The 72,089-nt window shown below is 43.0% G+C and overlaps 1 long non-coding RNA gene across 1 annotated transcript; it reads left to right on the plus strand.

Annotated features, from left to right (window-relative positions):
- Nucleotides 1-9,214: 9,214 nt before the first annotated feature.
- Nucleotides 9,215-44,811, plus strand: LOC138583139 (uncharacterized). The gene is made up of 2 exons (XR_011305165.1): nt 9,215-9,364; nt 40,230-44,811. It is a non-coding gene; the product is annotated as an uncharacterized lncRNA (long non-coding RNA).
- Nucleotides 44,812-72,089: the final 27,278 nt, after the last annotated feature.

The raw sequence follows: 72,089 nt of genomic DNA on the forward strand, positions 1-72,089 counted from the left end.
TCTGGAAGGTTTGGTGGAGGTTCTTCTGTGGAATCGCTCTGACAGATAGCTGGGGGCAGCGTTATTCAATGATTTATAAATGAGTGATGCTGTTTTCAGCTTGATTTTGTCATTTGTGGAGAGTCAGTTGTTATGTCGCCTGATTTCCGAGATATGGGGCCTCATTACGACCCAGGCACTCCCGTAATGACGGGTCCCGGTAGAGGACAGGCACCGTTTATTACGAGACGCCCTATTACGAGGTTCCCTTGCGGGACCCGGTAAGGACGCCTGGTAAACCCAGGCATCCTCTGCGTGTCCTGCAAGGGGACCAAGGAGCTAATGATCTCTGTTTTATCATCATTCAGGCATAGACCATGAGTAGCCATCCATGCCAGGATGATGAGATAAATCCTTAACATAATCCCCTGAAAGTGGGAGGCGAATCTGTGTATCATCTGCATAATTAGTGTAGGTGATACCGAGATTGTCTAGATCATCGAAAAGGGGCTTATTGAATATGTTATATAATGTGGGAGAGACGCAGGATCCTTGGGGTACTCTGCCGGTGATGAGGATGGGGTCTGCAGCTGCTGAGGGAGAGAATACCCTCATAGTCCACTCACTTTGAAATGACTCAATCCAGAGTATGACCTCCCTAGAAAAGTGGCCAGCTGAATTTAGGTGACTGCATAAAACCTTATGGTTCACAAGGTCGAATGCAGCCGAGAGGTCAAGGAGGAGAAGGAGGGCTAGTTTTCCTTTGTCCCTTAGTTCGTCGACTTGGGTTTTCTGGTCAATGAGGACAATCTCAGTTATGTGTTTTGGTCGGAAACCAGATTGGCATTCTCCTAGGAGGTGATATAGTTCCAAGTACTTCTGGATTTGTATGTAGGCAACCTTATCTAGAATTGTTAAGTGAAATGGAATGCTGCTTCCCGCATCTGCAAAGGGCAGGAGCCCTTTCACTTCAAATACCTACACCTCCCATCTGGAAGAGGAGGTCTACGGAGAATTTGTGTTGCCCAAGCCCTTCTCCTACTCTTTACTCTGAAGAGGTGAGCACTACTAGCTCTGTGATTGTGGCGCCTATTTCTCATGAAGTCCTTTGTGTTTGCCGTGCCTGGTCGTCCAATGGCTGCTGCACCGTACAGCCTGAAATGGAGGCTGTTTACACGTTGCTAAGCAACGTGCAACACTCGCTCCCTTTATTTCCCACAATCCACCGCCGGACAGGCGGAAGCCGGCTCTCTCTCACGAAGGTCTGCGATTGATAAGGCCCTGTTCTGCACCTGTTCACGCACTGGTTGCGCTGTTGCCTGTCCCAAGCCAGGTCTCCTACATTGAGGTAAGACAACTCTGTCCCTCACAGCCAACCGCCCGTACCCACAAGCTTTTAACGTTTGACTCACTCAGAACTGTAAACATCTCCTCTTTTGAACTAGCAAGGTTGCCTGCACACGTGTTTTCACCCCTGTCTCTGCTACGATCACACGAGGTGTATCACAAAGCATATTCTTTTACTCAGCATCTTGAAACTATTATAATGTGTCCAGTGCACACTACCCCTGCACATGCTGTAAGCTGCCCTAATATCTGTACGTCACTCCGACAGCCATGCATTTGTAAAACCTAATCGCTGAATTTGCGAATAAGCACAACATACTTCTGTACCTTTTCTCACTGCATGTTACTGTACTACTATATCTGTTACAACCTACAATGATTACCATGTGCATATAACTATAAGAGATAACCGTGCAATGTATGTATGTACCGCCAGGCTTACTTGATTTGTATATGTGCAGCCCAGACTAGACCAGCTGGCCTATTTACATTTTAACGGCCATTTTTGTGAACGTCACTCATATGATTTGAACTGGCCTATTTGGATGTTATACTTATCCCTCTGATAAATTGAACTAGCTCATGTTGTTGATATCTCCAGCCCTTTCATAAATTGAATCAGCCTATCCTGTTGCTATACCCGGTCTTTTGAAAATCGAATTAGCCTATTTTGCTGTTACACCTAGCCTTCTGATAAACTGAATTAGACTATTTTTATGACACACCTAGCCTTGTGTTAAATTGCATTAGCATATCTTGCTGGTATACCTATCCCTTTGTTAAATTGTACTAGACTACTCTGCTGTTAACGTCTAACGTCTACATGCCTTGTATATCTATAAGATATGGAATAAGCCTATCCTGCTGTTTTTATTAGGTCTGCCTAGACCACAGTGAGTACCGGCCCCAGCCATTGCCAGACGAGCCTACTCCACCGCCTCCACCAAGCCCTTGCCACGGTTTGCATCTTTTATTACCAAGAGCACTATCCTAGCATGCCTAACACACTCCACCTTATCGTACTAGCCACACTATTTATGAGCCATACCTTACTGTGCCTTGCCAGTCTCCCCATTTGTGACCCTCTAAGCCTGACTGACCTTACAATGACCACAGTTGCAACTCAACATAGCTTCTCAACGCTACTTTTTACCCTGGCAAAACTAACTGCAGGAGCATTAGACTCAGATCTAGACCAACCCAATTATTTGAACCCCCTGCCAGACTTACACCTATCCCTAACGCAAATATTAACTACTCCTCCAGCCAACATACTACCCATTCCAAACACTGTAATAAGCGCCTTCCCCTCAATGCCATTACTAAGTACTGCGCTGATCCCCAGCCTAAAACCTCTGACCCCACTCACCATATAGCTGAAAACGATTCCCCTCTACCCTCTCTCAAGGGGGCCCTATTAAACTCTAGGTCCTTGGTTGCACATGCCACAAAAATTGCAGATCTGATCCTGGCAGATAACCTTGCCTTTCTTGCCATAACCGAGACATGGTTACATGCTTCAGCAGGCCTTATACTAATGTTAGCAGTGCCTGATGGCTATACCATCCTCAGACAAGATAGACCTGAGGCCCGAGGTGGAGGCATCGTTATCATGTCCAAATCTAGTCTTTCCATGAGACTTGTCCCTGCCCAAAAATACCAATCCTGTGAAACATTCACAGTCAAACTACCATTGGTCAACTCTCAAACCCTAACCATACATCTGATCTATAGACCACCACCTGGTCCTAAGGGATCATTTGAGGGGGATATCTCTCCTATACTCTCAAACAACCTCAAAAATACATTGCAAGTTCTACTCCTTGAAGACTTCAATCTGGGATTTAATGATCCTCTCGATAAATTTGCAATGAACACTGCCACTATCCTGACCGAACTTGGCCTACTCCAAAAAGTCTCTGCACCGACCCACAATAAAGGAAGAATATCAGACTGGGTGGCTGACTATAACTGCCATGCTAATATCACCTCCATTCTCCACAAACCTAGACAGACCACTCCCTTGTGTCCTTCGTGCTCTCCACCACTAGACCTCTCCCCACCACTATCCCCACCGCCCCTCCCACCCTAACGAGAAACAAAAAGAATATCACTGCTGATAAACTCATCCCGGCCATCCTCCCACGCTTAATGCCCTTCCAGATAGTACCGATCCAGGAACACTGGTTGACGAGTATAACGAAGTCATGGCAACTTCGCTAGATAAAATTGCCCCGCTTAAACTGAGACCTAGCAAACCCAAAACCCATCTGAACAAATGGTTCACCCCATACTTAAAAGACCAAAGCCAAACAAAAAGAATCTGAAAGGCTGTCTGGCGACTACTCCCATCAGAAGTCAACAAAACCAACATCACCAAGATCTCCACCCTCTATAAAAATTGATGTATTGATGTATGTATTTTACATGTATTTATTTAAATGAAGGGACATTTCTCTTTTGATCACAAAATTGCAGAATTATTCGAACACAGTGGGCACGTTCAAGTGACATTCTGACCAGGCTGTAGAGGGCAGTAAATGGAACACTCACTGGGGACAAAACATGGGTCAACATACATAGATTAAGGACAACCAAAATTAGACATTTTTAAGTGCAGGTGGGCAGTACGGCCTGCTGCGTTAGGGATGTGAACATGATGGATGAGGTGCTAGGGTGGAGAAGGAGAACTTGAGGGACAGATGCTGGTCAGAGGTGAATGACAGTTTTGAGATGTTTTATTTTTTTTATGTGTTGGACATTTGTATGGCACCTATACACAGGTGTTACCAAGCACAATACGACAGGGTGATGTGGGGGGTGGGAGGAACATGGAATCAAAAAAGTAGAACAACAAAAATGGTTATATTGGCCTTGTGACAATCCTACAGTGCAAGTGCATGATAAGGTGGTAAGTGCAGGGCGAGGGGATAGAGGGAGAAGTGCAGGAGTGTGGTACCCCTAAAGGTGGGGGCAGGCATGTGCTTGGTGGGCCAAGGCGGCAAGTGCTAGGGGAAGGGTGGTAACGGGGGAATGGGGGATGAGTGTGAATGACAGGGAAGACCAAGTTAGGCTAGTCCGGGAAAGGAAGCCCGAGGGCAAGTGCTGGCAAAGGATGCTGGGGAGACCGGTAGGGGGTGGATTGGTCCCTGTATGACTCTGAAGGGACCAGGCCCCGGTCACAGAAGCAGATGGATAGTTAGCAATGGCGGGGGAGAGAGAAGGAAGGGGAGAAAAGGAATGTCTTGAGAGGTTTCCAGAACTTAAGATCCTGCTTAAATCTGGAGAGAGGAAGTCCCTGGGCTTGAGGCCATGGATAAGTCTTGCAGTCCTATTCTGGTTTAGTTTAAGGGGCGAACAAATGAAAGAGAAAGGTTGAGGACGAGGCTATTGCAGTAGTATAACCTAGAGAGAACCCAGGCTCTGTAGATGTTGAGCTTCTGGGGGAAGGTGGGGAAAGGTAGAAGGCTCCTGAAGAGGTGCACCTGAACATGTTAGTTCTTGGCAAGGTCCATAATGTGTGGAGAGAAAGGGAGAGAGGAGTCAAAGATTACCCCTAGATTTTGTGTCTCACAAGTTGGTCAGGGGAGATGACCCAGGAAGTCTGGCCAGAGAGTGGGGGGAAGCAAAGAGCAGGCGTCCCATTCAGAAGGATCTCTGTCTAGATAGAAGGCAGATGAAAGGTATGTTTTTAGCTCAATTGGAATTAGGCCAAGTGTAGGCAGTGAACAGAGGACGTGCTCGCCTGGGGTGGAACTTAATCATTAGCATGGTTTAGGAACATCAAACAGATGGCCACCATTCTTGGTGTTCTATTCATCTAGGAATTTTCACTTCAATATTAGAGCTCAGGACAAGAAGATTACCTGCACTTTATATTGTGAATCGCACTGATAAGTGTATGGAGCAATGTCCAGCTTCTCAATGTACACATAACATAGAATGTATATACTTACATGAATTTACTTGACGTATACGTGCATTGATACTAAAATGATCTTGAAATATTCTTAAATGTATTCAAACTCTCTGCAACTGAAAATGTGCCTGGCTGCCTTTAAGTCAAGATTGAATTGTAGAGCCTCAGAATTGTGTTTAAGGTGCAGAAATAATGAGGAAGACCTTGATCACTTTCTATTCAGTTGCCTTCTCAGTTGGAGATCAAGGCCTTTGAGGCTGAAACCTGCATTGAAATCCTTTGACATTAGAACACGACACAATCCAGTTTATTCATGCTGGTCCACAGACAATGATGCAGTCGCTTTTTGGAGAAATACATGATCAATACGGTGTAAATACTCACATATTTGCAAAAGAAGTTATTCAATTTGAAAGGCGGACACACACTATTATTCAGAAAATAAACCTACTTCAACTGTACCCTCACACAGAGAGATTATGTGATTAGATTCCCCACTACTAGATCAATGGTGACTTACCTTGAACTGTTTATTACATACAACACTTAAATAACTTGTGTTAAATAATGTTATATGTGTTATATCAATTGCTGATATATTTTTCTTATTGGTTGTTTAAACATTGCTTGAAAAGGTGTAGTGAATACATTCATTTTGTATAGCACATGATAGGTTATGTTTTTATGGAGTGAATATAGGACAATAGGCTATTTCTTTTTTATTCAATACAATTCTCCTCCTGGCCAGAGGTTCTAAATAAAGCCAACATGAGAAAATTCTGAGACTGCTCTGGATGCGTCGTATGTCAAGAGTAAAAGGTAATGCGCTAGAAGCTGAGGTAATGCACTAGAGTCTAAGGTAATGCAGGTTGATGTATTGCACTGCATCTACTCATTTCACGGTTGCTGTGCTCCCTGTAGAGAGGCAGATTTACATGTCATTTATAGAGCCCACCCCCTCACCTCAATCATATTGGAAGAACAGCAAGAGAGCACTGTGCATGACACCTGGCATCATCCCAGTACCAAATCGAAGGTATCAGGGACATTATGCGCTCAGACAACCGTACTTAATGTATTCTCGAAATGGTACGCTAGACATGAGCCTGCAGACACCACTGGACATAGAAGAACTATAAATAAAGTCTGACAGGTGTGAAGTGATGTCAGGAAGAAGAGAAGATACTTGGGTGCACTAAACCTGATGTATGGTTATCTAGAGAATGAAGATGTGACTAAAGTGACGAAGTAAACATATACGCAAATTTGAAGAAACCATATACACTAGGAAGATAAGTAACAAGAGATGTGATAGATGTATATACAGAAAAACGCAAGGCAGATAAGGCAATATAGAAGCTTGTTAAAGTAGGAAATACAACACATGTAAAGCAACCATGTTGAGAAAATGGACGTCGGCATTGGATAATAGTAAGCAGGAAGCCTCTATAAGGGAATCCAAGGATGCAGAGCTGACAGGCACTGGAATGCATATTTGTGCAAGAAAAATGATATTTTCTTGGCTCAGAATCAAGGATACCACAGCAAGATGCAACTGGAAGACACGAAAGGCATTGAAGAGGATAAGCCATGTACATAAGACATATTTCTCAATGACTAAGTAAAGGAGTGAATAATTGTGAGTGCCAAGTTTTGAACAATAAAAGATATAGAATGCACATGCAAAATGGAGCAACTAAGTCTCCAGGGGCCAAGGAGAGTAAAAGCACCCAACATAATGGAATTAAATAGCACTAAATTAAAGGACAGAATGGAACAATTTACGGTCTCCTCACACGTGGTAAACAATCAGAAGACAGGGCCTATTCATAAAGCTCAAGATGAAGATGGCAATGTACCTTCACTTCCTTTAAAGTTCTGAGGAACACAACAGAGAAGAAGCCTTGGCCTAGTACCTAACGGATGAGAGATGGTAGGCGAAATAGTACCAGAGTACGGAGATGGAATAGCACAGGCGAAGAGAAGCAAGAGCAAGAGGTATTAGTTTCAGTTAAAGTTGTAGCAGCATGAACATAGACAGTAGCCATTAAAAACAACAATAAGGTGGAAACAAATTATTAGATAAACAAAGAGGAAATTGCATGTGAGAAATGGTGGTTGCAGAGTATTAGTATCTTTAAAATTAATTAAGTTTGCAGAGTTGGGAAAAAAAGGATCGCTAGATTGAATGGGAGATCTTGATTTGTCTCTCAGATGAGTTCAAGTGGATGGAGCACCAAGTGGAATGGAGGAAGTTGATCTACTGCATTTGGGTGTATATTTCATGTGTTGATTCCTGGGTATTTTGAAGATCGACCATTGAAGTGGAGGAACATGTTTAAAAGTATTGACCGAATAGTTTGGGCAAGTTACATCCATCGGTGACAATTGAAGAGCTTGAAGTAGATTTTGAAGGTTGTTTGGATCAGTAAATTCTTGGGGAGCCATCTGGAATGGTAATAATCATCCTTGCAGGATCTAACAAGCCATATCTAATGTTAAGAGATTTTAACAGAGGTCTCATATCTAGGAATCTCTTCCTTTTGGCTTGGGTAATCCTGGAAAAGTCTAGGCAAATAAAGATTCTGTTGTTCTTGAAGTGGATGGGGGAATTCCTTCTTAGCAGCTAGTGGGATTTAACGTGCTTGCTGACGTTGTAGGAAGCATGCAATGACGGGTCTTGGTGAGGTGCTGTTTTTGGAGACACGTGGTCGAGTTCTGGGAGCGAGTGAGAAGGTGATCCCTAGAACTGAGGGGATCCAGTTGATAAAAAATGAATAGGATCATTTCCTTACATTTTTTCAAGAATCCTGTAAAAGCAGCTAGTGTCTCTTTGATTTCTATCTTCCAACCTCTTTGACTTCATTCTCTAATTGCGTGATCTTACTTGCATGCTCTCAAGACCTTCCACTTTATCTTCCACAATACCTATACTTTCCTCCAATTCATCAAGTCTTCTTGTATGAAGGCTGAGCGGTTATCTAGCGTGGAGATCGAGGATCGCATATTGCAAAGTTCCTCTAAAACCTTTTCCATACAGGCATTAAAAGGAGCATTGTTAGGTTATGTTGTATGTTTCAAAGCATTAGCCATTTTTAATGGAATACAATATCAGTTATTAGACTGAAAAAGAGTGAACAGCCTTAGGAATTTCAAATAGAATACAATTAGTAATGTGTGAATCTGTTACCGGAGATCAGTAACAAATAAGATATGTGGAATTGAGTTGGATTGGGATGATGAGGTCTGGAGAGGATGCGATTTAGAGCTGGATAAAGCAATGGAAGCTACACATCAAAGGGAATTAAGCTGGTGGACTCTTCTAAAGCTTATTGGTAAAATATAAGCTTTGTCAGTATTTGTAAAGGAACAAAGGAGGTGACCCAAGAACGTAGTAATAGTTGTTGTGCAGGTAGACAAATAATAGTATCTCAACATGGCTGTTTATGATACTTCTGTATTCCGTTGTAAAGTGGAAACACTTATGAGTGTAATGATTAAAACTAGCCCTCAATCGCAAGCTGTGATTCTTTGTCAGGCAAAGTTTCAGAGGCCAATATATCAGGCTGCAGCATAAAGTAAGATCCAAAAATGTAAGACGAGGAATGAAGGTAAATGAAGCAGAAAAATACTAAAAGGTGCTCACACCTGAAATTTAGAGGATATTTATATAGTAACTAGAGTCATTAAGCATCCAAACGCCACTGTATGGTTAAACATTACAAAAGGATCCTTGTGAAAGCTCTCAAAGTGTTATATATGTAGTTAACACAATTATTTAGCAGTCCACGTGTATAAAAGATGCAGAATTCTTCTGTAAATGTTAAGATACAATTACGACCTTTGTAGTAGAAGAAGCGAGTTTCCTAAAGCGAGCTGCGTCAGCTGACAGGACACGTCAGCACAGCTGATTACACGAAGCCGCTGGTGCAGGCCTCGCCCAACATTCCAGCCAAGCAGACTGTGTATGTTTCACGGGCAGAATCACACAAGCAGAACGCAGGTTGAGTTGAAGCGCAAAGAAGAAGCACTTTCCTGGGAGAAGACGTCCCTCAAGAACCGTTCACAGAAAAGCAGTGTGACCTGGAGATCGATGATGAGGTGAAAAGACTTCGTGAGGTAAGCGGACGCCATAGAACACCACAGCAAATACGAGGGAAAGTTGTTTGAAGCCTCGGTTGTGCATGGACTTTTGGAAATTGTGCTCTGCTGATAACATTACTTTTGGAAAGTAATTATAGACGAAAAATATGGTGAATTACGGAGTTCAAGTTGTAATACAAATTCCTCTGTCCTCGGAGCTCTGCATCTATGCAGCCATCTCCCTTGCCGCTTGGCAATGCCCCCTTGTCTATCTTTTTTAACCAAATAAACCAACAACCTATTTATCCCATGATCTTAAAATGGATGGAAACCCTCACACCCTTTAAAAACGGTGGTTGTACTGACACCTATAATAAACACCAGACACTTGAGAGACAGAGGAGCAAACTATGTGGCAAACACATTTAAATCACTTAGACAACTGGTGTATTGAGTCCAAAATTCCTGTACATGTTCAAACGGGGTTTTGGCAAGGGATGAAAACAGTGGGCCAGATGTGTTAGCTATTATAATGATTCCAAAAGGTGTATTTTTAATGTCTCCGTTTTTATATTTTGTGTATGTTAATCGCAAAATGGAATTTGATGGAGAACATTGGGCGACATTCTAGAGAACCCTTGAGGATAAGTTATTTCTGCTTGTATTATTAACTGCCTTGTGCTATTTGTACTATGGACACTATGCAAATGCATTATTTGGTTCAGGAGGGGGACTAATACACCCCTCGCCACATACAGGGTGTGACGCATAGATGTGTCCTCACCGCCTGTTGTTTTCACTCTACGTAAATAGCACTGCCAATGATATAATGAGTCTAGCATCATATGCACCTAGTCTCTGTTAAGAGAAATTGCGCATCCTTTTCTCTGCCAAAGACAAAGTTCTCATATCCAAACCCCCAGTGGCCTTCAAAGGCCACACACACACACACGTTTCAATGAAAACTGCAAAGCTAAACACCTACAAATCAATGTATCAAACATAAAATGCATGACCTGCCATAGTCGAAACTTACATTTTTCTCTGATCAGTACGGGGAGGTATGAAAGTAGAAAAGTTCCAGGCTTAAATATCTTCCAGGGTTGGTGAAGATCCTATGACGAGAAGCAAACACACATTCATTGGAGATGAACGAGAATAGAATATTTAAGTCTATTTTCACTGCCTGGAAGCGTCCTGAATTGTTTGTTTGTTTGTTTATTCATTTAAATTGCGCTCCAGACATTAGGGTATCTGGGCGCATCGGTTACAAGGAAATTCTCAACTTAGTTGCACAATAGGTAAATTATACATTACGGATACATTATACATTACAGATATATATATAAGATTAGGACAAGGGGAGTGGTTAACATTAAAATTATACATTACAGATACATACATATGGAAACCACACAAGCAGAGTGAGGCTAAATAGGAGATGTTTATGACACCATTGGGTCCCCCGTGGGGTGTGCTGAATTAGGTCAAAGTGGCCCATTATAGTGGCCAAGAGCGAGGAGCAGCTGAGGTTAGTGATCAGTAGATTTCAGCCAGTTGGTGCAGTTATTTCTGAAGTTCTGGTATGATTGGTCTTCCCGGATTGAGCGTGGCAGAGAATTCCAAAGCAGGGCCGTTTTAGTAGGAAAGCTGCTGCCTCCCACCTTAGATAGTTTGAATCTTGGGATGTGGAGGCAGTTAGTGTGAGCAAGTCTGGAAGGTTTGGTGGAGGTTCTTCTGTGGAATCACTCTGACAGATAGCCGGGGGCAGCGTTATTCAATGATTTATAAATGAGTGATGCTGTTTTCAGCTTGATTTTGTCATTTGTGGAGAGTCACTTGTTATGTCGCCTGATTTCCGAGATATGGGGCCTCATTACGACCCAGGCGCTCCCGTAATGACGGGTCCCGGTAGAGGACAGGCACCGTTTATTACGAGACGCCCTATTACGAGGTTCCCTTGCGGGACCCGGTAAGGACGCCTGGTAAACCCAGGCATCCTCTGCGTGTCCTGCAAGGGGACCAGGGAGCTAATGATCTCTGTTTTATCATCATTCAGGCATAGACCATGAGTAGCCATCCATGCCAGGATGATGAGATAAACTCTATTCACCAAGGCCAAATCCTTAACATAATCCCCTGAAAGTGGGAGGCGAATCTGTGTATCATCTGCATAATTAGTGTAGGTGATACCGAGATTGTCTAGATCATCGAAAAGGGGCTTATTGAATATGTTATATAATGTGGGAGAGACGCAGGATCCTTGGGGTACTCTGCCGGTGATGAGGATGGGGTCTGCAGCTGCTGAGGGAGAGAATACCCTCATAGTCCACTCACTTAGAAATGACTCAATCCAGACTATGGCCTCCCTGGAAAAGTGGGCAGCTGAATTTAGGTGACTGCATAAAACCTTATGGTTCACAAGGTCGAATGCAGCCGAGAGGTCAAGGAGGAGAAGGAGGGCTAGTTTTCCTTTGTCCCTTAGTTTGTCGACTTGGGTTTTCTGGTCAATGAGGACAATCTCAGTTCTGTGTTGTGGACGGAAACCAGATTGGCATGCTCCTAGGAGGTGATATAGTTCCAAGTACTTCTGGATTTGTATGTAGGCAACCTTATCTAGAATTGTTAAGTGAAATGGAATGCTGCTTCCCGCATCTGCAAAGGGCAGGAGCCCTTTCACTTCAAATACCTACACCTCCCATCTGGAAGAGGAGGTCTAAAGAGAATTTGTGTTGCCCAAGCCCTTCTCCTACTCTTTACTCTGAAGAGGTGAGCACTACTAGCTCTGTGATTGTGGCGCCTATTTCTCATGAAGTCCTTTGTGTTTGCCGTGCCTGGTCGTCCAATGGCTGCTGCACCGTACAGCCTGAAATGGAGGCTGTTTACACGTTGCTAAGCAACGTGCAACACTCGCTCCCTTTATTTCCCACAATCCACCGCCGGACAGGTGTAAGCCGGCTCTCTCTCGCGAAGGCCTGCGATTGATAAGGCCCTGTTCTGCACCTGTTCACGCACTGGTTGCGCTGTTGCCTGTCCCAAGCCAGGTCTCCTACATTGAGGTAAGACAACTCTGTCCCTCACGGCCAACCGCCCGTACCCACAAGCTTTTAACGTTTGACTCACTCAGAACTGTAACCATCTACTCTTTTGAACTAGCAAGGTTGCCTGCACATGTGTTTTCACCCCTGTCTCTGCTACGATCACACGAGGTGTATCACAAGGCGTATTCTTTTACTCAGCATCTTGAAACTATTATAATGTGTCCAGTGCACACTACCCCTGCACATGCTGTAAGCTGCCCTAATATCTGTACGTCACTCCGACAGCCATGCATTTGTAAAACCTAATCGCTGAATTTGCGAATAAGCACAACATACTTCTGTCCCTTTTCTCACTGCATGTTACTGTACTACTATATCTGTTACAACCTACAATGATTACCATGTGCATATAACTATAAGAGATAACCGTGCAATGTATGTATGTACCGCCAGGCTTACTTGATTTGTATATGTGCAGCCCAGATTAGACCAGCTGGGCTATTTACATTTTAACGGCCATTTTTGTGAACGTCACTCATATGATTTGAACTGGCCTATTTGGATGTTATACTTATCCCTCTGATAAATTGAACTAGCTCATGTTGTTGATATCTCCAGCCCTTTCATAAATTGAATCAGCCTATCCTGTTGCTATACCCGGTCTTTTGAAAATCGAATTAGCCTATTTTGCTGTTACACCTAGCCTTCTGATAAACTGAATTAGACTATTTTTATGTCACACCTAGCCTTGTGTTAAATTGCATTAGCATATCTTGCTGGTATACCTATCCCTTTGTTAAATTGTACTAGACTACTCTGTTGTTGCTACCAGGCCTTACAACTCATTAGCATGCTTCCACCTTGGCTAACGTCTACATGCCTTGTATATCTATAAGATATGGAACCAGCCTATCCTGCTGTTTTTATTAGGTCTGCCTAGACCACAGTGAGTACCGACCCCGGCCATTGCCAGACGAGCCTACTCCACCGCCTCCACCAAGCCCTTGCCACGGTTTGCATCTTTTATTACCAAGAGCACTATCCTAGCATGCCTAACACACTCCACCTTATCGTACTAGCCACACTATTTATGAGCCATACCTTACTGTGCCTTGCCAGTCTCCCCATTTGTGACCCTCTAAGCCTGACTGACCTTACAATGACCACAGTTGCAACTCAACATAGCTTCTCAACGCTACTTTTTACCCTGGCAAAACTAACTGCAGGAGCATTAGACTCAGATCCAGACCAAGCCAATTATTTGAACCCCCTGCCAGACTTACACCTATCCCTAACTACGCCTCCAGCCAACATACTACCCATTCCAAACACTGTAATAAGCGCCTTCCCCTCAATGCCATTACTAAGTACTGCGCTGATCCCCAGCCTAAAACCTCTGACCCCACTCACCATATAGCTGAAAACGATTCCCCTCTACCCTCTCTCAAAGGGGCCCTATTAAACTCTAGGTCCTTGGTTGCACATGCCACAAAAATTGCAGATCTGATCCTGGCAGATAACCTTGCCTTTCTTGCCATAACCGAGACATGGTTACATGCTTCAGCAGGCCTTATACTAATGTTAGTAGTGCCTGATGGCTATACCATCCTCAGACAAGATAGACCTGAGGCCCGAGGTGAAGGCATCTCTATCATGTCCAAATCTAGTCTTTCCATGAGACTTGTCCCTGCCCAAAAATACCAATCCTGTGAAACATTCACAGTCAAACTACCATTGGTCAACTCTCAAACCCTAACCATACATCTGATCTATAGACCACCACCTGGTCCTAAGGGATCATTTGAGGGGGATATCTCCCCTATACTCTCAAACAACCTCAAAAATACATTGCAAGTTCTACTCCTTGAAGACTTCAATCTGGGATTTAATGATCCTCTCGATAAATTTGCAATGAACACTGCCACTATCCTGACCGAACTTGGCCTACTCCAAAAAGTCTCTGCACCGACCCACAATAAAGGAAGAATATTAGACTGGGTGGCTGACTATAACTGCCATGCTAATATCACCTCCATTCTCCACAAACCTAGACAGACCACTCCCTTGTGTCCTTCGTGCTCTCCACCACTAGACCTCTCCCCACCACTATCCCCACCACCCCTCCCACCCTAACGAGAAACAAAAAGAATATCACTGCTGATAAACTCATCCCGGCCATCCTCGCACGCTTAACGCCCTTCAGGATTGTATCGATCCAGGAACACTGGTTGACGAGTATAACAAAGTCATGGCAACTTCGCTAGATAAAATTGCCCCGCTTAAACTGAGACCTAGCAAACTCAAAACCCATCTGAACAAATGGTTCACCCCATACTTAAAAGACCAAAGCCAAAAAAAAAGAATCTGAAAGGCTGTCTGGCGACTACTCCCATCAGAAGTCAACAAAACCAACATCACCAAGATCTCCACCCTCTATAAAAATTGATGTATTGATGTATGTATTTTACACGTATTTATTTAAATGAAGGGACATTTCTCTTTTGATCACAAAATTGCAGAATTATTCGAACACAGTGGGCACGTTCAAGTGACATTCTGACCAGGCTGTAGAGGGCAGTAAATGGAACACTCACTGGGGACAAAACATGGGTCAACATACATAGATTAAGGACAACCAAAATTAGACATTTTTAAGTGCAGGTGGGCAGTACGGCCTGCTGCGTTAGGGATGTGAACATGATGGATGAGGTGCTAGGGTGGAGAAGGAGAACTTGAGGGACAGATGCAGGTCAGAGGTGAAGGACAGTTTTGAGATGTTTTATTTTTTTTATGTGTTGGACATTTGTATGGCGCCTATACACAGGTGTTACCAAGCACAATACGACAGGGTGATGTGGGGGGTGGGAGGAACATGGAATCAAAAAAGTAGAACAAAAAAAATGGTTATATTGGGCTTGTGACAATCCTACAGTGCAAGCATGATAAGGTGGTAAGTGCAGGGGGAGGGGATAGAGGGAGAAGTGCAGGAGTGTGGTACCCCTAAAGGTGGGGGCAGGCATGTGCTTGGTGGGCCAAGGCGGCAAGTGCTAGGGGAAGGGTGGTAACGGGGGAATGGGGGATGAGTGTGAATGACAGGGAAGACCAAGTTAGGCTAGTCTGGGAAAGGAAGCCCGAGGGCAAGTGCTGGCAAAGGATGCTGGGGAGACCGGTAGGGGTGGATTGGTCCCTGTATGACTCTGAAGGGACCAGGCCCCGGTCACAGAAGCAGATGGATAGTTAGCAATGGCGGGGGAGAGAGAAGGAAGGGGAGAAAAGGAAAGTCTTGAGAGGTTTCCAGAACTTAAGATCCTGCTTAAATCTGGAGAGAGCAAGTCCCTGGGCTTGAGGCCATGGATAAGTCTTGCAGTCCTATTCTGGTTTAGTTTAAGGGGCGAACAAATGAAAGAGAAAGGTTGAGGACGAGGCTATTGCAGTAGTATAACCTAGAGAGAACCCAGGCTCTGTAGATGTTGAGCTTCTGGGGGAAGGTGGGGAAAGGTAGAAGGCTCCTGAAGAGGTGCACCTGAACATGTTAGTTCTTGGCAAGGTCCATAATGTGTGGAGAGAAAGGGAGAGAGGAGTCAAAGATTACCCCTAGATTTTGTGTCTCACAAGTTGGTCAGGGGAGATGACCCAGGAAGTCTGGCCAGAGAGTGGGGGGAAGCAAAGAACAGGCGTCTCATTGAGAAGGATCTCTGTCTAGATAGAAGGCAGATGAAAGGTATGTTTTTAGCTCAATTGGAATTAGGCCAAGTGTAGGCAGTGAACAGAGGACGTGCTCGCCTGGGGTGGAACTTAATCATTAGCATGGTTTAGGAACATCAAACAGATGGCCACCATTCTTGGTGTTCTATTCATCTAGGAATTTGCACTTCAATATTAGAGCTCAGGACAAGAAGATTACCTGCACTTTATATTGTGAATCGCACTGATAAGTGTATGGAGCAATGTCCAGCTTCTCAATGTACACATAACATAGAATGTATATACTTACATGAATTTACTTGACGTATACGTGCATTGATACTAAAATGATCTTGAAATATACTTAAATGTATTCAAACTCTCTGCAACTGAAAATGTGCCTGGCTGCCTTTAAGTCAAGATTGAATTGCAGAGCCTCAGAATTGTGTTTAAGGTGCAGAAATAATGAGGAAGACCTTGATCACTCTCTATTCAGTTGCCTTCTCAGTTGGAGATCAAGGCCTTTGAGGCTGAAACCTGCATTGAAATCCTTTGACATTAGAACACGACACAATCCAGTTTATTCATGCTGGTCCACAGACAATGATGCAGTCGCTTTTTGGAGAAATACATGATCAATACGGTGTAAATACTCACATATTTGCAAAAGAAGTTATTCAATTTGAAAGGCGGACACACACTATTATTCAGAAAATAAACCTACTTGAACTGTACCCTCACACAGAGAGATTATGTGATTAGATTCCCCACTACTAGATCAATGGTGACTTACCTTGAACTGTTTATTACATACAACACTTAAATAACTTGTGTTAAATAATGTTATATGTGTTATATCAATTGCTGATATATTTTTCTTATTGGTTGTTTAAACATTTGCTTGAAAAGGTGTAGTGAATACATTCATTTTGTATAGCACATGGTAGGTTATGTTTTTATGGAGTGAATATAGGACAATAGGCTATTTTTTTTTTATTCAATACAATTCTCCTCCTGGCCAGAGGTTCTAAATAAAGCCAACATGAGAAAATTCTGAGACTGCTCTGGATGCGTCGTATGTCAAGAGTAAAAGGTAATGCGCTAGAAGCTGAGGTAATGCACTAGAGTCTAAGGTAATGCAGGTTGATGTATTGCACTGCATCTACTCATTTCACGGTTGCTGTGCTCCCTGTAGAGAGGCAGATTTACATGTCATTTATAGAGCCCACCCCCTCACCTCAATCATATTGGAAGAACAGCAAGAGAGCACTGTGCATGACACCTGGCATCATCCCAGTACCAAATCGAAGGTATCAGAGACATTATGCGCTCAGACAACCGTACTGAATGTATTCTCGAACTGGTACGCTAGACATGAGCCTGCAGACACCACTGGACATAGAAGAACTATAAATAAAGTCTGACAGGTGTGAAGTGATGTCAGGAAGAAGAGAAGATACTTGGGTGCACTAAACCTAATGTATGGTTATCTAAAGAATGAAGATGTGACTAAAGTGACGAAGTAAACATATACGCAAATTTGAAGAAACCATATACACTAGGAAGATAAGTAACAAGAGATGTGATAGATGTATATACAGAAAAACACAAGGCAGATAAGGCAATATAGAAGCTTGCTAAAGTAGGAAATACAACACATGTAAAGCAACCATGTTGAGAAAATGGACGTCGGCATTGGATAATAGTAAGCAGGAAGCCTCTATAAGGGAATCCAAGGATGCAGAGCTGACAGGCACTGGAATGCATATTTGTGCAAGAAAAATGATATTTTCTTGGCTCAGAATCAAGGATACCACAGCAAGATGCAACTGGAAGACACGAAAGGCATTGAAGAGGATAAGCCATGTACATAAGACATATTTCTCAATGACTAAGTAAAGGAGTGAATAATTGTGAGTGCCAAGTTTTGAACAATTAAAGATGTAGAATGCACATGCAAAATGGAGCAACTAAGTCTCCAGGGGCCAAGGAGAGTAAAAGCACCCAACATAATGGAATTAAATAGCACTAAATTAAAGGACAGAATGGAACAATTTACGGTCTCCTCACACGTGGTAAACAATCAGAAGACAGGGCCTATTTATAAAGCTCAAGATGAAGATGGCAATGTACCTTCACTTCCTTTAAAGTTCTGAGGAACACAACAGAGAAGAAGCCTTGGCCTAGTACCTAACGGATGAGAGATGGTAGGCGAAATAGCTAAGGATGGCAGTTGTCTTAAGTTGCTCCCTTGCACCTGGGTTTCATTGATTACATGCTGCTAATGAGCTGAATGTTCACGGTTGGAAGAGCATGCCAACCTATCATGAGGGCCTATGTAATGGTGGACCATAACATTGTTACAGAAGCCTATCTGCTGCTGTTGTTATGCTATTATCAGTATTTTACATAGTTAGAGGTTGTTCAAGGTGTGCCTACCAGATAAGAGGCAGCCAATGATGATGCTGACACTTATATGAAATTTCCGTATATATGTTCCATTAATCAATCCCTCCAACCAATAGGTTTTTACTGTTTGACACATAGGATGACCTCATAGCTGACATACATGAAGGCATAAAACCTTTTGCGTAATTGAAATGTATTGAGAGTGTGTGAGCTACAATCTGTTTGCCAGGTTTCCCTACTTTATTGAACTGATAATAAAGTAGTATTTTGCCATATCCTTTGAGTCTGTCTGTTTATTTGGGCCTCAAATCATTTATTGTGTTAACCCCAATCAGCATTAGAAACGCTGCAGGTGCTACTGCACATTTTGGTAGCGGTACAGATGGTCCAGATCCATACTCTCGGATTCTTGACATCTTCCACCATTAACCAGAAGATTGCAGAGTTTACTCAGGAGAGCAGAAAAATCCTGCATGTAAATCGAGATGGTCGGCAGGTACCTCTTTGAAGAAATTCCTGTCCGTCCCCACGGGTGCCCCGTGGACTGAAGGCGAAGTGGTCGATTGGGGAAGAGTAGATACCAATGGGCTCGAACTGAGCAACAGAGGCAAGTAGAACATCGAAAGTGGCAAATAAAAGGGGAGTGATTGTAATTCATGTCTAAATATATAGTCGGGAAATGGTAACGTGATTTGTTTAAGAGAGAGAGAGATACCTTGATTCCTGTTCTCAAGGTGATAGAAGGGAACACATCATACTTCAAGTTGGGGTATTATTAATGGATTCCTGAGGCACGGCAAATATGAAGGATCGTTTCACACTCCAAAATGGGGTCAAATGTAGATGAGATATTTTTACTAGAGACAGTAAGGAGGACAATTGTAGACATTGTTGTCTACATTTGGTTGGAGTTATGAATATGTTAATGTAGTTGTGATAAAATAGCTTGTAAACTGAAAATATAGAACAATAGTAATTATCTGACTGCTTCTCAGACTCCTAAAAACAAGCTATAGATGCCAATCCTAGGAGGGTAACTGTTGAGAATTTTTTTTATAGCAAAATAAGATTCTTAAATTGTCGAGAATAAAACAGCAGGACAGTGAAGATTGATAGCATTATAAAGAAGAAGCAAAACAAATATTATTGTGTTGCAGAGCAGCAGGTGGACACGTCATCCCTAGTTCCCGTCCCCTCACCTCCATCATATTGGAACCGCAGGAGAAGAGCCATATTTGGGACACCAGGTATAACCACAATACTGCATCCAGTGTATGAGAGATGATATGCTCTCAGACAACTGTATCAAATGTACCCTTGCACTGAAAGGGTGAAAGGATGTCTGCACACACCATTGGACATCGAATAGCTATGTGAAATCGGCCGAGCGCAGAGTGACGCCATGAGGGAAAGACATGAAGACGCACTAAAACGATACGCAAATACTTGAGAATTAAGATGTAACTGGAGTAATAAGAGAAGCATGTAATTGAATACGAAGAAATCATATGCACCAAATAAATATGCGAGGAGAGATGAAGTGAAGGTATATATGCAGAAACGGAAGGTAATTGAAACATATAGAAGCTTGCTGCAGAAGAAAACATAACGTGGCTAAGGTGGTCATGAGAAAAAGATGGATGCCAGACTCATTTTAAAACCAATCCAGCTACCTCAGAGACAGACCAGGGCTGTAGAGTCAGGAGATGCTGGAAAACAGCTTCACGTGAGGAACAAAGGCAAATCTATTGGCCTGGGAATCACGGATGGCACATCAAGGAATAATTATTAATGTATTTATTTGTTTTTCTTGATATAAAACTTTACAAAAGGAGTATGTAAAAAAACACAATAAAACTGCATTATATCATACATAAGCAAATAGAGTAAAACATGTATGGTAATACAAATACAGATACGAATATGATAAGTCAATAGTCAATATACATAAGACATAAGACAAATACAGTTCCTCAGTACAATTCTTATACAATTCATATATCTATTTACAAATGTATTTGTTACAAAATCATCCAATACAAGATACCAGGAACTGTGTGTCGCACCTCTACAATAAATTACATACCACAGATAAAAATCTCACTACTGCCTAATTTAGTGCGACTGATTTGCTATGTAGACTATCCCGACATAATTGATCTAAACACACCCACTCAGGGTTCACCACAAAAGTCAATTTGCTGCACTCCAAAGGCTTGGCAGTCAATCAACAGATGTAATAGTGTTTCCTTAGAATCTGCCACATTACAAAAGCATCAAATCTTCATAGCATCTCTTACATCACCTCTTACAGATAAGTCTGCTGTACATTCAATTGAAAGCTCAAAATGTTTTGTCACATTTTCTTGTTGGGGGAGCGTTTTAGATAAGGCTCAGGGCAACCCAATAATTTTTGAGAGGAGATGGTATGTGAATACAGCTGCAAGCACATAACTGCATCATTAGTGAGCGCTCAATCATTATATTGTGACAGCCTTTTCACTTTATCCGGAAAAAACAAAAGGGTTACCAACGGTACCCCCAACTTATTTAGCAGTAGTAGACATTTTTCATGCAGCTTAAAAACCAAGCCCTCCTATGAGACGTCATCCCTAACCCCTTTACTCAATAACGCGTATAGAGATTTGTTCAAACTCACATATAGTTCCCAATAAAAAGATAATCTCCTCATTTCACCAAATTTTGGATTGACTGTAAACCTAGTTCATATCTGATTGCAGGTAATGGCACACATTTGGGTAAGCAGTAGAGGACGGACCAGCAGATCAGGGCTTCGTATTTATACATCTCACTCACTTTCCATGAGGGGAACAATTCAAGACTGTAGCACAGATGAAGAATGATTTTAGCATAATAAAAGCTTACTGTTGTGATCATGGAGAATTTTCGATATTTCTTATCTATTTTTTTCATTTGAGCAACTTGTTTATATGCGTTATCCCTCAGATAATTTCGAGAAAAATACTTTTTAGCAGACTAAATTATACAAAATCTCAGATAGTTAATACTTGACTTCACGGTCAGTCTTGTGTTATTTAGTACCCAAGAAAACCAATCGGATAGGAGCGTTTGCTCAGTCTGATAACCGTCTTTTGCAGATTTACTTTCAAGTGGTTCTCATCTATGTACTGGTTAAAGGTAATCATGAGTCTTTGAAGCCCAATCGATGTATGATCTATTAATATGAAGTCATCTGCATATGAAGACCAACAAATTCTATGACCCTCGATCTTCAGAGGTGCAAATGAGGCACCGTCTAGTGCATCGCTAACATTTGCCATATATAAGTTGAACATGGCGGGAGCAAATATACAGCCTTGGCAGAGACCATTGTATGTACGTATATTGTTAGATAGTAGCCCCTCCTTGTTCATACGTATCTGTATTTTGGATCGTTCAACAAAATGGATCAGGATGGTGAGCAATCCCCAAGGTATTCTGAGGCAATTCAGTTTTGCACATTGTGTATTCCTATCGACCAAGTCGAATGTGAGGGATAGATCCATGGATGCCACGTATATTGGAACAGAGTTGTCCTTCCAGGCTAGCTGTTGTAGGACACATTGCAGAAGCCCACCACAGTCAGTACCCATTTGCTTCCTAAAGCCTATTTGTTGCCGTGACAACATTTAATTACTAGCACTCCATTCTTCTATGGTGTCTAGTCATTAATTTGAAAACAAAAGGGTCAAATGCAATACATTTCAGTCAAAAGGACTGAAAAAAAAGACTGAATGCCTTTTTTAATGTATTTTTTTGTTTTTATTTTGGTATAGGTAAAAATAATGTTTTTTGGCCAAAAAATTGGGGTTTGGGGAGGGACCCCCAAAAAACTAGATTTTTTTTACGGTCCTGTTGTTTCGAGAGTATTGTTATTTGAACCTTTGCATTCAAATCTTTGACCCTAAACCTTCTTCTATATGTTTTAAACCCAAGGCTGCGAAGATTACAGAATCTGCATCTAGCATCTGCAGCAGATGTTTTCCAGGAACTAGGAGTGGACCTAGTTAAACTATGGCCTCATTAAGGGTCCGTAAACCTGCCTGTGCTACCTGCGGGTTGCCACCGGACCTATAATAATTTACCGGTGCCTGACTTCCTGGTGCCACCGGGAGATTCCAAGTTTGAGGGCCCGGCAAGTCAAATTCCGGCAAATTGTTGTTGCCCTTTCCCAGAGAGTCCTACTGGACTCAATGGTAGTGGGGACATGGAAGCAATGGCACCATTAGCAGCAGTGCCGGTGCTTCCGTGAACAGTCTGCCTACCTTGACCGCAGTGCCCGTGAGGGTCAGACCTGTCAGGCACAGTGGCCACAGCAGGCAGACTCTTGAGCTTATCGGCACCCTTGTTTTCAGTCAGCAAACTCCTAATGAGGCCTGTCTTTGAATGAAAGATATAGAGCTTTAGACCAAAGATCCACATCATTTGATTTTTAAGGTCGTATTTGTACGTTGATTCAGACCTGCTGTTCTCGAACAACTGAACTTACCAATCAGAGCCCCAATGTCCTATATTGTAAAGTTCAGGTCCCATGCACTAGCCTCTATGGCCACCCCTTCTGAGAAGTGGAGCTCCTCCCACCCATAAAGGTCCCGAAAGTACCCATCCCAGTCCCCTTCTGGTATGGGGTTACCTTGGGCTGAAGAGTTCCCTCTAAGGCACTTATTAGAAACCAGAATATTCTGGCACGACCATCTTTCAGAGCGGACATCAAGTTTTGCCCAGCTTTTTGGTACATACAGGCTCAATGAGCTTTGACCAATTTTTTTAGATTTTGTTTTATCTTCAATATTAAATTGTGTTTTGTGGCCTTACTCCCTGGCATTTTAGCAATTGCCCAGAACTCTCTACAGCAGATGTTTATCCTTTTCTAAACTATGGTGTCAAACCTATGGTTATGCACTTTCTTAAGGGGTAACTTTCCAGTCTCTTTCACCAATGTATATTTAAGTCCTGCACATAAGGCCCAAAGGTGGTATGTGTATATGTCAACAGCTTGGCGTCCAAGGTCGAACTCTTAAAATCATTCAAGAAAAGAGCATTTCATTTTGAAATGTTACTCTCATGCCAGGTGACTCGAGATCCTTTACTATTCAAGTACAAGGAGGCAGTGTAGTATTGCATTGTCCTACCACAGTCTACAGGGCAAAAAGTAACTTGTAACTTCTTATGGTTGCTAAGCCCTGTGGGGACAACCTTGAACTCTGCCACCTGGTCCATTAGGCCCTCTTTCATAAATATGTAATCTATTGTAGACCTTTGTTTCTTGTCTGACCACAGAGCAGAGCTCATGGTATTGTAATAATTAAACAGAACATTCACCATATGTAACCCCCAACTAGACATGTTATCAAACCAAATCTGACCTTGAAGCATCTTTCTGTTTCCCATAGGACTCCCAACCAAAGTATCTGTAAACTTGGTTCACAAGGCCCCCAGGATGTGTTGTGGGCCGAGTTGTAGATGTTCATAGCCGATTAAGTTTGATTAGGAACATTCAATATTGAAGTTGCCTGCAATTATTAGCTGCCCTCCCCCAGCACGTTGACAAACCAGTTTTCAACCACCCCATTCAATTCCTTAAGTGTAAGACTTAGATTTGAGGCAGGATTCCAGTATATGTTGACTACCAGGATATACTGACTCAGAAGCTTAGATTCCACCTCCAGGACTACTAACACTCCTTTGGTCACCTTTAGATGATACATCAGGCTTAAACATCATCCATTCTGAACTGCAACAAGTAGTCCTCCTGCCGGCCGCCCTCTAACAACCTCATTTGCAGGTTCCACTCATATGTCGTACCCATCCAGACTCGGAGGGTCAATCAGCCACTTTTCCTGTAGATAATTTTTTGGGGAATTGATCAAGCTGATGACATTCGTCTGGGCCGGCACATACATTTGAAAACCCCCTGGAATTCCATGAAATGAGAGATAAATGTAGAGGGGGGCTAAAGTTTTTGTTTTTTAATCCTCTCAACTGGGAAATAGTTTCTCTCAATGATAGGTTTAGTAATCTTCAATCCTGGTACTACTGTATGGCCTGAGTCTGATTAAGGTCTCTCTGTGCCTGCTTGCACAGGTCTCCCACCGGCTGGGTCCCTCATACATCTGCTGAGAGTGAGTATTCTGCACACTGCTAGTCCCAGCATTGACAGATAGCAAGTCATAACCCATCCTATTCAAATTGGAAATCTCTGATAGAAGAGCCTCATACACCACCCGAGAATGGAGAACCAGCCTAACATTATCATATCGATCTGGTTGAATGAAGTCTACCAATTTAATGTCAAATGATGTCATGAGTATGAGGGTTGGAATCTCATTCAGTAGGGCCAGCACTCTCCATCTATTTAGGGAGTCAGGCCCTCCATAACCAAGCATATAGTGGTGTAGCAGACTAGGCTCAACCGAGAAGCAGGGCTGTCTGCCTTGAACAGTACTTAGGGTACTGCTAAAGACAGACTTAGGTATACCACTTTTTGTGAGGAAGGCCCAGGGGTTCAACTGGGCTTACGTGGGTTGCCCCACAATCCTTGAGGGTTCCATCTGGGATTTATGATTATCTGCAAAAAGGGCTAATGCACATCGTGCCCACACTAGTCCCTCTGAGGGCCTCACTTCGGGCACTCCCTTCAGTTCTGGTTGGGATGAGGGAGGAGGATCTTGACTGAGTTTGTTCCCTGGGAAATTCCACAATTCCAGCCACTGGTTCGTCTTCATCACCCAGGGATACACCCTTACCTCTTCTGCAGGCTGTCCCAACATCCCCAACTTCTCCCCACCAAAATGGGGCAAACCAGTTGTTGCCCACTGATCCATCAATTTCTTAACTGTGGATCTAACTATCTGCTCCAACAGCAAGGTTTCGGGTACTTCACACTCTGTTATTCTCTTCCCCTTGCCCCGCTCCAAATGTGTCCCATGCTGCCAGTACCAAGCCCACCAGACTGCTTGGGAATACTGTCAGATTTATTCACAGACCCCAGTGCCCACTCCTAAGTCTCCTGTGACCCCAACATCTGCCCCTTCCTTTTGTTAAAAAGCTTATATAGCTTTGCACAAGGAATAATTGCAGGGCACAAGGGCAGTCAAGAGGATAAGCCGTGTACATAAGACATATTTTTCTTAGATTAAGCGAAGAGGAAAACATCTGTAAGCAGAAACTATTGCACAATCAAAGATTGAAAAGCCTATGCTAGATGGAGTGAGCAAGTCTCCAGGGGCCAATAAGAGTAATCACACCCAGTCTAATTAAATAAAATAGCAGTAAATAAAAGGTCAGAATTGACAAAATCATGGTCTCCTCACACGTGATTAAGCAGTCGAAAGCAAGGGCTATTCATTAAGCTCCAGGTGAAGATAATGGTGTACCTGCTCTCCATTAAAAGTCCCAGAACAGAGAACAGGCTGCAATGTCAACTATAAAGAGAAAGCATTGGCTTAGGGTATGACCGATGAGAGATGATGGAATAATTGCAAAAGTGGGTAGTAATCTGACGTTGCTCTTCGCACCTGAGTTTCATTTTGCTTAGATGCTGCTAACAAGCCAAAAGTCCAGGGTTGGGAGAGCATTGCAACTAATCAGAGGGCCTACGTAGCAACACTCTAAACAATGTTGCACAGGCCAACCCACTTCTGTTATTCTGCTATAATCAATATAGTATGAATTTCGAGGTAGTTTGAGGTGTGTCTACCAGATAAGGGGCATTCAGTAACATTACTAAAACGTATATGATATATAGGTACAAATGTTCCCTTAACCAATCCTCCCCTTCTATCAGTTTTACAGTTTGCTACGCAGGATTAAGTCCTAGCTGAAGCATATTGAGGTATAAAGCCTTTGTGTAATCAAAATTGAAATGTGAGTGCGTGGACTACAATTTGTTTGCCACATTTCCCTACTTTATTCTAAGCTGATAATAAAGTAGTGCCATATTCTTTGAGTCTGTCTGGTAATTTGGGTCTGAGATCATTATTGGTGATTCCATCTAGCACATGAAACGCTTCAAGGTGCTAGAGCACATTTTGGTAGTGGTGCGGATGGTTCTAGTCCAGTCAACCTGGGCCCAGATATACACTCTTAGACGATCAATGACTTTGGGCATTAGCCAGAAGATCATGGAGCTTCATGTGGAGAGTGGCGCACAAGACACTAGTGTGAAAAGAAATTGGTTGGCAGGTGCCTCTTTGAAGAAATTCCTGTTCGGTTCTGCAGGTGCCCTAAGGACTGAAGGCGAACTGGTAGATTTGGGGACGAGTCAATACCGAGGGACTCGGGCTGAGCTACGGATGTAAGTAGAGCATCAAAAGTGGCAAATATAGGAAGAGTGACTTTATTGCATATATGTATATAAGTAGCAGGATTTGGGGGGATTAGAAAGAAAAGAAATAGATACCTTGATTCCTGGTTCCAAGAGAGGTGGAAGGGTATGCACTAAATCCCCCAAAAGGTGTATTATTTAAAGGATTCCTGAAGCAAGGCCAAAAAGAAGAGTGCATATCAAACTGCAGAAGGGGGTAACAAGTGAGATGAGATACATTTACTAGAGATAGTAAAGGAAGGTGTGCGCAAAATATTAAATTTGCACATGTGTATGGGGTTATCAATATGTCAGTGTAAAACTTTTATTGTGTCTAGATTAGGAGATATAAAACGATAGTAAAAAATTAAGGTGATCATCAGATTTTTAAATCACGAGATTGATGTCAATCAGAATACAAATCAATGGAGAATAAGAAATCAATAAAGAAGAGATTCTTAAAGTGTCACAAATAAAACAATGAGAAAAAAAGAAATGCTAAAAATTGTAAACAATGGGATACAAAGAACACCCTTGCATAGACTTTTTAAATTGGGTAAAATTTAGGTTTTCTGGTAATGAGGGATGATTGATGGTCCCTGCTCAAATCAATCAGTGTGGTATATTTGATAAAGTAAATAACAGAATAAAAGATCTTGTTAAGATTTTCAGTCGTAATTGACGTGTCACCATGAGGGAAACTTGACTTTTACACCTATGCAAGACACTGCCAAGATATGCACCCAACATAAGGTAGTACCCCGCAGAATGGATGAAGGGCACAACAAATAAAACACTTATACTGTGGTCTCAAGAAGGTTTGTTGACAAAAACAGCATCGCGACATATGACAGCATAATTGCATCGTGTATACAAGGGGAAGAAGTTTCAGAAAAGGTTGCCCATTTTAGAGTTGTGGAAGATGTACCAGAGGGAGAAAGAAGATCCACCTCAGAAGGAGTGGATGGTTAATCAGTATAAATATTGTAAAATGCAGCTATGGCTATGATCATTTGGTCTAGCAACGCGCATAGCCGTCCACACTGAAACATCTGACGTGCCTCAATACCTCTGCAACTAGCATACAGCGACTACCAACAAAAAGATATTCAGTATTGCTGGCCACACATCGACTCTTGCAACAATAGCACTCTATCTCAAACCACCAACAGCGCCCAGCCAAGTGAATTACCTTTTTGGGCTGCTTAGTTGAACCTAGTCAGCCACCTAAGTCCTAGACTGCCAAAAATGCACACATGCATCTCTTAATCTAAAACACTTAGAACCTCCAGAACATTGACTATGGTCACCAAGGGTGTTCAAATCACAAAGCGCATCCATATAAATGGGGAAAAAATTCTATGTAAATAACCAAAAACAATAGAATGCAATACAATAAATGGAGGAGATAACCCCTTTGACTCCTCTTTCAGACACTGATAAACAGGAATGTTATCCTTTAAAGGAATTGAAAGAAGCGGCGGGTATGTTAATCTGACATTCGAGCTTCCCGCTTACAGCAATGAGGACAGTGTGGAAGAGAGCAAAAGAAGAGAATTCAAATATATCTCAACACGCTATGAAAGTAAACTGGATGATGACAGAAAGTACAGACAGGATAGACACATAGAGATAGACGAAGAAGAAAAGTGATAAAGAGAAATGAAGGACAGACTAAAGGAGTTATGATAGTACAGAACAAATGGCTGGGAGGATAGATATTACTCAAAATAAATGACAACGGAATTGATGGAGTTAGAGAAAGAGAAGAGCGGGGAAAAGATAGAAAGAGAAAAAGAGAACGCATACAATGAAGAGAAGGAACAAGAGAGAAAGCAAAAGAAAGAAGAGGGTACAAGAAAATGAAAGCAAAGGAGAGATTCAAAGAGAAGAAATGAGAGGAGATAGAAACACAGAGATTGAAAGTACATAGGTTGCAAAGAAGGCAAGCAGAGGAAGAAATGAGAAGATTAGGAAAAGGGAAGAAGAGATGAATACAAGTAGGGGACTAAGGAATGACAATATAGATCATCTATTCAATAAAAAGCATGGTGCCGATTGAATCACAAGAATGATCAGAAGAAGAGAAAGAGTCACTACAGCCCAGCACGGAGCTGCAAGGTATACCAAGAATACAAACATGGTCTGACAAACATGAATCAGATAACATAGAGAAAAGAATTGGGGATTTAAATAGGCAAATAAGGGATAAAGATGGTTATAAGACCAAAGAGAATGTCGAAGGATCTTATCGAAGGAAACGAGAGGTAGGTCAGATGATGTAATAACAAATGAATATTTGAGTAGACTACATCTTGTTGACATGGAAAGAGATGAACGTCATACAAGCTGGGGCATAATGATATCAGACGAAGAAAGCGCGAAGATAACCCTGTCGGTTCTTTTTTCGAAAGACTCAAGTGTAGAAAAAGGGGTAAAATGGTCTGACTTGGAGGGCCCTAAAGGAAAAACACCAGAACATGTCACTTTCTGTCCTCTACCCCCAGCATCTTGTGAGGACAAAAATCTCGGGGCCCATCTTTGACTCCACTCTCTCCTTCATCCCTGACATCATGGACGTTACCAAGAAGTCCCACTTCCAGCTCCATGCCACAGAGGCATTATTTCTTTTATCACTTTCCTCCAGAAGATCAATGTCTCCAGAGCTCTGGTCCTCTTCAGGCTGGGCTACTGCCAAAGCCTCTTTCTTAATCTCCCTCTTCCCTCACTTCTCCCCAACCAGCTAATCCAGAACAAGACTTATCATTGGCCTCAAATGCAGGGACTGTATCGCTCCAGCCTTACAATCTCTCCACTGGATCCCAGTGGCTACAAGGTTTCAATTCAAGACCCTCTGCATCATCCACAAGGCCTTCTGGGGCCTGGGACAACACTATCTTCAACTTTCCCTCCCTAAATACTGCCCTGCTACAGCCCTATACCCCTTTAATTCCAACTATCTGACTGTCAAATGCTTCTCTTAGCAGAGAGTGGGGAGCAGCTTGCTCTACTTGGCTGGTGTCTCCCTTTGGAACAGCCTCCCTGCCCCTCTCAGACTTGAGCCAGACCCCCTTACGTTCAGGAAAGTGCTCAAGTCTCTTCTGTACCTCTTTCCCTTAACTGTTAATCACCCCACTATTGCTGTAACTGATGGCCTGGTCTGCATGAATTTCACATGATCCCAGGCTTCTCCTTCCAGTTAAACCCAGCACCTCTGCACCCCACTACACTGCCCTGTAGACTCCGGCTTGGTGGTGCCACATCCCACCTTTGAGAGTCGCCTTTACCAGCACTTAGCCTGATGTTTTCCGCCTTGGCTCCCCTTTGCACTTCCCTCCCAGTCCTTCCTCCAGCACTTGTCCAATCTTCTGTTCCCTGTTCCATCCCTTTCCCCCGCACTTCTCCTCAATGCACTTGCACAGACAAATACCACAAGGCCTAGTAGGACCACAACTGTATATTACTGTTTTTGACACTGTTTTTATTTCCCCTGTTCCCTTCCCATTTAGCCTTGTGGTGCTTTGAAACACAATTCTGTTGTGTAAAGCGCCTTTCAAACGCTCCAAAAAATAAAATTAAAAAAATAAATACATTGAGTGACCACAAGCACAATCACGTATTACAGGGGCTATATTCACACCATATTTAAGCAGATTAAGGTCACTACCAGGACACAGACAAACAGGCAAGACTAGCCCCACCTGCAAAATAAGATGTGTAGGTGGGTATGATTATGGAACAGGATTTTCACAATCCCCATTATTAGAGAAAGGAGGAGGATGACCACAATATATTCTCTAGCCACTGATGGACAAGGATCATTTGAAATGTAAATGACCTAGTTTGACTTCAGATATGGGAAAATGGATTTGTGAGTTAGAGAGAATGACATCAGGAATAACGTTAACAGTTAGCAATAGGTGACATAAAAGGCCTGCTGGCAGCCATTCTAGGGGAGAGGGCGGATGACATTTGGAAACAAGCAGGGTATGTGGATGTGACTGCACAAAACACAACATATGATGGACCACCAATTAACAGTTGAAGAGCAGATGCATGGCGGGACACAGAGTACATTATCCCAGTACTTCAGAAAATGGGTGAGGATGAAGACCCTGTTGTCTTTATTCAAGATATTTACGAGTGATGACGTCTCGGGATGCGAGAACTGTGGGGTAAGATGGTGGCATCATTTTGCCATATTTTATTTCAGGGACTGCCAGAGCCAGTGCAACGGCAGATGAAGAACCAGGAAGGGATGGAATCAAAGCCATGGACAGAAATACAGTTCACTATCATACATCATTGTTGATTGTTTAAGGAGAAGAATAAGAAGAAAGCCAAGAGTAGAAAGCAGGAGGAAGTGAAGTTAGCTCAGAAATAATTGTCAAAATTAGCCATAGAGGGAGCGGTATTGTCAAGTGCCGAAGGAGTGACGACACAAGAAATTCAACCATTGCAGAAAAGCAATGTAGTGTACCATATGGATCGGAGTGGGTATCATTTTTGGCCAAGTGGGAGAGGGATTGGACCTAGGGGAGGACGAGGTGAATTTCAAAACGCAGAATCAGACACGTGCACCGGAACCACACCAAATGCCTATGCAAAAACATCAAATACAGACCCAGCAAGTGCAGACACAACAGGCCTTGGCACCACAATAGAATACGAATGCAGGAGTCCTCCAGGCACCCACACCTAGAAAAGGGAGTGTGATCGTGTTTGAGGGAAATTCTTTAACAGCTACAAGGATTAATTTATATCCACAATAGGTCAGCCCACAGAGTGACCTCACTTGTTCAGTACTATCAGTGAAACTGGAACCCAAAAAGGAACCAAGGCTCAAGGTAATGACAGGAGGCAAGACATTTCTGTTCCTTTTAGACAATGGAGCAACTCTTTTATGTATCTGTAAGGGAAAATATCCAATGCCTGGCATTGCCATGAATGAACAGGGATTCTCTGGGTAATGAGCTTAGTTCCTTTTACAGATGAATTACCAATCTCTTTAGGAGAACATAAGGGTTTATGCCATTATAATGAGCAGACACCCCTTAACATATTGGGGCATGACTGCATGACAAAGCTTAACATGAAGATATCTTTTACTGATGAAGGAATAGTGTGCTTCACTTCAGAGATACCTTTTATGAATGTTAAAAGAGTTTATATGATACAATATTTTATTTATTGCGCGCCTATACACAAGTGTTTCAAGGCGTGACGACGCAAGGGAGCGGTACAAAGGAGGACAAGACAACAATCTTACTACACCCAGTGACATGGAGATCACGTAAGTGCAGGGGAGAGGCAAGGGGGAGAGTCCAGGGGGCAGGGAAGGAGTGGATAATGCTGAGAGGGGGATAAGACAGCAACAAGAGGTGCGACCAGCAGGTGGCAAGTGCAAGAGTTAAGCGCAGACAGCAGTTGTCTAATAAGCACAGGTAAGGGGACTCTAGGGTTGCAGATACAGACCCAAGTACAAGGGTTGCCAGGAGGCAGTGTGGGTATGCAGCTGGGTGGGCAGGTACCAGGGCCCGATTTCAGAGGGTAACCAGGTGCAGAGTTGCAATAGCAGACCGAGATCAGCAGGGGAGAGGAAGAGAGAAGGCAGAAGCAAAGAGGAAGGTCTGGAGGGGCTTCTAGAACCAAAGATGTTTCTCCTCAAGTTTCAGAGAGGCAGTGAAGCTGTTCCAGAGGGAGGCCCCAGCCTAGGAAAGAGATCTACTGCCAACTCGATGCTTGGAGAAGCGACAGACGCTGAGGGAGTTGGAGGGGGAGTAGCGATGAGCTCGAGTAGGAAGGTATTTCCAAAGGGAGAGTTGAAGGTATTAGGGGCTTGGGCCCCAGAAGGCCTTGTGGGCAATGCACAGGATACATTATATTAGCCTTTGCAGGCCAGGAGGCATTACCATTACGAGGAGTCCCTTTACATCCAGAAGTATCTTTGTATGGAGTGACTGTTTTACTAATGTGGTTACGCAGTTTGATAGGTAAAATGTTGAGAATACCTGAAAAGATTTTGTTTAGACCAGAAATACCTATGGAAGATGAAGAAGGACAGGTTATCCCCTTAGAGTTAGCGCTAGAAGCAGCAGTGGCCAGAGAAGAAAGGCTAATTATCGATGAGAGAGATGATGATGAAAGAAGATGGATAGCAGTAATAGCCCTCAGTGAAGGATAAAGTTTGACAGACTTAACAGGTGAGGAGCTTTCGGGGATGATTATTCAGATGATGAGTTAGTATTTTTCATAGGTCTCACTTTTATAATCATAATTGTTCTTTATAATGTGCTTAATACCAGAGATTGGTTTCTAAGTGTGAGTATCGGCATTTAAACCTTTTGTGCACTGCATTGTCTTGCTCCCAAGACAAACGCATTTCCCCTGAGCTATCCCCCTCACTTCTTGGATTACAGTAGCAAATAAAGAAATACAGTAGAGGATGGCAATTGTAAAAAAGAAACCGTCAATTTTTCTGGAAGGTTTAGAAAAGGTGACAAATATTTTATGAAGTACTAGTCCACATGACGTGGGTCTATTGAAAATAGTAGGAGGAGCTAAAATAAAACTTAAACTAGGAGCAATCTTGTCACAAGCAAAGCAATATCCTATGTCCAGAGAAGCAGATTAAGGTATATTTTAGACCATTTGTGCTTCAATGAAGCTGGGAATATTGGTGCCGTCTGAGTCCCCATGGAACATGGCTGTGTACCCAGTAAAGAAATCAACTGGAGGGTCGTGGAGATTTATTCAGAATCTCTGCCCACTAAACGATATAGTTGAAGCATAGTTTCCTTTAGTTCCTAAGCCTGCTAAATATTAACATCCCATTTAAGGCCAAATATTTTACAGTTATAGATTTAGATAACACGTTTTTCTCAATTCTCCTTCATGATGACTCACAAGATTGGACTTCATTTTTTATATAGGAATACGAGCCTGAAACATACTTGTTTGCATCACGGATACTGTGAGTCCCCCTCAATCTTTGACAGGTCCTTGAGATGGACCTAGGCAATGTACAGCTTGAGAATACAATTATTCAGTACGAAGATGACATAGTACAATTTAGTGAGACAGAAGAAAGATGCAGAGAAGACTCAGTTCGACTCATGATCATACTATCAGAGAAAGGATATAAAGTAGACAAAGAACAATTACAATATTTTCAGGAAGAAATCCTGTACATAGGACAGTTAATCTCTCAAGAAGGAAGAAAAGTGACACCTTCAAGAGCAGAAGCAATAATGAAGACTTCAGAACCTAAACCAGTGAGGATTTAAGCATAATATTGATGTTTCAATTCCATAGGGGATTACATGTGTTTAGTATAGATTTCAGAACCTAAAACAGTGAGGGAAATGCAACCATTTTTAGGCCTATGTAATTATTGCAGTGCCTGGGTTTTTGATTACAGCACATATATGGGACCACTTTTAAAAGGACTTAAAGACACACAGGTAGACAAAAGTAAGATAACATGGACAGATGAAATGACTGAAGGATTTGAAGAATTTAAATAGCGATCGGTACAACCCCCGTGCTAGGAATTCCAGGCTATCATGGAGAATTGTATCTATTTTCCCATCCAAATGGATAAGTTATGACAGCAGTCCTCCCAGAGAAAATGTCATTAGGACATGGACACAAACCATTGGTTTACTGTAATGTGATTTTATATCCAGTTATGAAAGGACATTACCCTTGCAAACAAGTCTTCACTGCTGCTGCATTTGCTATTGAAAAAGCCTCAAGTATTACAATGGGGTGTTCAGTGTCATTATTATTTGAACATGCATTATTTGCTACTCTATAGAAGCCCTAAACTACATTGTTTGTTTATTTATTTATATGGCACACCGGACCAGAAGGTATGAGGGCGCAAGCATTACAAGTATATTCTCAGCTTAGTTACAGTGCTGTACATTATTTACATTTTTATACAAAGGATGCAGTAGTTACAAAGGTGTCGGTTATTGGTCTTTGTTCTTTAGCCACTGGATGTAGTTATGCCTAAATTGGTGGTAGGTTTGTGGTGTTCTAACGGAGGGTGGTAGTGTGTTACAGTGTTGGGCTGCTTTCACCTGGAAGCTATTACCGCCCATTTTTGTTAGCTTGAATCTGGGAACAGCGAGTAGTTTAGCATTGCTATTTCTGGTGTGTCTGTTGGGCGTGTATCTGGTTATTCTGTCAGCTAGATAGCGGGGGCTGCATTGTTAAGGCATTTGTGTGTTAGAGAGGCTACCTTAAGCAGGATTTTGTCCGAGGTGGTGAGCCAGTTATGAGTTCTCCTAATATTCCAGATGTGTACTCTTTTAGGGACGCTAAGCGCTGCTCTGAGAACATTGTTCTGTAGGATTTGGAATTTATTGGTAACCTCTTTGTTAGCACCTACATAGAGGGAGTTACAATAGTCCAGTTTTGAAAGTATGAGGGCTTTGGCTAGAGTAATGCAGCTTTGGGTAGAGACTAAGGGTTTGGCAGAGCGTATAAGCTTGCAAGTGTAGGCTGTGGTGGAGGCCATGGAGCTGACCTGTTTATGGAAGGAGAGGGTGGAATCGAGGTACATGCCGAGGGTTTTCACTTCCTTAGCTACCTTTATAGAGTTGCCGTCTATGGTGAAGCTGGAGTAGTTGAGGTCCAGTTTGTTTAGATTCGTGGCTGATCCCAGGATGATGAGTTCGGTCTTGTCATCATTCAGGCATAGGCTATGGGAGGCCATCCTTGGCTGAGTGATGAGGTACACCTTGTTCACCAAGGCCAAATCCTTGTTGTAATCTCCAGTCGGCGGGATGAGGATCTGGGTATCATCAGCATAGTTAGTGTAGGTCATACCCAGACCGTCAAGACCATCAAATAGGGGCTTAGTGAACACGTTGTACAGTGTGGGGGAGACACATGACCCCTGAGGGACCCCACATGTAATGGGGATGGGGTCAGCGGAGGCCGTGGTGGAAAAGACGCACATGGATCTATTGCTCAGGAATGATTTGATCCAGACAATAGCTTTTTGGGAAAAGTGGGCAGCAGAGTCTATGTGGCTACATAGGATTTTATGATCAACAAGATCGATAGCTGCCGAGAGGTCTAAGAGGAGCAATAGGGAAGTTTTCCCATTATCTCTCAGGGTGTCGATTTGGGCCTTGAGGTCAATGAGTGCAGTTTCTGTGCCGTGTTGGGGTCTAAATCCTGATTGCCGGACTCCTAGGAGGTGGTTTTGTTCAAGGAATTTTTGAATTTGCAGATAGGCTGTCTTGTCGAGGATTTTTAGTAGGAAGGGTACGGTGGTGATGGGTCTGTAGTTAGTGGGTACGGCTGGGTCGAGTGTGGGTTTTTTTAGTAGGGGGAGGACCCAGGATTCATTGAGGTTATTGGGGATAGTACCTGAAGAGAAGGAGGCGTTGATGAGTTTGGTAATGAATGGAGATAGGTATCTGGCTGCGTCTTTGATGATTTGAGGTGGGAATAGGTCGCCTTGGCAATTAGAAGGTTTGAGGTCGAGTATGATTTTTTCCACTTCTAGCATGGAAACTTTGGAGAAACTGAAGCGAGTGAGGGGGTTGGGGGGAGGGTGTTGAAGGCTGGTATGTGTGGGGGTGTTGCTAGGTTTGGAGTTGGATAAGGTCTCTTTCTTGTTGTTAATTTTGATTTGGAGGCCTGCAACTTTGTTGGAAAGGGCATTTTGGATGCTGGTGCGCCATTGTTTGTCTTTCTTACAGGTGTCTGGGGCCGGGATGGGTGTCTCTAGCTCTTTTAATATGGTAAACAATTCTTTAGTGCTGGATTTAGTATGCATGTAGTATGCATGTAGTATTCTCAGGTTGTAAGATTCTTGTTTAGCGAGGAGGATTTCTTTTTTGTAGGTAGAAGTTATTTTGTTGAGGATCAGCTTGTTGCTGTCTGTGGGAGCTTGTCTCCAAATTTGTTCCTTTTTGCGTTTCCCTAATCTAAGGGCTTTTAGATGGGCCGTGAACCAGGTATTCAAGTCTTTTATCGGCTTGGGTTTTCTCAGTTTTAGTGGTGCGATAGCATCTAAGGCTAGGCGCATGCTATTGTTGTAGCTTTCAACAAGATGGTGGGGGTTTGAGCTGGCTGGGAGTTGGTTCAATGTAGGTAGAATGAGATGGATACGTTTTTTCGCAGTTATATTTTTCTTGCTTCTAGTCGGGATGGATGCGGCTAGGGAATTGTTAGCGATTGGGCTGGATGCTTCAAGTGTGAAGGAAAGGAGGTGGTGGTCTGACCAAGGTTGCGGGGTGATGGCAGTGATGGAAATCACGCAGTTGTGGTCTGCTATCCAGTCAAGGGTTCTCCCTTTGTTATGAGTAGGTGTAGACACTCTTTGGGTGAAGCCTAGTTCTGACAGTGAGTTATTAATGGCGGATGCTTGGGTGTCTTCAGAGTCATTGTAGCCAAGGTTAAAGTCTCCTAAGAGGAGGCATTGGGAGGTATTTTTTAGGTTGTTAGAGAGGATGGAATTGAGGTCTTCCTCGAAGGAGCCTAGGGGTCCCGGGGGTCTGTATAGTAGGTGGATGGTGATGGTTTGGAAGTTATTGGTGGGGAGTTTGGCTGTTTTTAGAAGTTCAAATGATGAGTAGTGATCAGTGGGTTCAGGTTTGAGCTTGAGGTGGGTTTTGGCAATTATAGCAAGGCCACCGCCTCTGGAATCTGTTCTGTCTGCTCGGAGGATGGAGAAGTTCTCAGGGATGGCAAGCGTAAGGGCTGGGCCAGCTGCTGCATGAAGTCAGGTCTCAGAGATGGCTAAGAAGTCTAGTTCTTCCGTTAGGATGAGGTCTGCTATGTCTGTCGTGTGGGCTACTACAGATCTCGCATTGATTAGAGCACCTCTTAAAGGTGTAGTGGCAGGTTTACTAGTAGTAGGAGTGGGGGTTGAAGATCGAGTCTTGTGTTTGGTCTTAGTGTTGGTTTGGGTGGGCTTAGGGAGGTCTGTGCAGTTGTTGGTGGGGATAGCCATGGTGTAAGGTTGGGGCCAATTTGATGGTTTGGTATGGGTAGTATCCCTAGCTCTAGGCTCATATATTTTGGGGAGTCTGGTGCATAGTTTGGAGTTTCTAGCAGAGAGGTTGCACAGTGTAGAGAGGTACATGGTGGGGGGTGAGGTGGTAATCATGCTTGTGTGGCCTGGGGGGGCCTGAGATGTCTAGATGTGTGGATAAGGTGGAGGATGACTCTCAGCAGTACTGAGTATATACCCGGTAGGTACATTTTGGTGGAAGGAGATGAGAACAGTGGACATGTGTCTAGTATCAGTTGGTTCCTGAGTGGTTAGGTTCCTGGACGGTAGGGCTGGGCAGTAGACTTCCAAATCACCAGGGCGTCAGGAATCACCTTGGATTGCATATATTGGGTGCGGAGGGGTTTCAAATAAGTATGAGAGTCATAAGGTATCTAATGTCACACTGGATTGTGTTGACTAAGTGGGGCAGAGATTCGCCTAAATTCAAAAATCAGGTAGACAGCTGAAACACACTAAATTGCATTGGCCAAGTGGGGCAGAGATGCACCTAAATTCAAAATCAGGTGGACAGTTGAGACATTTCCACACTAAATAGCATTGTCTATCAAATTGTCAAATTTAGCAGTGACTAAAGAGGATACAGCAGAGAGCACCTAGATTTGGCAAGCAAAGTCTGGGATACTCTACGTACAGGTTGCTATTGTGATTGCTGGAGTGGCCAAAAGTCTAGCAGGTGGTGGCAATCTAAATGCAGTTACTTGGAGGGCACTCTAAATGCAATAGTGGAAGCAGTCAGGCAAAAGCAAGGGGACTTTGAATGCAAAACATTGACTACACAAAGAGCATCAGGATACAATGTAATTATTTTGAACTCTGTGATTACATTTTTTAGATGCAGAATAGTGAAAACAGCAACATTTATAGTAGAACCAGTTGGAAAGGATGACTATGTACATGACTGCAGAAAATATACTGAATTTTATAATGACATTCCCTGTGTTAGGGAAAATGATCTCGGAGAGGGGAAATTCTCTTTATTAATGGTTCTTCAAAAATTGACAAAACGACTGCTGAAAGCCATACTGGATCAGCAGTAGTGAAGCTGAACCGTGAGAGAGAATTTGAAGTAGTGACAAGTGTCAGATTGCCTTTCCATTGCTCAGCACAGACGGCAGAATTAGTAGCGCTTATCGCTGCACTTCAAAGATATGAGGATAAGGAAGTGACAGTGTACTCTGACTCCACCTATATGACGTCAACTGTACACACAGGTTTGTCACACAGGAAAAGGAGGAGCTTGCATGCGTCCCTATTGGATAAGCTTATTGAGGCACTAAGACACCCCATTGGCTATCGCAGTCGTGATATTTGCAGCCCACACTAAGAGAACAGACATAATTTCTCAGTGTGATGAAGCTGCAGATTTAGAAGCCAAACAGGCAGCATATTTCCCAAACATTTCTGATTTTGAAGGCAACAGTGTTAAAACAAATGTCAGGACGGTGTATGATGGTAAAGGAGTGATTTAACATTTTGTCTATTATTCAGTTAATTGAGTTGCAAGGACGAGCCCCAGATGATGAGCAAGAACTATGGAGAAAGCAGGGGTGTTCGTTATGCCCCACTGAGGCAATATGGAGGCAGGACAGCACTGGAAAGTCAATTTTTCCTCTAGCATTATTGTTGGTAGCGCTGGAGCTGCTTCACTAACCAGTGCATACGATTTGAGACAATCTTGCTGCTTTAATTGCAGAAGATTGGTTCTCACCAAATGCATTAGTACTGTGGCAAAGTTTATTTTAAATTGCATTGTGTGCCAAAACTATAGAGCAGGACACACTTTGCTACCTGTGAAAGGAGCGATCCCTAGACTCAATTGCCCATTTCAACAACTACATATAGATTATGTGGATATGTTGAAGACATGCAATGGCTATAGGCACATGCTGGTCGTGGTGTGTCCCTTTTCCAGATGGATTGAGGCAGGTCCATGTATGCTCACTGATGCCATATGCACGGGCAAGTTCCTCGTGTGTGAGGAATTTCCAAGATGGGGTGTGTCCAAAGTCTTGCAGTCTGACAATGGACAGTATTTTGTAAATAAACTATTTCAACAGGTCAGTATTTTAATAGGTATAAAGCATACATTTTCTTCTACCTATCACCCACAGGCGAATGGGATTGTGAACCCCTAAATGTACTCCTTAAAGAGAAGATAGCAAAAATCAAGATTACTCTAAAGAAGGGGTGGTTAACTGCATTATGTGCATTGAAAAATCAGTCTGGCTCAGATAAGCACTTAACTCCTCATGAGTTGGTGACTGAACACTGTATTAGAATACCTCTTGCTCCTCCTACTATGTTAGAAATGATACCCACAGTGCAGCAAATACATTAGGTGATGTGATGCATGATTATTTGACAACTTTGACCAATAGTGTCTCTTTTATTTCTCAACAGCTTAAGAACCAGTGGGAGTGGTCAAACCGGAGGAAGTGGTCAAAGATATTGAACAAGACAGCCAACCAATTGATCCCAACAGTCTATTGAAGCAACCTAGTTTAAATCCAGAGGACCAGGAGCTGGTATACAAGTTTGTTTGCACTTGGAATAAACCCTGCCTTGAAGGACCTTTTGAAATGGAATAAGTTACTCCCACAGATGTCAAGCTAGAAAGAAGACGAGCCTGGAGGCACCTACATGACATCAAACCGTATAAAGCAGATGCCTTGACCCCTCCTTCTGTTGCTGAAAGTGAATTAAGAGAAGAAGTTCCACACATGAAGACTAGGATTGGTTACCAAGAGCAAAGATAACAAATGTATGGATTCTAGAAACACGTTGGAATAAAAATTGACTTTCCTAAATCTAACATGGAATGAATGGACATGCAATTATTCTGGGCATATTGTAGGCAGGTGCAAGAGACAATGTATTGATGTACCAGATCCAAAGTAAACAAGCACATTTCATCTTCTATGCTGCCAATCATAATACAAGTACACACATTATTGTATGCTGTTTTTTTGAAGTCTTACCCAGCTCTGATAAGGCAACATGTGGACATTGTGACATTTCTTGGCAATCCTAAAAACAATAATATTATTTTCAGAATCCTTATCACTATTATCCTGCAGCGTTTGATATAAAAGTGTGATTTACAAAAAATAACAAAATTTCATATTGAATTAAAACTAGATGGGAAGGTTCAAAATATAAGACACTCACTATGATCAAGAAAATAGATGAATTTTTCTGGATTAGTAATTGTGATTTCATTCTGCATTTTGATTTGTTTTTTCTTCCTTAATTTTATGGTATTTAGAATCATCATGATTAAAATGCAGACACAATGATTGACAATGAAACTAGTCTTATGATCCCTAAAAAAAGCGCGAGTAGCATCTTCCCTGATTTTACTGAACAAATTGTTCGAATTAAAAGGGGTGCTGATGAAGATAATGACAATATAAATACATATCTTGATAATTTGTCCCATTCAATAATAACATGTCTTATCAGCACATGAAGGAGATGGGAGAGAGAACATCAATGAAAGCTGCTACATATGTTCTCTTATCCCCTATGCCATGAATGCAGACAGAACGTTTGTAGGTCAAAGGATCGACAACTAAAGGATCGAATGGTTAAAGGGTCAACACCAAAGGACCGAAAACAAAAGGATCAAAATATTATTTATTTTTTTGTACTTTTTGTTTTAGGGTGTCCCCCCAACCCCTTTTTTTGTGGTAAAAACCACTTTTTTCCATAAACGAAAACCCCCCAAAAAAATGTAATTTAAAAAAAAATGTGATCCTTTTGTTTTCGGTCCTTTAGTGTCGATCCTTTGACCATTTGACCCTTTGTAGTCGACCCTTTGACCGGTCACCAGACAAGAACATGTATTGCAAAAGGAATACTTGCACACTATGTGAAGTGTCTCAGTCATCTAGCAGCATGCACAACCAGAGGACAATTTGAAGGAAGATGGGCAACCCTACGATGGCCATCAAGGAGAACATTTCCATATAAAGATGCTTATGTGAAAACACAAGAACATTGAAAAAGAAATAGACTGGATGAGCAAATTATTATATTTTTATCCTTGGCTATTCAACAAGTAAAGGTTGGTAAAATGAAGAAGACTGAATGTTCAGACATACTATAACACTCACGAGTATCGGGATGCTGGGATAGACCTCAGATGTTGGTATATGGACAAGTCACCAACCGTACAGGATAAGAAAAGGAATGTTATCTTGCACGCATAGTTATTGAAGGAGGATCCGGTAAGCATAGTGAAAATAGTGATTGACATGTGCCTAAAATCATGGCACAAATATTCTAAGCTACTACCATTGGTTGATAATCAAGCAGCACCTGTGTCCATAATACTAATAAATAATGTGACAACATGCTTCAGGAACAAAGGCCTGGCTCTAGTTGGAGAAAAATAAAGGATATAAACAGATTCTCAAAGTCCCAGGAATGAATGGAGGAACTGCTGTTCTGATGGATTGATATCGGGCCTATGGATCCAGAGCTTCAATGCAGTTGCCCAATAATTGGGGAGGAATATGTTCTATCATGGTCATACATGTTCCTGCATAAGTGATTACCTAACATGACCATCATATTGATGAGCTTTCACAGATATCTGAATATCAGAAAAAGAAGAGGTGGCTCATCCTCCATCGACTGAAGAGGGAGAACCATTTCTCATCAAGTCAATAGAATACTATAAAGATATTCCAGCAGAGAATAGGTTATTCAGCAAGACAGAAATTATATTTATATCTATATTTATGCCAGGGCTACAGACTGAATGCCAAGTGGTTAAAAATAACCAGATGGGAACTGCTACAAACGATTGACCCAACAAAAAAAGTATTCAATGCAATCAAAGAAGAATTGAAGGCCATCAGGCTTATGACGCTCCAGAACAGGTATGTCCTGGACTTAATTACAGTAATGGAAGGAGGTGTGTGCCCCAAGATCAGGCCTTCTTGCTGTACATACAAGCCCGTACATGATGGAGAAAATGTAACCCTGACAGAAGCAATGACTATGTTGTCAACTCTGCATATAAAAATGGTGGAACACGTAGATGAGACGAAAGATGAAGAGTGGTTTTCATCTCTATTTTTGTAGGTTCCAACCTGATTGGCAAATGCCTTCAACAGTTTGATAGCAATACTAGTGTTATTATTGCTGGGATTCAGTCTCATAGGAATGATCAAAGGACAATGTAAGAAGACAGCAAAGAAAGCAACTAGGATGAAGATAATAAACAATGTGAGTGATGTGACTGACTGAAAACACCACCTGCAAGCACTTGAAAGGAACCCCTATGGCACCCACAGGAACAAAGTTTCATTGTCCTAAGACCATAAGAAGTATGTGGGAGGTTGGTTATTCTGTTCACCAACTGAGGAATTCTGTTACAAGACCTGGAGTGTGGATGAACATATGAAGAATGCATGTGACCTGACGGGGGTGATAAAGATATGGATTTCAAAGAAACCACACAGTGAAGGAAAGGTGAAGAAACTTGAGGAGGACCTTGAGGACTCGACCAGAGAGGGGCATATAGAGAAGCAGATGTATATATAAGTCATAGACCCCACCCCCTCACCACCCTCATATTGTAAAACCAGCAAGAGAATACTGTGCATGACACCTGGTATCATCCCAATACCAGATTGAAGGTATGTGAGACGTTATGCGCTCAGACAACCGTACCAAATGTATCCTCAAACTGATGCAGTAGACATGAGCCTGCATACACCACTGGACATAGAAGAACTAAAAGTAAAGTCTGACAGATGTGAAGTGACATCATGAAGAAGAGAAGAAAGGTGAGCACACTAAACCTGATGTATGGATATCTAGAGAATGAAGATGTGACTAAAGTGACAAAGTAAACATCTATGTGAAAAGGAAGGAAACCATATACACTTAGAAGATAAGTAACAAGAGAAAGAGATGTAGTAGATGTATATTGACAGAAAGGCAAGATATATATGGAAATATAGAAGCTTGCTAAAGTAGGAAATATAGCGCAAGTAAAACAACCATATTGATCAAATGGACATCAGCATCATTAAGTGAGAACCCTGGAGAATGGAAACCAAGGCGGCAGAGCTGACAGGCGCTGAAATACAGATTTGTGCAAGAACAAAGGATATTTGCTAGTCTCAAAATCAAGAATAATGCAGAAAGAAGCAAATGCAACACATAAAAGGCGTTAAATAGGATAATCCATGCATGTAAACCATATTTCTATTAGATTTACTAAGTCTCCAGGGGCCAAGGAGAGTAATAACACCAAATAAAATTAATTTAATCAAATAGCACTAAATAAAAGGACAGAATGGACAAAATCATGGACTCCTCAAATGTGGTGCAAAACCAGAAGACAAGGCCTATGCATTTAGCTCCAGACGAAGATAGCAATGTACCTTCACTCCTTTTAAAATTCAATGAAAGAGAACAGTCAGCAAGGTCAACTACAGAGAAGAATACTTGGCTTTGGCCCTAACTGATGAGAGATGGTAGGATAATTAGCTAAGGAGGGAAGTTGTCTGACGTTGTTCCCTTGCACCTGGGTTTCGTTGCTTATGTGCTGCTAACGAGCCGAATGTTCAATATTGGAAGAGATTGCCAACCAATCATGAGGGGCTATGTAATGGTGGACCATACATTGTTTACAGAACCCTATCACTGCTGTTGTTATGCTATTATCAGTATCTTATGTAGTTAGAGGTTGTTCAGGGCGTTCCTACCTGATAAGGGATAGCCAATGATGATACTAACACTTATATGAACCATATATATATAAATGTCCTTAACCAATCCCTCCACCTGGTAGGTTTGTACTGTTTGCCACGTAGGATGATGTCACAGCTAACGTACATTGAGGTATACAATCTGTTGCGCAATTGAAATGCATTGAGAGTGTGTGAGCTACAATCTATTTGTTTGCCAGGTTTCCATACTTTATTGAACTGATAATAAAGTAGTATTTTCCCATGTTCTTTAAGTCTGTATGGTTATTTGGGCCTGATATCAATTATTGTGGTAATCCCATTCGGCACTTTGAATGCTCTAGGTGCTACTGCACATCCCTCTTGGAGCAAACTTTAAAATCGGGAATGCTACATCTTAGTTAATAAAGCAAGGTTCTTTTTCTCAAAGGAAAGCCATGTGAAAGGGAGGCCTGTGATTCCTTCAGCAACACTACACACAAGCTCCCCACGCTATCCTCTAATTCGGAGAACCTGCACAGTAAAAACACCATAACCAATGGAAGGTCACTTTTCTTCTGCCAGCTGTCAGCAGTAAGAAACGAGGACGTAGTCTGTTTTTGGTGTGATTCATTGGTGTGATTCTGAAGGTTGAACTTGAAGGGGATTTGCTCTTGGCAGATCCTTGGGGCCATCATACTTGTAGTCCAATAAAGGATGGGGTACAGGCTTTATTTAGTTTTTTCTTATGCATGTCCCCCTGCCATCAGAGAATAAAAGAAGATAATAATGTGTTATCGGAAGCCTATATGACATGCCATAGAATGGCCAGAACTTAAGGAACCGCTAGTTCTCTGTGAAAAATAGTTTTCTGTAAAAAATAAACAAATAAATACTATTTTTTTGCTAATTTCTGAAAAAAAGCACGCAATAGCATTTCTCCTGCACGTTTTCCTTCTGTGCCCATGTTCCTGTCTGCTACCCACATGCTCATTCAGAGGTGAATGCCACTTCATAAAGCCTTTCCTGGGGCCTCGTGGCTTTTTAAACATGGCTGCTGTATTTTATTAACACCAAAGGCTCCCTTTGGCCTCAAACAACTGTCTTTCTGCCTGCCTATTGCTTACCTGCATTATCTTATTGACCTATGGTGGACTGCCAGGCTTTAGCCAGCCCACACCTTCCAAGGCCCACTTTCTAAAGGCATTTCTGCTCCCTGTCCCTACTCTGACACCTTTCAGGAATCTAGTTGATTTGGGGTCCTTCATGCACCCTAGCACCTTATCTACAATGATGCTACGACTTAACTCCTCTAAGAAATCCAGACTGCCTTGCCATTGTAACCGCCTGAACTATGGCTTAGTACCCTCCTTCTCGACTCACTCATGCCACCTTTGACTATCACTGTTCTTTCTGCTTGTTTCCCCCATGTTGTCATTCTGACTCACAGTGCTTGAACCCTTTCTAACATCTGAATACCAAATTGGAAAGTCAAACTTTGCAGTTTTTGCCTTTTGCTTGAAAGTCAAACATTGCTGTTTTTGCATTTTGCTTGAAAGTCAAACTTTGCTGTTTTTGCATTTGGCTTGAAAATCAAACTTTGCTGTTTTTGCTTGAAAGTCAAACTTTGCTGTTTTTACTTTTGGCTTGAAAGTCAAACTTTGCTTCCTATTGCTAATTTCTATGTACTTGCTTGAAAACTGTTGCTTCTCTGTAACTTGCCGGCCCAGTGACCTCATCACTCTCTTTTGTTCCACTCCTACTGGCCTTAGCACCCTCTGCTTCTCCCTCCTTTCCTCGTTTCTACTCTCATGGTGCTTTCTGTTTCTCCTATCTTTTCCAACTGCTTCTCCATTGACTATCCTTCCCTTCTTAAGTCTGGCAGGAAGAACTTCAAAAAGGATATCCTTGCCTCAAACCCTGGTCTTCCTATAGACGACACCTACTCCTATTTAGCTCGTATCTTTCCTGAGTGGATTGCTGCCTCTATCATTCCCACCCAGACCTACTGCTTTGTCTGTAGGCTCTCTCTCTCTTAGCCATTCTCTTACCATGGCTACTATCTACCTGCCTCCTGGTCAAATCACCTAATTATCTGGGCGGACCTCTCCTCCCTCCTGGCCTCTACCACTCAATTTCTCCTCCTCTGTGACCTCAATATCCATCTAGACTCTCCTTGTTCCTCCTCTTTACTCTTCGCTGACCTCTGCAACTACCTTTCTCTGTACATTCTCCCTTCTGCCTTGACTCACTCTGCAGGGCACACACTAGATGTCTTGATCTCCTCTGACCTCCCCCTCTCCATCGCTCTGACCACTCCTCTCTCCTGGAGTGATCATTCCCTCCTCTCCTCTCATCTCTCCCTCTCTTCCCCCAGGCCAAGCCTACTCCAACATTGCCATCTGCCTTCTCGGACATCAGGCCAATGAAGCATGTGTCAGTTGAGGATTTCGCTGCCACCTTCTCTCCTCCCTCTCCACTTCTGGCTGACTCACATCCTGACACAGCCTTGTCTCTGCTCTACTCTTCTATTTCTGGTACTCTTGATGCTCTTGCCCTTGTCACGAGGATCCGCTTGAGGTCTAAAGCCAAGTGCAATTCCTGGTATGACTCAGACCTAGCTACACTTAAACATAAGTGTAGGGCGGCTGAGAGGACATGGAGGGCTTATTGTTCATCCTCTGACAAACTGGCCTGTCGCCTACTCCAAAGGCAATACAGACTATCTGTCCTCACCAAAGAAAGTCCACATTCAAGCCTGTGTCTCTGCAGCATTAAACAACTCGGCTGAACTCTACCCTCCTGTTTCCTGCAAGGCTCTTTTCAATGCCCTTGCCTCTCACTTTATCTAAAAAATCCAGGACATCCTGTCCACCCTCTCCTCACCAACCCCTCATCTCCCCTCTCCGTCTGTGCAAGCTGACACTCCTTCAGCCACCCCCTCACCCTCTTTCTCATCCTTTCCTCTTTTCTCCCCTGATGAGGTTGCTAGGCAAGTCCGATGTGAAAGCCTCATCAAAACAGGTTCATCCCTGTTCATCTAAAACCATCAAAGACCTCGTTGATACCCTTGCTCCGGCCCTTGCCGATTTCTGCAACCACTCCTTTGCCTCAGGTTCCTTCTCTTACCCTCTGAAGCACTCCCTTGTGCATTCTCTTCTCAAGAAACTCACAGCTGATCCTTCCTGTCGGGCTAACTATTGCCCAATTTCCATTACTCCTTTTCTGGGCAAACTCCAGGAAAAGCTTGACATCTCTCAGCTTAATCTTCATTCCAATTCTGTTGGCTGTCTCCACAACCACTATCCTGGCTTCAGAGCTGCCAGAAGTATGAAAACTGCTCTCCTGAACATCTGTGAAGATCTGCTCTCCAACCTTACTCTAACATTCCATCTGTCCTCATCCTTCTATTCTCTCTTCTGCCTTCGACACGGTCAACCATACCATCCTGCTCAACCGTCTCCGTAATAACCTGGGTATCACCAATCAGGCTGTGGCCTGGCTGACCACTTTCCTCTCTGATCGACCCTCCCAAGTCCAACTTGGATCCTTCATATCATCTATCTCCTCTACCTGTGGTGTTCCCCAGGGGTCTAACCTCTCGCCCTGGCTTTTCAACCATTACCTGGCAAAACTTGCCCACTGCATTGCCCTTTTCTGCTCCAATTTCCAGTGCTATGCTGATGACACTATTAGGGTTGGTTATTTGGTTTTCCTTCTTAGATTTATTTATTTATATATTGCATTGATTACACGCCCCAAACCCTCAGGTATCACAGCGTGAGTTACATCTATCTTAGTTTTCAAATACAGGTTACATATATCTTTGTTTTACATAAGCAGGTACAGACATGTGTATACAATTTGGATATCATAGACAGTTGCAGTTATCTTATTGGACTCAGAAGGTTACATACTTCATGTGAAAACTTGTTCTTGAGTTTTAGTATTTATTGAACAACCACGTTTTTAGTTGTTTCTTAAACTTTGGTAGGGAGGTCTTGTTGGACAGATGGGGCGGAAGTGAGTTCCAGATGCGGGGGGCTGCTATGGGGAAACTGGCATTGCCTGCTCTTGTGGTGGTGAAGCGTGGGATGTGCAGCTGAGTATTGCCATTGATCTGAGTGATCTGAGCGAGGCTTTGCGTGCGATGCTTCTATTGAGATAGGTGAGGGCAGTGTCAGAAATGCATTTGTGGGTGATGGTTAGCATTTTATGTAGGATTCTCGCTTGTTCTGGGAGCCAGTGAGCATCTCTTCTGTGTTGCGTGATATGTTCTCTTCTGTTGATGCCCAGTGCTGCTCTAACAGCTTTGTTTTGTAGGAGTTGGAGTTTAGTAAACATTTTTTGAGGTGCCTAACAGTAGAATGTTACAATAGTCTATTTTTGTTAGGATAAGGGCTCTAGCAAGTGTCAAGCAGTTATCAGAGGAGATGAGAGGCCTACTTAATGTGATAAGTTTGGCAGTTTAAGCCGTTGAGGAAGCAAGGGGGCTGATGTGGTTGTTCATGGTGAGGTTGGAGTCAAGGTGTACTCCTAGTCTTTTGACTTTGTGGGAAATGGTAATGGGTGTGCCGTCTATCACTATGGCAGTGTAGTCTGGGTGGAGGTTGCTGAGTCTGCTTGGGGAATCAGTTTTTTCTCCGTTGAGACAGAGGCTGTTGTTAGCCATCCGGTTTTGGATGTGGAAATAGATTGTGTTGATGTGGGCCGTGTCATGTTCAAGGTTGCCTGTGATGGGAATCAGTATCTGAGTATCATCAGCAAAGTTTGTGTAGATTACTCCCATAGCATTTCGTGCTGCGAAGAGTAATTTAGTGTAGGCGTTATATAGAATAGGAGAGAGACAGGATCCTTGCGGTACTCCCAAAGGTATGGCATGGGGTCAGCTGCAACTTCCCCTAGGGTAACTCTTGAGGTGCGATCGGAGAGGAAGGATTTTATCCACGTGGTGGCCTTCTTAGAGAAGTAGAAGTTAGTGGATAGGGTTTGGCATAATTTGTCATTGTCGACCAAGTCAAACACCGCGGAGAGGGTTAGGGATAATAAGATGCACAGTTTGCCGGAGTCCCTGATAGCATCCATCTGGTTATCTGGATGTTTGTCTATGCATGTTTGCTGTAGGGGAAGGAGGTGTTAGGCTTAGTCTTCCTTCCTGTATGTATGAGGAGCCTGTACTGATGTCATCTGTGGAATGTATTTAGTACAGGGGGATAGTCCTGACCTCATACATTTAAACTACAGTAGTTTGCTGTAGTGAAAAATTCTAACACTTCTCCATATTATGTTTAATCCATCTTCATAATTATGCATCATAGGAGGAAAGTACAAATCCAAATTCTGGAAAAACTGAAAAAAAAGTTGTTGAGACCTCTATTTACTTAGGCCGCATATTTCAGCATGGATAATTCAATATTGATAACTGAAAGAATTACACATAGAAAGAATAAACAATCAACAATTAACCTGATCACCAGCTCGGTGAGTTTTGTAAAAATACAGGACATCTATGCGTCAGGGTCTCAATAAACTCGCACCATTTGAATATCTGTAACCACTCATACTTTCTCTCCCCCCATTTGGCTCAGACAACTTGAGCTCAGGTTCATCAGCAGGAGATCAAAGCAACCCCAGAGGCACCAACCCGAACTACGGCCAATTCCAACCACCACCCATGATGCCATTTTTAGGGCAAGGGGGCCCCAGAGGAGGATTCTGGGGTCCCCCCCTCACCCTCAAATGCCATTTTACAACTACGCCCAATGGGGCCAACCAGGCAGGAGATGCAGGGGCAACAGAAGACACCAGACCTAATCCCGATATTCAACCTCTCAGGTATATCACTCTCCAAAGATGAAATCTCTCTCTTGGCAAAAGGCCTTTCATTTGTACCGACGAATACAACTGATTGGTTTAAATTGGATGGAGAACTCTACACTTTCCTTCGCACTATTAGAAGAAAAATGTTCTTCAAGGACAAAGATCGTCCCTTGGAAACAGAGGACACAGGACTTAGACCAAGAAGTGACTTCTACCCAAGAGACAATGACATCCCTTCTACATTTCTTGCTTTTGAAAAATGCCTTAGACAAGAAATCAACAAACTCAAGTCCACACAAAAGCATCAGAGAAATAACTTAACCATCGGGGAACATAAAGCCCTCAAAACCCTGTCCAACAACTCTGACATTGTGATCAAAATGGCAGATAAAGGAGGAGGCATTGTTATACAAAACAGAGAACAATACACGCTGATGGTCATGACCCTATTGAATGAAGACAACAACTATAAAAAACTTAAAAAAGATCCTACCAACATGTTAAAATCAAAAATACAAGAAATGACAAAGTTTGCAGCAGAAAGAAACTGCATTACAGACAAAGAAGAGGCTTTCCTTAACAGCACTGAGGGTAGGATAGCGGCGTTTTACGCCCTACCTAAAATTCATAAAAATAGGACCTCTCCTCCAGGGAGACCTATCGTCTCAGGATGTGGCTCCATACTAGAACCTCTGTGCAAATGTATCGATTTTTTCTTAAAAACACTATGCCAGAATACACCGACATATATCAAGGACACCATGACGACCATTACTATTTTTGAAAACCAGCCCTTTGACCCCACCAATGAAGAAATAGTCACCATGGATATCAAGAGCCTGTACACCAGCATCCCCCAGGAACAAGCAGTGGAATGCATAAGACAACCCCTTGCCCTACACATGACCCAGAGGAGAGTCCCGGCCAATTTTATATCCGAACTACTGGACTTCGCGCTAACCAATAACTGCTTCTCATTCAATGACATTTTCTACCAACACCAACAGACTGTCGGAACTGCCATGGGCGCAGTGTTCGCACCAAGCTAAGCCATAATTTTAATGGCCGAATACGAGAAGACCTTTATACTCAGTGATGCCAACCCATTCCACAACAACATCCGCCTCTGGTATCGATATATCGATGATGTCATCTTTATATGGCATGGCAATAAACAAGAACTGGACAATTTTCTTACCTGGACCAACAATCAAACGTAAGAAATTCAATTTACGATGAGCCACAATAATGAGAAAATCAACTTCTTATATCTCAACATAATGGCCTCAGACGGCAATCTAAAATGCTCTATTTTCAAAAAAGAGACAGATCGCAACACTGCACTGCACTACAGGAGCAATCATCCCAAAAGCCTCTGGGATAATTTACCTTACGGGCAATTCCTCAGAATCAGACGCAATTGCACTGACACTAAGGACTTCAAAACGCACACATCAGAACTTCAACACAAACCTGAAGACAGAGGTTACGCTCAAAAATTACTCGAGGATACCAAGACAAGAGCAGTCTACACACCCAGAGAAGTTTTATTATTTCCAAAGATCCATAACCACAACACTGAAGACCCCATGGCGTGTGTCACCACCTTTAACGCAGCACATCCAAACTCAGAGGCATCATCAAAAAACTTTGGCCCATCGTCCAGCTGAGCTTGTCAGAAGAACCCTTACCAAGAAAGGCTCTTAAGAGATCCAAAAATCTCAAATATCTCTTAACTCATGCCAGAAATAAACGCAAGGACTCAAGATCTACTCTGTGGAATATGCGGGAGATCCATGGACACCATCCCTGGGGGAGCTGCTCAGTTTGCAGTCAAACCAAAAAACTACGATCCTTCCAGATAGACGGCAAAGAATGGGAAATCCGTCACTTTTCCAATTGCAAGACACCCAATGTCATTTATCTCATTGAATTCCCCTGTCATCTGAGATACGTAGACCAAACATTGAGGCCAGTGAACAAAAGAATAGGGGAACATAAGTCCAGAATAAGATGTAAAACTCACAATACACCCGTGGTCTCACATTTCCTTTAATTCCAACATAATTGTGACTCCTTCAAATGGTGGGTAGTAGACAAAGTGACGGACTGTTCCAATATCACCAATGCTCTGAATTTCAAAGAAGCCTGGTGAATATTCAAGCTACAGACCATTTCTCAGGGTCTCAATGAACTCGCACAATTTGAATATCTGTAACCACTCGTACTTTCTCTCCCCCATTTGTTCACCCTCCTATCCCAGATTTATAACACTTAACTCCCCTGAAGGCGATAACCCTGCCGAGTGCAGACTACATGCTGATCCGCATCTATGTTTCCCCGGAGACCCGAAGCCTCCGTCTGAGTGCATGCGTGAGGAACAGACACTAACTCCACACGCATGCGCTCTTTAAATAGCTCGCACAGCTCCTTCTCATTCGAACGCGAGCTCCACTACTGTGCGGATCTAACACACGCTATCCGATCCTTGCCTCGAGGTGAGTCCACCACAACCTGATAAAGGGCCCCCCTCTTTTTCTTCACCCAGCAGGTAAACCTTCCCCTGCAGCCGGCAACCAATACTAAAAGAATTTCCTGGTGTTTGTCTCTTCCTCCCACCCTGCAGCTTCGGTCACAGAGCTCCTTTACCTCACAGACAGGAACTGATGTCCTGCCACCGAGACTCCTAGCACACCGAGGGACCACTGCAGCACCACGTCCTGCGTTGCCCAAGCCACCAGGTACCTCTAGTGAGCCTCTCACACCACAAAGCCACAATAAGTCGTTTGAAGCTATATATGTGATTAAACCCACTTAATGTGTTCTTTCAGATCGCACTTCAGTGAATATCCTGCATCCCTCAGCTAGCGGGCCACCATTTTTTCTTATCATGAGAACTCCAACTAACAGCTCATATACCTAAACTTCCGCATGCAAGGTTAGTGCCTGGGACCGGAGGGTCTTCCTCAGAGTGTAGCCTCTCACGGGCTGTTTTAATATTCAAATATATGGTCCACTTTCTGGAACATCCAATAATATCTTTTATATTGTGTTTTAATCATAGGGAGACCTGCTTGATCTGGCCCCAGAAGAAGGCTGCCACCCTCTTACAGCCGAAACGTCTCAGCAGACCCTATTTTTAGGTTTCTTGAAGCAAATAACATTGTACTGTGCAAATATTGGTTGTAACTGTGACAAGACATTAATAGGTTAACAAATATGAAGTAATATTTGGTAACATTGCACACAGGCAATATAACACTGTACCAGTATAGGAGTGTGGAGATAACACACTATACTAATATTACAAACTTGCCTTTTTGGAAATGTTGGCACAGTGCTAAAAAGTCACTTTTGAATTCTGCACTGTATGGACTATAACAGGCCTAATTTAGTGACCTCCTGTCACCAGTGGACATGTAATGCTATTCAAAGATGCACTAAAAATTGTTAACATAGATGTCTTGTATTTTTACAAAACTCACCGAGCTGGTGATCACGTTAATTGTTGATTGTTTATTCTTTCTATGTGTAATTCTTTCAGCTATCAATATTGAATTATCCATGCTGAAATATGCGGCCTAAGTAAATAAAGGTCTCAACAAGTGTTTTTTCAGTTTTTTACAGAATTTGGATTTGTACTTTCCTTCTAAGATGCATACTTATGAAGATGGATTAAACATAATATGGAGATGTGTTAAAATGTTTCACTACAGCAAACTACTGTAGTTTAAATGTATGAGGTCAGCACTACCCCCGTGTACTAAATATCATTCCAGCCTTTACGTCATGCCCGACCACAGGCATGTGAGGATATAATGTTTGTGGTTGAATGAGTTCCAGCCCAGGCAGTTTTGATATGAAGCCTGGTTGGTGGGAGCCAGTGGGCTCTTGTCCTGATTCCTCTTGATCTATTGATACTATAATGACATCTGATTGTAACTGAAGATACTAAAGCAACCATGAAGAGTACCTGACAGTGTATCCAGTGTATCCCTTCATGAACTCTATGATGGAGAGGGAGTCAAAACAGACACTCAACTCATTTTCAGGCTGCCCTCAGTCACCTCTTCTCCTTGGCTATCTCATCTCTGATTGTCTAACTGCCATTCAAGATTGGTGTGCCACCAACAATCTTTGTCTGAATGCCAGCAAGAAAGAGATCCTCCTCATTGGCACATCTTCACACTCCTTTCCCCTCACTCTCTGGCCGGCCTCCCTTGGCCCTCCTCCTACTCCCACCTGTGAGGCTAAGAACCTCAGGGTCATTTTGAGTTCACACTTTCCTTCTCCGCCCACATCTACAATGTCTCTAAAAAGTCAAATTTCCTATTACACCTCCTCAGAGGTACTTTGCCTTTCCACTCCTTCCCTCAGAAGCTCACTGTCTCACAACCTCTGGTTCTCTCTAGGTGTGACTATTGTAACAGCCCTTTCTAAATCTACTCGCTCTGCTCTCTGCAACTAATCCAGAACATGAGTGCGAGACTAGTCCTTGGACTCAATCCCTGGGATCGTATCTCTCAAGCTATGAAATCTCTCCATTGGCTTCCAGTGGATGCAAGGGTTAAATTCTAAACCCTCTGCATTCTCCACAAGGCATTCTGGGGCCTGGGCCCAAACACCTTCAGCTATCTCTCTGCAAATACCTTCCTTCTCGAGCTCTTCGCTCCTCTACCTCTAACTCCCTCAGGGTCAGTCATTTTTTCAAAGAAACGAGCTGGGGGTAGATCTCTGTCTTCGGCTGGGGCCTCCCTCTGGAACAGCCTCCCTGCCACTCTGAAACTTGAGGAGAACCATCTCCAGTTCCGGAAGCACCTCAAGACCTTCCTCCTTGCTTCTGCTTTGACCATCCCCTCTCTCCTGCTGATCTGTTCTCTCTCTGAACTGTGCACCTGGCCTACCCTCTATCTTCCAGGTCCAGGTACCACCTCACCCTGCCACCCTCCCGCACTACATCCGGGCCACCCCTGAACTGGGGTCTGCATCTGTACCCATACAGCCCCCCCCTGTTTTCTTCCTGCACAGACATACCCGGCCTGCTGCCTTAACCCAGCACTTGCCCTCGCTGTCTGCACTACCATGATTTGTTGTCTTTATTATTTATGTATTTATTATTATCTATCTGTTTTCTCCTTTGCTCTGCACTTTCCACTCCCCCCTCCCATGCACTTTCCCCTCTCCCTCTCCCTTGCACTTGCGTGTTCTCAATGTCACTGGGCCTAGTAAGATTGTTGTTTTGTTCTCCCATGTTCCCCTCCCTTGCTTGCTCGTGCTATGAAGCACTTGTGTACGAGCGGGATATCAATATAGATTATTTTACTCACGTTACTTGAGTATGGATGGAACTTTAACCCTCTCGGACTAGTGGGGTGATAATACCGTCTCAGACTTTCAACCCGGACTAATTTGGTAGTCTTCCTCTGCTGCCTGCTCTAATCTTGAACCCTGTTTGCCTTCTCTTCTCTGTTGTTTGTCTTGTTATGTTTATTGTGTATCTGAGGCCTACAGGCATGTGGCACTATATACAAATTTAAATAAATAAATAAATAGAGTGACAGAGATGTTGAGGCCATACTAGGCACCTATTGTGAGAGTGAAGGTGGCTAATGTGGAATTCCATTGAATTATAAAAGCCAGTGCAAAACAATGATTTCCAACATAAGGCCTAGTGAAATGTAAATGAATGGACCTCGTCAATTCCACTAAAATGGACAGGTGCGCAAGTGAAAGGGAATCTACCTGAGAGCTTAAAACTGCTGGATATGCCCAATGAATGGAAAATAGCACGTGGTGCTGCAGATGCTGACTTCGTGTTAACTGAGAAAATGCATAATTTGACAGATTTTAAACAGCAGGAGAAAAAATGGGAAAAGATACATTGAAATGCTGTGCCTTTGAAAAATAAAATGGAGGACACGTGACATATTTCAGAGAAATACACTTTTCACAAATAAACTGACATTCAAATGGAAAAGCCTACTTATTGGAGAGGTGAACAAGAATGTTCTTTCTATGTAAGTGTGGCATATGTGTGAATAATACCTAAAGTGAACTTGTATCAGTTCAAACCATAGGCAAAGATAGATTGTATTATAAACAAAATGCCAGATATAATGCTAAATGTTACATGTAAGCACATGTTGTCAATTTAAAACTGTACATTCTGAAGTATAGATGTAGCTAGTGTTTTCCCCACTGAACTGTGTCTTTGAGAATTTGAACTCAAGACCTGTGGGCTGGGCCTCCCAGGAAAATCAGGCCTGGTTTAGTTAGAAATACAAAGAAATAACAGATAATTAGATCAAAATTTTGGGAGCTGTAGATAACACTGCTAGCAGAGTTGACCTTAAGGGTCATGTCTCCCCATTAGCTCTGCATTCGTGGCCAACAGAAATGACCTTTTCAGGGCTGACTCAACCTCAAGAAATGGCTTTAGAGCCACTAATGGATGATCAAACATTGGAGGTCATTACGACCTTGGTGGTAAGGGTTAACAGTGCCAGTAAAGGTGCCAGAGCCGTCAACCCCTTACTGCCTCATTACGAGTTCTGCTTGTGGGATCCACTAAGGCCACCTGGTTTTACCATGCGGTGTTAGCGGGTCCCGCAAGCAGCCCAGAATGCTAACAACGGGCCTGTTATTAACTTTATTAATAACGGGGCCCATTCCCATTGAACCCTATGGGGGCTCAAATGGGGATGTACCGGGTCTGGGTTACTTGAATGAGGAATTACCAGGCCCTCCAAGGTCGGAATGGTCCGGTAATTCCTCATTCAAGAAACCCGGACCCGGTAGCCGGTAAGGGGGTAGCCATGCCACTAATATCAGCATGGTTACCGCCTACCTCGTAATGACCCCCATTGTGTATGAAGAAAACCTTGATGATAAGCAGTTGTTTGTGTCAGGTTACAAGAACAGAGAAAAAAAGGTTGCGGCTATTGTAAAGTAGAGGGACACCTTTGATGCCTTGCCATGTGATTAACCTTTGGCCACATTTTCTTTAATTAAAAGAAAATGGTATGTCCCAGTGAGGCCATCCTGGGCTCTAATTAAAGGGGATAAGACGCCCGCCTGTATCATGTAAATATGAATCCTGTGTGATGTATACAAGTTGAGTTAAAAAACAATGATGATTGCGGCCTTCTCATAATTCTGAGGGAATGGAAAGTCGGTGTGGTGATAATTCATGGAAGGAAGGTTTGAATCTTGAAGGGTCAGAGTTGTGACTATTTTGACTCAGGAGTAAATCGATAAGAAATTGTGCTCCTCCCAGGAAGGGTGTGCAGAGATATGATTAGTATTGTCTGATTCACCTTAAAATATATGAAGTTAAACCAACTTATCATTTTGGGATGAATCTTTCTCTTCCATCAGCCTCCAACATCCACATCTCCCAACTCAGTGTCCTATCAGCAGGCAGTGGGCATATTGGGGCAGGGGGAGGGAGAGAGCTGTCCAATCCGAGCATGGGAATTATGATAATAATGGAGCATCACCAGCCCTATGAGAGATCAGTTTTCAATCTGAGAGGGAATTTTCCTTTGACATTTTGCCTCTTTGAACCTTTCTTTGGACTTGTGTTTTCCCCTGATTTTCCTACTCTATTGCTGGAGGTAATGCATTTGTCATGATTTCAGATTGGTGTATTGTATTTCAGGAGGGATTGTAAGCCCATGCATCTTCATACCCGCAAAAGTTGTGGTAAGAATAACTACATAAAAACAAGCTGGGATATCATGAGGGTGATAATATGGTAGAGGGAAAGGATGTAATATATGAGCACATGGAGGATGTTCTATTCCCAACAAAAGCGCACGAGAGAAAAATCTTTTTTGCACTACTGAATGCTTTTGGACAAAAGTTTGTAAACAGTGAGCATAACAAAATTCAATGTTTTCTCACCTTTTGTGGTAATTGGTTGCACGTTTAATGAGACACGCAATTACATGATGAAGTGTAACGTGTGATGTTTGTGGTAGTTACATTGGAGAATTCTTTCTTATGTTTTTTATTCTTTTCTTTGTCTATTTGTTTGGTCTATATGTTTTCTGTTTTCCATAACCCTTCAAATCCATCCCCTATCCGTGTCTGAATTTTCTGTCACAATGTGATGATATTAAACATATATAGGTTTTTGAAATATTGTGAATAGATGCAATGGGGATGAAGCGTATATGCCCCTTGTTTCGAAAAAGGCTGAGTTCCAAGCTGAAACACGTCTAACAGTTTAAGGGCACTCATGTTATATTTGAAAAAAAAGTAAACAACACAATTGACACAAACATATTTATTTGTGGCGCTCAAATGATGAGAGAATACTTTTTCACTTATTGCTAGAGGTAGTCTGCTTCTGGACTCTTGCAAGGAACAACTAGCAGAGGGACTGGGAGAGCTACCAAGGCCTTAAACATTGCATGGGAGACATAGACTGTGAAATATAGAAGCTAGTTGGGCCTGCCATTTGAGGAGCCAGAGGAAGTCTGGGTGCTGGGGTCTACCCTTGACCAACTCCTTTGACCAGATCTGTGCTGTCCTCAGAAGAGCCTTGCTGTTTCCCGAATGCCCCATAACCAAGGCCTCCCATGTAAGTAGGTTCATCCAAATGCCTACAGAATTGTGGGGGTTTCTGCCAGCCTTAATCTCCATCTAACTTAGCGGGTAGGTGGGTAGAACTGGGGAGACCCTCTGCATATTTAATAAAATCTAACTCAAATTAATTCCACGATTGAAAATCACCATATCCATTTAAATTGAATTTGTTCTGACCTGCCTCCATTATTCCTTTCCATTGAATTGTGGGGAGGGGGTGAATCTGTGTGGATCCTTAGCACATTGAATTAAAGTAAAATACATTAATTTCCATATGGAAAATTAAGAGATGAGTATTGTTAGAGATTGAAACTAACAAAGTTCATGCCAAGTGCGTTAGAGCCGGTATAGACAATAAAGTACTTGGGGGACTCTACCTTTCTGAAAACCCTGTCTTTTGTACAAAAGTGGGGGTCTCCAGAATACCAAAATAAGTAACCCTAAAAGCCTGACATTCCAGGGAAGGTAGAGTGTACAAAACAAAAGTTCCCATTTATTCATTTGCATCCCAAATCAGAATCATAAGGTCCTGCATTTCAGGCACATACAAAGCCCAAAACAATTTTCCCATTAAATTCCTTTTCTGACTTTGTCTTTCAAATAGAAAACCCAAAACATTTTTTTTCATTGTTTCTATTTCCCAAACTCTGCCTTTTAAATGTAAAAGCAAAACAGTTTTGCTACTGTATTCCCATTCACTTGTACCTACCTCCAAGCAGAGGGGTCATATCTAATTGATGCCTGGGGTTGGGGGTTGCTGAAGAAAACAGCTTGGTAACAGACTAAGCAATCACTGGTACATCATATTGTTTGTGGGTGATATTACAAGCAATCTGATGTAATATGATGACTGTCCATCTCTAAATGTTACTTGTGTGTTTTAGTATCTTTAAGTTCATTAGAAATATAAGTCAGTCAATTGGTTTAAGTCATTTGAGATTGTGATATTGTGTTGTGCCACAGCGATGGTGGCATGGTTGTGGTTGTTTTATTATTCTTTGTCAAACCTTAAATAAATATATATTTTTTTATTGTTTATGGTTAAAATGATCCTTTCACAAACAAAATCACATTACATGTCCATACTTCATATATAACAACACAAAACATTAATCAGTTGAATTCTAATGGAAAGTCAAAAATTAAACCTATTTTGAATAAAAACAACATTTCCAACCAATACAGGTAAAGTCAATGCCATGACACCACACACCATCTTTTATAAGGGAATGGTACACAACATTTCTCGTTTAACTAATCACTTAGCCACTTCTCCTTTAGATTAGGGGACACTGTTGGAGACGGGCTGAACTATGCTAGGGTTGCTTGATTAGATATACTCAGCCCTAGAGCTCAATCTTACAACTCTCTAACATTTGTATCACCGCTATTGTCATTTCTTGTGATTGCCCACCAATCAGTCTTTCCCACAGTGAATCTTGCGTATGGTGTATTATGAGATTTACAAATTTACTAAAGAAATGTTGCCTAGCTAGTATTGTGCCTTCACATGCCAACAACAAATGTTTGATAAATTGACGTTCTGGATTTTTACAGATGTGACACAACTTTAATGGTAGATCTCCCATTCCTCTTATTTCCTTGACTTCATCCGTATGAGTAACATTCAACCTTAATCTTAAAAATGTGTTCCGGATTCTACAATCAGGATACTTTATCAGATACTTACTCAGGAAGCCCAATTTCAAATCTACTACCTGTAAGGGGTTTGGATTAGCCACTGACCTTATTTTTCCAATAATATGAATCCAATCCATTTCATCCCATTTCTTTGTAGCCTTCATCGGGTCTTCCGATAGTAATTTACTCTCTATATCAGTATCCAACAGTAACTCTTTCCCCAGGAGATTTAAATTGACCAGTAATTTTGATTTACCCATTTCCAGATGGCCTTTTATGACCGAGTACATCTTCCTGTGCAGTATTAATCTGTTGCAAAAGTGATATAAATTTCCATCCTGAATGAGATTTTAAGGACCTTAGGCCCAATTCAAACCTAAGGTTATCCATCAAAAGGCTCATTGGCAACCCCAATGTGTGTTTCCACAAAAACCCTTCCCATTTTTGCCATGGGGTGTTCCACAACTGGGGTTTAGCCTCCAAGCCATAAAGCAGGACTGGAACTACTTTGGCTTGGTATGAATTTTATTACCGGGACAATGGAAAATCTTACGGATCTCCCGAGTATTTTCTTCATCTGGGCCGCCAAGTGTTTTATTTTCATTACAATCTCATTGTCCACTTTATATACTGCTGGGGTGGCATATATTTTATATCCAAGGTATACCAACTCTTCTACTCTCATTATTGTTTCTCCCCCCATTGACCATTGGTGAAATGCAACCTTTTTATTTTTCTGTCCGAAGACCAACACTTTTGATTTAGTTGGGTTTAAGGAGAGCCCATTTTCACAAGCATAGTGGTAGAGACCATTAAGCAACTGCTGTTATCCAATCGCCATTCAGTCCAGGACTACAACGTCATCTGCATAGGCAAGCCAGTGGAGTGTTACCCCGTTCAAAACTGGACTTGCCAATGCATAGGATGCCAGGAAGACCCCCATGTCTGCTGTATAAAGATTAAAGAAAAATGATGCCCCAATGCATCCCTGCCTAACCCTCCAGTTCACCCTAACAGGTTCAGACAGATGGCGCTCCTCATCCAACCGCATCTGATGTTGTTCTTTCTGTGGACTTCTATAAGCATCCCCAACGTTCCTCCTGTTATTCCCCTTGCCCTCAATTTCTGCCAAAGCCTTCCCCTATCCACTTGATCAAAGGCTTTGGAGAAATCAACCCATGCCCCATTCAATTGTTCTTCGCCACTCTTCTGTGTTTTTTCACTTAGGAAGTTTAACATCATGCCATTTAGAGTAGTAGATAGGCCCCTCCTGAAGCCTGTTCGCATTCTTGATATGATCTTTATTTCTCTTTCCCAGGTCTCCAGTTCTCCAATTAATATTTTCATAAAAATCTTACTATCAATGTATGGTAGTTTTATGCCACCGTCCTATCCCCACCTTCAACAAAGGGATTATGGTTGCAGTTCCCACAAAGCCAATCAAGCAATCTTGCCCTGTCAGGTGTCTCGACCCACGTTCAAGTTATTATGCTGCAACATTTGGTGTGGAGGAACGCATAGCGGGGATCCATTATGTTCTGACACAGTTGAGGGCTGCCGGAGCAAAACTTTCCTTTCAGAAAGCGCAGTGATGTAGAACCCGTGTTAATTTCTTGGGGCATGAGATTATTCCTCAGTGTCTCTGTCTCCAGGAAAAGAAAGTGGAAGCACTTCAGAAACTGAAATACCCCACAACTCTGTGGGAACTAATGAGCCTCCTTGGACTGACTAATTACAGCAGAAAGTTAATTGAGGGCTACGCAGAGATCACCAGACCCCTGATTCATCTCTTGAAGGGGGGGGGGTCAAGTGGTACTGTGGTCCAGAACAATCCAAGGCAGTAAGACAGCTCAAAAGAAGCCTCTCACAAGCACCCTGTCCAGCTTACCCTGTCAGAAACAAGGAGTTTTTCTTGGAGACAGGGTTCTCTAATACATGCTTGACTGCAGTATTATATCAAAAGCAGGACAAGGTCAATAAAGTAATCTCCTATGCGAGCAAAACTTTATCCTCTGTGGAGGAAAATTTCAACGATTGTGAGAAGGCACTCCTAGCAACGGTGTGGGCATTGAAGAATTAACACCCGTTTATCCAGGGGGAACACATCATAGTGGAGACTCCGCACCAGCCTCTGCATTACCTTCAAAGTGACAGAATCCGGGCCGGAAATGTGAGTAATTCCCGAATTACTTCCTGGATTCTGTCAATGCAAGGCTTTCCTGTGGAGGTCAGATATGGCCAAAACAAGAAGAGTCCCCTCGCGCAAGGTCTGGCTGACTTGCATGATTGTGCCAGAGAAAACTGTCTGGAGGACAAAAGTCTAAAAATCAAGGACAACATGGAGGCATACCTTCATTCCCCACACAAAGTCTTTGAAGAAGACAAGTGTGAGGGAATGCCCACTGTCTATGTGGATGGATGCTCTTACCACGTTGACAACAATGGGGAGAAAGAACTGGTGGCCTGCGTAGGGATTGCATGGGTGAATGAGTCCCCAGAATCCTCCGCTGGGTACAAGATTGGTCCCCGAAGTAGTCAGGTGGCAGGGTTGATGGCTGTGCATCAAGCCATCCTCACTGCTGTCCAACACCAACTCCACGAACTGGTCATAATCACAGATTCAATGTTATGTGCTAATAACAAACCCTTGAAACATGGGAAGTTAATTCAAAACATTGAGGATCTGGTCACTGTGAATGGGATGACCATCTACTGGAAGAAGATCAAGGGTCAGGCCAAAGTAGAGGGACCAGACAAAACTGGAAATGACTTAGCTGATCAGCTGGCCAAAACCGGGGCCATCCAAGGGGTTCTAGTAGAGATTGAGTCCCTGTTGGGGGAAATCCAGGTCACTGCTATCACTAGGTCCCAGACAAATGCTCACAATGATCTTTCAATTGCACAATGGAGTAAAGAGACTCCAGATGCTGATTTGATTACGGCTCAGAAGGGGGATCCAATAATTGGTAAGTTTTACCAACACATTGAGGACCCTGAGAACTTTCCCCTGATGGATACCGAATACATTAGGAAAGAGGACCTTAGAGTGTTGATGAAATGTCCAAAAATTTTCAGAATCCTAGACGGTTTGTTGGTAAGGAAATCCCAAGCTGGCCTTGATCAGTGGGTGGTTCCTACCTCATTCCGAAGCCTGATGTTAAGTCACACCCATGATGCGGCCACCGCCGGACATCGGGGGTTTCATACAACACTTGAGATCTTAAGAGAGGTTGCACACTGGCCACACATGGGGCAGGACCTCGACCAATACTTGAAGGGGTGTCTTGTGTGTGCACAATTTCAGCCAACATCCCTCACACACAGTGCGCCTCTCCAAAAGAGGGGGATGACACTGCCATGGTCAGATTTCAAGTCAACTTCATAGGCCCCGTGATTCGCTCCTCTAGGGGAAATAAGTACATGTTGACGGTGACATGCTTATTTACTAAATGGGTGGAATGTCTCCCGGCCCCAAACTGCAAGGCAGAAACAGCAGCTGCCCTGATGATCAACCACATCTTTTCCCGTTTTGGTCTACCCCAAAGGATTGAGTCAGACAGAGGCAGCCATTTCACCAGCGAAGTAATGACAAAGATGTTGGAGATGCTATGGGCTAAAAGGAAGCTACACATTGCTTACCGGCCAGCCTCTTCTGGTGCATTAGAACGTTACAACTGAACCATTGTGAGCATCTTAAAAATGTTTGTGGCAGATTCTGGGCCAAGTTGGGATATCCGATTACCTCTGGTCCTAATGGCCATAAGATCTACTTCTTCATCTGCAACTAAAATGTCACCATTTGAGCTGATGACTGGATGCAGGATGGTGCTTCCCCAGCATTTGCTCTACAGGACCCAAGAGCAAACCTTGATCAATGCCTCCACAACGCATGTGTATGTTGAAAATTTAAGGAAACACCTCCAACATGCTTTTGCCTATGCTCAGCGAAACCTAGAAAGATCAGCCGATAGCATGAAAACTCACTATGATTTGAAGACTACTAGGAAAGAATACAATGTAGGGGACCGGGTTTATCTATACAAATTCCAAAGGAACCAGGCCAAACAGCGGAAATTTCTGCCTACATGGAAGGGACCTTTTGAAATTGTTGACAAGATATCCCCAGTCGCCTACAAGATCTGCATCCCCAAGGGTAGTTTGGCAGAAGGGGAAGACAAGTGGGTCCATATAAATCAGCTAAAGTGTTGCCATCCCAGGTACACTCTGCACAACTGGAGGAGTCCTCTGCAATCCCAGAGGGGGCCGCTCCAGAGTAATACAAGTCCAACCCTAAAATATTGCACATATAGCCTATAAAATCCTATGATTCTTGAATGCAAATGTCTCCTGATGTATAAAATGTATATGTTCGCTCCACCTTTAATAGTGGTGGGGAAATGTCTACGAATATGTTTCTGCCGTTTTTGCTTTGTCATCCTAGGAGAGAGGAAACCATGGAGACTGACCAAGGAGGATGACCCGGGGACCGGGGGCAAAGATCTGAGGGGCCCGGGGTACCACCCAATACTCCCATCAGGACCGGCGCGGAGAACCGATCGATCCACCCTGATGGAGGAAAAAATGCAGAACTTTGCCATCTGCGGAATTGGAAGAAGATGATGCGGACATCCCAGCGCGTAGATCAAAACATCCTTTTCACCCGACTCCCTCTTGACTCGAAATCAAAGTGCAGTTGGCCGGGGGGGCTTGTCAGGTGTATCAACCCACATTCAAGTTATTATGCTGCAACATTTGGTGCTGTGGGCTTAGAAAATCCAAGATGGCCGAAAAGCCCACATTTGCGCCATAATCCAGGAAAACCACACAGTTTTTGCGCACACCAAAATGGTCGCCTGACCTGCCACCCAACAGTTCAAGCGTGATGGGCCAGAAGCGCCATGAGTGAAACGTGGTGCCAAAGGAAAAACAGCAGTGTCTGTTAGCTCAAAAAGCACTTTGAAATCACATTTGTTTCTCTGAAATGCAAGCAAAATGCCTATTTCAAACATTGAAAGATATTCAAAAATATTACTGAACACCACCAGACATCTGGTAGAAGTCTTGTGTGCATACCAAATCTGGAAAGATGAAGAGCCTAAAATAATGTTCATAACTAAACTGGCTGAGCTGTGGATGTCAGCAGCTTAAGTGAAATTGGACTTAAAGCCACTAAAATCGAAATGTTTAAAATAAATGAGTGATTTTCTTTGGAGTGTCACATAGGTTGCAACTATTTAAATGTCATAGTTTTGAACTTAGAATCAGCGTTCTAGCTGCATGTGTCAAAATTGTAAGTTTGATTTGAATGAAGAAAAATGGGAACAAAAGTGACATTTGGCTGAAGCCTGGCTTAAAGGGATTGAATTCTGACCGGCAACTACCCCCGAAAGGAATTGAAACTTGCCCAGCAACTGCATTCACAGGCCTGGCTGCATTCTGCTGCCCCCACCAAAAGGGGATCACACCTCTCTGATTGAATCAGGGGAGGGGTGCCTTGGACTGCAGGAAAACAGAACAATGAACTTTTCTTGGCTCAGGCAAATGCTAAATCAGGGGGTCTTAAATGGCTTCCTCTCGCAAGGAACTGGGAGGAGCACTGCCTCTGTGAGCCAGCTGATCTTGGAGGCGGGGACAGACAGAAATCCCCCCATGTGCTTTTGAACCTAAACCACACCCATCTGGGCCAGAGCATAATTTTAAAAAGATGGTTAATTCATAGTACGAAATTGTCAAAATTATATAATTAATATCATGATTCCTGTGATTTTTCTGTACACATTTTAAGAGGTGTTAGGACTCTGTGGTATGTTCTGGGGGATAGTAGCGGAAAATATGGTATTACTCCAAATGTATGTATGTTAAAAATCTGACACTTCATCATCTGATGCCCATATTCCTTGCGCACATTTGTGTAAATTCTGGAAAAGTTTAGAGGTTGTGTTCTGGATGAAAAGGGCAGAATTCTGTCAGAAGTTAACACAACATCTTACAAAGACAGGGATCGGATGGTTTGGCGCTACAGAAAATATGTTAACTGGACATATAATATTAGAAAAATTGTACATAGATAAATATGCATTTAAGTGAAAAATAGATTTGTGTGCAGAGTGACAAGGGGAGTGTTCTTTCTGTATGCCCTAAAAAGGATGCTGGATAACTCACAATTCAGTTCCCCAGTCAGGCGACAGAGAATCCTATAGCCTATCAGGATCCTCAGAGGGTTGGGCACCCACTTTCAAAAGACATACAAAGACCCACTGAAACCCAGGTAGGGACTGCGCTTTCCACTTTCTAGCGAAGCACTTTGCCGGACCAGACAATATCCAGAAGGACCATATCCAGAACTTAGACTCCAGATAGATTCCAGAACTTTGAAGCAGAAGGCCTACTGCAAGCTAAAAGTATTCTCAGCTGGCCTTACAATTTTGCAAACTGATTTACCCAGATTTCCAAGGGGCACATCAGAATAAAACAGCCGGGCTGTGCTGTTTGATTCTAGCCAGGAACTCTGTGCCAGAACCAGACCACTGTGCAGTGTCAAGAACTTTTGCCAGAACCGCAGACCAGACCCAGAACCAGACCGCTGTGCAGTGCCAGAACTTTCGCAAGAACCAGAAATCCAGACCAGCAGACCAGAGAGAACCACAGCTAAACCTGTTGATCAGATCTGTGACGAGGCCCATTCCTTCCTAAATTAGGAGTGAGTATCCAGCCAGAGCTGTGCAAAACAATCTCTTAGTTTAAAATAATCTAATTCAACCCATTTCAACCTATTTAGAACTGCATAGAAATCGTGTGTCCATTCTGTGATTTCAAACCTGTGAAAGTGTCATTTGTCATTTGAATCTCACTTTATTTTTGAGAATCTACCTCCACTAAATTCTCTGTATCTTTTGAACCGCGTGTGCTAGAAAAGAGATTTAACTTTCATTTTAAAGCTAAGATCCTCAGCCTAAATCCGACTTTATAGTTTTTCCTTAATTCCGCTCGACACACTCCGAAAAAGTGCCACAAATTGCAATTTGAATCAAATTTCTCCACCTGTCAAACTCGCTGTCTTATGCTTGCAACTGCTGAAATCCGTTTTCAACCTGATAATTCCTCATGAATCACTGATAGTGTTGACCTGAACCAATCTTAAGTAGCTATCACCTACCCTGAATCTCCTATAGGGAATTAAAATAATTTTTAGCATATTTCACTTCTTTGCAAATCACAAATCACAAATCACAAATCTACCGATTCACTGCTAACTGTTACCTATGAACCTCATACTGTTGAAACTAACTAACATCCTTACTACTGCAGTCAGATTAACCTTCACAGGTGACTACAGCATTTAGCTGATACCTTAATGCTTTTAACAGTCATAGCCTTGCAGTGTCTGCCACATTTAGAGATACTCCTACTGTTTTAAATAAGCACATGTACGTTAATCCATTACTGTTACCAGGCTACACTGATCTGCCTAAAAGCGCCTGTGCCTATAATTGCATCTAGCCCACCTGTGTTTTTTGCATCTACTAGCCTTCATGTGCCCTGTGCCCTATATTGCATTTAGCCCAACTGTGTTTTTGCATCTACTAGCCTTCATGTGCCCTGCGCCCTATATCGCATTTAGCCCAACTGTGTTTTTGCCGTGACCAGCCTTCATGTGCCCTGCGCCCTATATCGCATTTAGCCCAACTGTGTTTCTGCATTGACTAGCCAAATGTTTCTCAAAAATCCACGTGTAGTCTGACCCTATGTGCCATTTCGAATCTAGATGTTTGTGCAGCCAAAGTTATCACAGTGCTTTAAGGAACACTCAGACCAATTATACCGTGAATTTGGTTGCTTCTCCAGCTAAATGTGTCATCTTGAAGTTAAAGGCTACCCCTTGGCTCTTTAGCCTAAATCACTACTCCCTGACTGAAAACTGCTGCACTTTAGCTCAAGTACAATTACTCTCAGACCAGTTACTTGTTACCCTCTAGCTTATCCCACCCAGTTCAAACTAGCCACTACCAGCCTCAGTTTGGCCAGCGCCACAACTAGTGCCATCAGCCTCCAGCACTACGCACCGCTGTCGCCAGACCATGATCTTCTGGCCCGCCCTAATCATGTTCCCTTTCTGCATAACGCTGGACAATGTACCCTGTAGCAGTAACAGCTACATAGCCTACCGGGACGGCCTGGCTAAACTAGGGTGCCCTAGACACCACCCCATCCCCTGCCCCACACCGTTCCTACCCTCTGCATCCCCCTTCCCTCCCACTTACCACCACCCCCATACTTCCCGTGTGGACCTAGGTCGCCCAGCCAACACAACCCACAGCCTCCCCAGCCCTACCACTATGCCCAACAAAACTAAACTAAATCCCAAACATCCTGCCGATTCCAAGCCCCCCAGCCTTACCCCCCCTCCCTCACTCCCAACCTCATAACCTGCAACAACAGACTAGGCACCAGGCTCCCCACTACAAGTACTAGACCCAACCCCAAACCTAACACCAAAACCACTACGAAGCACAATGCGCCAAATAAACCCATACCTCTCCCATTAAAAGGTGCCCTACTCAATGTCAGATCCTTGGCCGCCCACCCCACAGAAATTGCAGACATCATCCTTACCAACGACCTGGACATCCTAGCCCTAACAGAAACTTGGTTTCATGAGGCGTCTGGACCTCACTTATCGTTAGCCATCCCGGACAAATACTCTATCCTCAGAGCAGATAGACCTAACGCTAGAGGTGGAGGTGTAGCGATCATTTCCAAAGCCTCCCTAGACCTCATCTTAGCTTCTACAGTCTCACTCACATCCTGCAAGATACTCACAGCCAAACTACAAACTTCCCCCACAACCACGATCACCCTCCACCTCATATACAGAACCCCAGTCCTCCCCGGAGTCTTTGAAGAAGACATCACATCTATCATCACTGAAAATTCCAAACCATCAGCACAAATTATGATCCTCGTGGACTTCAACCTCGGTTACCAGGACCCTCACGATGCACATGCTACATCCCTAGCCAACGTCCTAACAGATCACGACTTCACACAACTCATTGTACTACCCACCCACCTAAAGGGCAGAACCCTCGACTGGGTAGCAACTTACAATTGCAATACAACCTGCAAGGAGCCCCAACCTCTGGCATGGACTAACCACCACATGATTCTTCTTGAGATCAACACTAAGCAGATACTGCCCAATAAATACCCCCTGGCACCAGCCTGTCCCACTAGGAATAAATGCAACATCACTGCTGAAGCCCTACTCCCACTGATCCTACCCACCCTCAATGCTCTCCCTGCCAACGCTGACTTAAACCTACTGGTTGACACCTTCAATAATTCCATGGCTAGAGCAGTGGATACTGTTGCCTCCTTGAAGCTACGAAAAGACAAACCCAAAGCTCATATGAACTCTTGGTACAGCCCTGAGCTCAAATCACTCAGAAAAAAGAAAGCCAAGGCACAACTCACCTGGAAAACTAACCCCACCGCAGAAAATAAATTTAACCTCACTAATCTATCCTCACTGTACAAAAACGAGATAATTCACACCAAAAAAGAGGTATACAACACCAGGATTGCTCAGGCAGGATCCTCCACTAAAGAATTATTTCAAATTCTAAAGGAACTAGAGAACCCTATTTCACCTCCAGACACCTGCTTGAAAGACAAATCCCGGTCCACCAGCATCCAAAACGCCCCCAACAACAAAATCTCAGGACTCCAAACCAAAATTGAGGACAAGCGCTAACAACTCTCCAATAACAAGATCACCAACCCCAGCCCACCCACGCCCAACCACACCAGTTTGGCCTTCACGTTTAAGAAAGTTACCACTACGGAAGTTCAAAAAATTATCACCTCCTTAAAACCTTCAAACTGCAAAGGAGACAGCTGCCCCGCGCAAATCATAAAAGATGCAGCTAGAGAGCTTTCCCCCTTCATCACCAAACTAATTAACCTATCCTTCACCAATAATTCCATACCCAGCAACCTAAAACAATCATGGGTTCTCCCACTTTTGAAAAAAGAATCCCTTGATCCAGCCATACCCACCAACTACAGGCCCATCACCACAGCCCCATTCCTCCTAAAAATCCTGGACAGAGTCGCCTACATCCAAATTCAGGAATACCTGGAATCCAACCAATTACTAGGAATACGTCAATCTGGCTTCAGACCTCGAAACGGAACAGAAACTGCCCTTGTTGATCTTAAAAGCCAGATTGATGAAATTAAAGATAAAGGCAATGCCGCAATTCTACTCCTCCTAGACCTCTCAGCGGCCTTTCACCTGGTCAGCCACGAAATCCTCTGCAGTCACCTAGCCACCGCAGCCCACTTCTCCCCCTCTGCCATCACATGGATACAATCCTTCCTAGCAAACAGAACCATGCGGGTGTTCTCAACAACATCTGCAGCAGATCCCATTCCCATCACATGCGGAGTCCCACAAGGATCCTGTGTATCCCCCACTTTGTACAATATATTTACAAAGCCTCTATTTGACCAACTGGATAATCTGGGTGTCACCTACACAAACTACGCAGATGACACCCAGATACGCCTCACCATCACAGGCGATTACCAAGCAGACATCGCCCGGATCAACGAAATATTCTCCATCATTCAGGCATGGATGGCCTCACATGGCCTCTGCCTGAACGATGAGAAGACAGAGCTCCTTATCGTTGGCTCCCCTAACACCCTAACCAAACTCAATCCCAGCTAAAATAACATCACGATCAATGGTCACACCATCCCTATTGCCAAAAGCGTGAAAACCCTCGGCTTCTATCTGGATGCCAACACCAACCTTTCCAAACAAACCAATATGATTGCCTCAGCCTCTGCCTACACCGGCAAGCTCATTAGGGCCAGTAGACCCCTCCTATCACCCAACAGCTGCCTCACCCTCACCAGAGCCCTCATACAATCCAGCCTGGACTACTTCAATAGCCTGTACCTAGGTGCCAACCAATCCGTACTCAACAAACTACAAGTACTACAGAATAATGCTCTGCGCGCAGCCCTCAACATTCCCAGACGAGAGCATATTTCCACCACCTGGAAAGCCTGCAAATGGCTCTCCATACACCAGAAAATCGATTTAAAAACCATCTGCCTCACGTACAAGTCCCTCAATCACCTAGCACCACCATATCTAGCTAACAAATTTACCATGAAACCTGCTACCAGAACCACCAGATCTTCCAACACTCTATGCTTGACAGTGCCCAGATTCCACCTAAAAAGAGCTGGAGTGGCCAGCTTCACAGTACTTGCCTCCCAACTCTGGAACACCCTACCTCTCAACATGAAAACTATCGAGTCCTTCTGGATTTTCAGGAAGCAGGTCATCATTTGGCTCCTAAACAAAGAGTAGCTTCACTAACACCCAACCTCACACCCCTGCTCGGTAATTGACTCATGTATTTGTATAAGACTGTACATGGAAACTGTATATCGATAATTGTATGCTATTCAAACTGTAAACTGTACTCCATTTTGTTATATA

This window comes from Ambystoma mexicanum, chromosome 3q (genome assembly GCF_040938575.1).
Source record: "Ambystoma mexicanum isolate Mex_15411 chromosome 3q, UKY_AmexF1_1, whole genome shotgun sequence".
NCBI lineage: Eukaryota > Metazoa > Chordata > Amphibia > Caudata > Ambystomatidae > Ambystoma > Ambystoma mexicanum.